Source organism: Eumetopias jubatus, unplaced genomic scaffold (assembly GCF_037043125.1).
Source record: "Eumetopias jubatus isolate StellerSeaLion01/CBP00866 unplaced genomic scaffold, mEumJub1_p1.0 scaffold_10, whole genome shotgun sequence".
NCBI classification, from domain to species: domain Eukaryota; kingdom Metazoa; phylum Chordata; class Mammalia; order Carnivora; family Otariidae; genus Eumetopias; species Eumetopias jubatus.
The window spans coordinates 23,977,210-24,049,298 of record NW_028274816.1 but is presented as its reverse complement, the minus strand read 5'-3'; the positions used below and the strand labels follow the sequence as shown (position 1 = coordinate 24,049,298).

Sequence of the window (72,089 nt, the reverse complement as noted above, 5' to 3'; positions counted from 1 at the left end):
AAATACAAACAATTATAAGAACATATTATGAGCAACTCTATGCCAGCAAATTAGATAACCTGGAAGAAATGGGTGCATTCCTAGAGATGTATCAACTACCAAAATTGAACCAGGAAGAAATAGAAAACCTGAACAGACCTATAACCACTAAGGAAATTGAAACAGTCATCAAAAATCTCCCAAGAAACAAAAGCCCAGGGCCAGATGGCTTCCCAGGGGAATTCTATCAGACATTTAAAGAAGAATTAATACCTATTCTCCTGAAACTGTTCCAAAAAATAGAAATGGAAGGGAAACTTCCAAACTCATTTTATGAGGCCAGCATTACCTTGATCCCAAAACCAGACAAAGACCCCATCAAAAAAGAGAATTACAGACCAATATCCTTGATGAACATGGATGCAAAAATTCTCACCAAAATACTAGCCAATAGGATCCAACAGTACATTAAAAGGATTATTCACCAGGACCAAGTGGGATTTATTCCTGGGCTGCAAGGCTGGTTCAACATCCGCAAATCAATCAACGTGATACAATACATTAACAAAAGAAAGAACAAGAATCATATGATCCTCTCAATAGATGCAGAAAAAGCATTTGACAAAGTACAACATCCTTTCTTGATCAAAACTCTTCAGAGTATAGGGATAGAGGGTACATACCTCAATATCATAAAAGCCATCTATGAAAAACCTACAGCGAATATCATTCTCAATGGGGAAAGGCTGAGAGCTTTTCCCCTAAGGTCAGGAACGCGGCAGGGATGTCCACTCTCACCACTGCTATTCAACATAGTATTAGAAGTCCTAGCCACAGCAATCAGACAACAAAAAGAAATCAAAGGCATCCAAATCGGCAAAGAGGAAGTCAAACTCTCACTCTTTGCAGATGATATGATACGGTATGTGGAAAACCCAAAAGACTCCACCCCAAAACTGCTAGAACTCATACAGGAATTCAGTAAAGTAGCAGGATACAAAATCAATGCACAGAAATCAGTGGCATTCCTATACACCAACAACAAGACAGAAGAGAGACAAATCAAGGAGTCGATCCCATTTACAATTGCACCCAAAACCATAAGATACCTAGGAATAAATCTAACCAAAGAGGCAAAGGATCTGTACTCAGAAAACTATAAAATACTCATGAAAGAAATTGAAGAAGACACAAAGAAATGGAAAAACGTTCCATGCTCATGGATTGGGAGAATCAACATTGTGAAGATGTCAATGCTACCTAGAGCAATCTACACATTCAATGCAATCCCCATCAAAATACCATCCACTTTTTTCAAAGAAATGGAACAAATAATCCTAAAATTTGTATGGAACCAGAAGAGACCCAGAATAGCCAGAGGAATACTGAAAAAGAAAAGCAAAGCTGGCGGCATCACAATTCCGGACTTCCAGCTCTATTACAAAACTGTCATCATCAAGACAGTATGGTACTGGCACAAAAACAGACACATAGATCAATGGAACAGAATCGAGAGCCCAGAAATGGACCCTCAACTCTATGGTCACCTTATCTTTGACAAAGCAGGAAAGAATGTCCAATGGCAAAAAGACAGTCTCTTCAACAAATGGTGTTGGGGAAATTGGACAGCCACATGCAGAAGAATGAAACTGGACCATTTCCTTACACCACACACAAAAATAGACTCCAAATGGTTGAAAGGCCTAAACGTGAGACAGGAGTCCATCAAAATCCTAAAGGAGAACACAGGTAGCAACCTTTTCGACCTTAGCCGCAGCAACTTCTTCCTAGAAACATCGCCAAAGGCACGGGAAGCCAGGGCAAAAATGAACTATTGGGATTTCATCAAGATAAAAAGCTTTTGCACAGCAAAAGAAACAGTCCACAAAACCAAAAGACAACCGACAGAATGGGAGAAAATATTTGCAAATGACATATCAGATAAAGGGCTAGTATCCAAAATCTATAAAGAACTTATCAAACTCAACACCCAAAGAACAAATAATCCAATCAAGAAATGGGCAGAAGACATGAACAGACATTTCTCCAAAGAAGACATCCAAATGGCCAACAGGCACATGAAAAAGTGCTCCACATCGCTCGGCATCAGGGAAATCCAAATCAAAACCTCAATGAGATACCACCTCACACCCGTCAGAATGGCTAAAATTAACAAGTCAGGGAACGACAGATGTTGGCGGGGATGTGGAGAAAGGGGAACCCTCCTACACTGTTGGTGGGAATGCAAGCTAGTGCAACCCCTCTGGAAAACAGTATGGAGATTCCTCAAACAGTTGAAATTAGAGCTACCGTTCGATCCAGCAATTGCACTACTGGGTATTTACCACAAAGATACAAATGTAGGGACCCGAAGGGGTACGTGTACCCCAATGTTTATAGCAGCAATGTCCACCATAGCCAAACTGTGGAAAGACCCAAGATGCCCATCGACAGATGAATGGCTAAAGAAGATGTGGTATATATACACAATGGAATATTATGCAGCCATCAAAAGGAATGAGATCTTGCCATTTGCAACGACGTGGATGGAACTGGAGGGTGTTATGCTGAGTGAAGTAAGTCAATCAGAGAAAGACATGTATCATATGACCTCACTGATATGAGGAATTTTTAATCTCAGGAAAGAAACTGAGTGTTACTAGAGTGGTTGGGGGTGGGAGGGATGGGGTGGCTGGGTGATAGACATTGGGGAGGGTATGTGCTACGGTGAGCGCTGTGAATTGTGCAAGACTGTTGAATCACAGTTCTGTACTTCTGAAACAAATAACGCAACATATTTTAAGAAAAAAGAAAAAGAAGAAGATAACAGGAGAGGAAGAAAAGGGGAGTATGTCAGAGGGGGAGACGAACCATGAGAGATGATGGACTCTGAATAACAAACTGAGGGTTCTAGAGGGGAGGGGGGTAGGGGGATGGGTTAGCCTGGTGATGGGTATTGAGGGGGGCACGTTCTGCATGGAGCACTGGGTGTTATGAACAAACAATGAATCATGGAACACTGCACCAAAAACTAATGATGTAATATATGGTGATTAACATAACAATAAAAAATTAAAAAAAAAAAAAGAATCCTTCACCCCATGTAAAGCTATTCTTTTTTTCTTGGATAATACTTCTTTCTCATCTAATATATGAACCATCAGCTACTACCTGGCACATGGTTTGTGTTTGATACACAAAAGCCATCTAAAAGACCACCTGTACTTATAAGAGTCAATTATTATTAGATTGTGTAGAGAAGGAAAAACGTTTCCTTGACCCTCTTGGAGTACACCTGGCTAGGCCTGAAAATTAAACTGACAAAGATAAATTAACAGGATAAAAGCATACATATTTATTTAATGTAAGTTTCTCATTACACTTGGTAAGGAAATGAGATCTGAAGAAGCAGTTATGCCTGAATTTTTTTTTTAAGATTTTATTTATTTATTTGAGAGAGAAAGAGCACAAGTAGGGGGAGTGACAGAGGGAGAAGGAGAAGCAGGCTCCCTGATGAGCAGGGAGCCTGACAAAATGTGGGACCTTGATCTCAGGTCCCTGGGATCATGACCTGAGCTGAAGGCAGATGCTTAACCAACTGACCCACCACCCAAGCACCTCTGACTGAGAGTTTTTATAATAGGTTTGATAAAAAGTGGAAAATCATGGGAATACACAATAGGGCAAAAGCATATGTGCTAGAAAGTAACTAGTGAAAACTTAGCAAGGCCTGTGGGTTTGGACTCCTATCAGTATCGCACCATTTTGGGAGATAAGGGTGTTGGTGAGAAGGGTAGCTCTCACATGACAGCCTAAGGACCTGCTTCAGGGAAGAAGGGAAAGGTCACAAGTTCCTTCCTTCACTGCTATTTCCCCAATTATTTCAGCTTAAAATATGGTGCCATATTTGAGGATAGTGTGTCCATTGTCCAGCATGGAAGAAAACAGACACAGAATCACCAAATGGAAGAACTGAAAGAAACCTTATGCAATCTAGGTTAACCCTCCTTATTTTATCAGAAAAGCAATCAAGATTCAAAAGGTGGAATTCTCTCCAAAGACCACATAGTCTGGAGTAAAAGTAGCTTAGAATACTGGCCCAGATCTCTTTCATAATGCACAATGCTGCCTATATGGTTGGTTCAAATTCACTCTTTGTTAATCCAACAAATACTTATTGAGCATCTGTCTGTGTGATGGGCACTTGCCTTAGGCACTGATTATGAAGCGAGGAACATAGTTTCTATGTAGTTATTCATATAATAGAGTTAACTATGGTAACTATGTACTCACTATATAGTTAATAATCCAATGGGAGAAAACAGACAATATCAATAAATAAGCAAACAGTGTTCTATTGAAAACTTAACAGGTTAGAGGTCATCTCGGATATCTGATTAGCAAAGAACTCTTAAAATATCTGAGTGACAACAAAGAGCCAAGCAGGATGGGGAAAGAATATTTCAGGCAGAGGGAACATCCAGTGTCAAGGTTGTGGAGCAGAAACTTAATTTTGGAGGAACATCCTAAAAGCTAGTGAGACAAGAATCTGATAATGAGGGTGACAGGGTAGATGGGAGTTAGAAAGGTAAGCAAGGAAACTTGGAAAACTACTTGGTGCTATATGTAGCTATATTATCTGTATTTATATTTCTGTTGACTTCCATGTTGGAATGTGAAATGTTCACAGAGACAGATGAATTTAATACACAAAGCACCTAATATTATCAAGCAAACATGAACTGAGATGTTCCCCTGCTTCACATAGAAGGGTTGGGTTCAAAGAAATCAAATCAACAAATACAAATGGATTACTGGTACTCATCAGTGACACTGTGGAAGATTTTATAAAGTGAAGGCTTACAAGGGCACTTCAAGATAGAGATGACATATTTCAACTACAGTCAATCAGGTATTTCCTAGCATGGGAGAAGCCAATTAGTATTTCCTGAGCACACTCTATGTGCCAGGCACTCTAATAGGTGCTTTACCTACAATATCACTATTAATGCCCCACTAAACAACTGAATGTCAAAAGCATTCGGATGTTAAGGAACGGGCTGAAGACTGCACTCTTAGCAGAAGAATGGCAACTATACACTGGTCTGTCTGCCTCCAAAGGCCACACTTTCCTTCATTTTGCCATGTGCCACTCAGAGTGATCAAAAAATACCCTGCATGAATCACATCACTTCTAAACAATTCATTCTCTTCCTGTATGAAATGACATGGGGGACTAGATGATCTCAAAAATCCTTACCTCTAACATTCTGTGATTCTGTGATTCTATTATATTGGCAGAAACAGTCCACCCCCATTCTTGCAACCCTCTGCACCTGGAAATTTCCTCCTTCATAAGTTGTATAGCAGTTGCTACCCATCAATGAGAAATGCTTCCTTCTACCAAGAAATCAGATTCTTGCCTATACTTGCTGAACACCAGAGAAAGCAAACCAACTTCCCCCTGCTGGCAAGGGGAGCACAATAATGGGGGTCAGTATTAGTTGATAATATTTCACTCCCATTTATTTCCTACTCACTAAATGATGATCAAGCATGCAAGAGTCATTCTCAACAGCATTTGTATGTTGAGACACGATGATGAAATTCACAGATGAACTTTAAGTACTGCTCTCAGCAGCTCAATTTGCAAATGTCAGTTCTTCCCCGCTCCATATTGGGCTTACCTTCTTCAGTTCCAAGTCAAATAGCAACAAACACAAAATTTGCTTCTAAGCACAAACTGTTCCTGGGGAGTAAAGTTCTCTGCCTTACAGACTTCTCTACCGAAAAATAAAAGATTCAATGGCATATCATAATTATGTCAGTAAGTCAAGTTTCCAGATTTGGTGTGTAGCTAGCTAAATATTTCTCCATGAATATTAAACAAATTAGATTTATTTTAATATTCTGGAACAAAAATAAACTATTTGAGTGTAAGGAGTCATTATTTGTAATATATTAAATTATCAAGAATAACTTATATCATAATGGGGGCGCCTGGCTGGCTCAGTCATTGAGTGTCTGCCTTCAGCTTGGGTTGTGATCCCGGGATCTTGGGATCGAGCCCTGAATTGGGCTCCCTGCTCCATAGGAAGCCTTCTTCTCCTTCTCCCACTCCCCCCTGCTTGTGTTTCCTCTCTCCTGTGTCTCTCTCTGTCAAATAAATAAATAAAATCTTAAAAAAAAAAAAAAAGAATAACTTACATTATAATGAAAGAATCAGTTCTGGCTATTCTGTAAGGCAATACCAGGACTAAAAAAATCCAGCCTTCCTTCCAGACACTGCTTTCCCTTTTGTGTAGAGCAGCTTTTCTATACTCTGGGAAAATCCTGAGTCTTCCAAGTCACCACTTGTAGTAAATAGTTGCTATTTTTGGCTACTTAGCATCCTGCATGTAGGTTTTCCTTTAGAAATCACTCCAGTTCAATCCTGTGTGCCAGTGGTTCATGTGGTTCAAGCAGATTCTACCTCCAGATTCAGGAGCAGGCAAGTGATACCTTGCCAATCAGCATATTCTATCTTTCTAATAATAGTGATGGGCACATAACCATAGTCTAATCGAACTTAATCCCCAGTTTGTTGCTGGAAAGTTCAAGATAAAGATGCTTTCTTTCCCTAGAAAATGTCTGTCTACCTGGAACTGTTGGGAACCATCTTGCCAATACAGGTTAGAGTTTACCTGAGTACAAACCAACATAGGAGAGCAAAGAGGCAGAGAGAGTTTGCTAAGTCCTGGTGACCAAATCTGAACTCCTGGATCCACATGTACCTAAGCCTACTTGAACTTTTCAGTTAGTTGAGTCATACATTCCTTTTTTAGTTACATTAGTTTGTGTTTTCCAGTGTTTGCAACCAAAAAAAGTCTAAATATCCCATTTTATACTACAATGTTAATTTAATATTGTTCAGTTGTAAAAATTCCACAAAAATCAACCAAGTTTGTTCATAAAACAGACAAGTAAAATCTTAGCCAGTAGGAATCTTTTTCTACCAGAATTAAACCTGTTTATAGAATTACTCTAGGAAGGAACTACACAGGAGTATCTACATACCTATCTCTAGCAGCAGAAGAAAATTATATGGCTTTCTCTTTTTTAAAAAAGAAGTTCCTCTCGACCCCATCCTTCATTTTCACTTTTAATGTCACTAACACATTTTCTAAACAAGTATCTAAATTATATGTGCATATAGTACATTGTCCATGTAAGAACAGAAAATCTTCCCACTAGTCCATGTATGTTTTGTCTCTAAATAACTGTACAATGTGGCAAAATTTGTTTTTCAGTCATCTGAGAACCAGAATAGTACAGACCACTAATCATTAGTAAGTCTAACTGCAAAAACAGCCTGAATCTGGAGGCCTTAACAGTGAGATCACAATCCTTTTGGAGAAAGATGGGCTGACAGAGAAATAGAAGCCAATACACAGTACCATGAAGGCAAATTCCATGTAGCCCATCCAGGGAAATGTTTCAGGAGATAACTTAGAGAACAGGTGAGAAAAGCAGTAGATATAATCTGATTAATATTAAATAGGTCAAGAGATGACAATAATGACACCATGCATTTATTAGGAAGGACCCATTCTCCAAAAATCACAAAGCACTTTGTGATCTCTTAGATCAAATACTGGTAGCCACCAGTGACAATGAAAGGCACAACTCTTATTTTTCCTGTATTACAGACCCAAAGCACTCAGATTCTAAGAGGTTAGCCCAGTAGAGGCATGTGTTGTGGAATATCTCTGATGAGACATTAAAAGACAACCACCACTGGAACAAAACATGACAGAAAAGAAAATAACAATCTACACAACAGAGGAATCCATTTTGTTCAACAATTATCATCGTGTATAAATAATGTAAAATTTTTTAATGTACTGCACTTGTATATTCTTGTAGTAACCAGAAGGAAATGCCACCATTTAAGATATACTATTTTTACAGAGTAATATTTGAAGTTTTGTAACATTAACTTACCATAAGATCAGAGTTTACTGACCAAAAAGGAAGTGCATAATCTGGGAGATAAAAGTAACATACCAGATTCATGCAGAAAACCTCATAGTAGGAAATGTAGTCAGCATAAAGATATATATGATCAAGCTTCCATGAAACAAAGGTGAGCTACTGTGTCTACTCTGTGGTAGTAGAATAGGAATACACATATGACTCCTGAGCAGGAAATTGTTTACTTGCACACCAATTTTCCAGGACACATCTTGGTACCACCTTACATAAAGTGGAAAAGCTGTGTGACAAGATTGAAATGATGAAATCCTGAGATTTGTGCTATGAGGTAAAATTGGAAGTAATGATCACTGGAGAAAGATGGTTCAAAATAGATATAAATGAGGTTATTAGGATGCCCAAGAGGATAGCCAAGGGAGAGCCATTACCAAGAAGGATCATTAAAGGTGATTTGTGGGAACAGCCAAGTTTGAAATATCATGACTGTCAAATTCAATGCCCAAACAGTTCAACAAAGCCCAGATTTTATTAGTTTGTCAGTCAACTTAGTTTTAGGAAATATTTTAAAACACTACCTTATGTATCACCTAGTAAAATTTTTAAATTAATATTTTTAAAATAATTAAAAGCAGTGATCCCCATGTACTTTAGAAACCACATCATTCTTTGACTACTATCTATTGCAACTTTTTAGTAACCCTTTGATTCAACTTTGGGAAACACCAAGAAAAGGTTTATTCCAGTCTCACTGCCTAGACACATCCTCAGATTCTATTACTTAAAAAACATTAAAGGGCGCCTGGCTGGCTCAGTCAGTGGAGCATGTGACTCTTGATCTCAGGGTTGCAAGTTTGAGCCCTACATTCGGTGCAGGGATTAATTAAAAATATTTTTTAAAATAAAGTACATTAAAAGCTACTATCTATAAATTAACTAAAGAACACATTTTCAAGGACAATGTAAACTCAGAGGAGGTACCATTAATCTCACAAAGTGAATTCTCAATTATTGGAGGATTTTAATATCATTGTTAAGAAACAGTCTAAATACTGTTGAAGGAAGAACAAATTTATACTATCTCTCTATTTTCTGGTGGCCATTGTTATCCTTGCAGGCCCAGAAGGGCATCACCTCCATCTTAGGCACCTGGAACACAAATCCAATGTATCAGCTATGGCCCATTCAGGATTCACAGCTTAGATCCAGCTCCACAGTCACTCATAATTGTAATTCATTTTGTTCCCTAATCTTGAGTCCCCTGGGGCCAGGTATCATTCTCAGACCCAGGTAAAACTCCAGAAGTCTAACAGCCTTCACCCCTAAGTAATCCTGAGTTTGTTCAGGTAGTTGGACCATCCTTCTGCCTTTGCATAACCATGTTCCACACAAGAGCACTACCCTGTCTCCAGAATGCCTGTTTGAGGTCCAGACATCATGACTGGTTCTCAACAGCACCTCTCCCTGATGCCTAAAACTTCCTTCCATACTCTCAGCACTGAATTCGGTTCTTCATCAAATGAGGCAGCCTGGAAACAAAACATGAAAAGTAACCAGGAGCATCTGAGGCAAAGAGATCAGCATGGAAAATGATCCAACATGGAAAGGACTCAACATGCTCAAGGAACAGCTGGGAGATCACATTGTCCACTTAGCAAGGTAACTTCTAAAATAATAACAATAATAATCTCCAACCAGGACCACCTATACTCATGGATCTCACATTAAGATGTCTGAAATCCCCAAGAATCCAGTGTTATTTCATGTTACAAACACACATTCCAAAGCAAAAACAGAAACTCATATATTTTTGTAAATGTTTTTTAAAGAATTTTCACCATAAGAAATTAAGCAAAATGGGATTGGGTTGTTTTGGGGGGATTTTTTTGTTTTGGGGGGGTTTTTTGGTCAGTTAAGAGAAAAAAAACTTTTATTACGATATTAGGAAGATTCAAAGAGCCTGTCACTGATTTTTTTTTAATTTTTTATTGTTATGTTAATCACCATACAGTACATCATTAGTTTTTGATGTAGTGTTCCATGATTCATTGTTTGTGTATAACACCCAGTGCCCCATGCAGAACGTGCCCTCTTTAATACCCATCACCAGGCTAACCCATCCTCCCACCCCCCTCCCCTCTAGAACCCTCAGTTTGTTTTTCAGAGTCCATCATCTATCATGGTTTGTCTCCCCCTCCGATATCCCCCCCTTCATTCTTCCCCTCCTGCTATCTTCTTCTTTTTTTTTTTTAACATATATTGTACTATTTGTTTCAGAGGTACAGATCTGTGATTCAACAGTCTTGCACAATTCACAGTGTTCATCAGGAAGATCCATGTCCATTTTCTAAGCATTCTAGTTAATTGTAGTTTAAAAGTATATATGTATTGTAGTTATCTGTTGCTGAATTATAATATATCCAAAACTTAACTGTGTAACAACAACCAGAGAATCTCCAATATAAGGAACATATAACAAAGAATCATGAAACATTTTAGGAAAATCAACACCACAAAACAGAGGAAGAATTGACACATGAAGTAGTTGAAATCTTCATATATTCCTGTGACATAGTAAACTTGTGTGGCCACTCTATAAACCTTTTTCACAGTTGCTCAAAATGTTAAACCTAGAGTTACCATACAACCCAAAAATTTCATTCCTAGGTACATACCCCCGAAAATTGAAAACATGTGTCAACACAAAAACTTATAAATGTTCACAGCAATATTATTCATAATAGGCAAGTGTCCAACTGATGAATGGATAAACAAAATGTGGCATATCCATACAATGGAATACTATTTAGCACTAAAAAGGAATGAAGTTTTGATACATACTACAACATGGATGACACTTGAAAACATTAACATAAGAAATCAGTCTTTAATATTAAATACACACACACACACACACACACACACAACAGAACACTGCACTCAGAAAATAAGAGCAAGAAACTATGAATAAAAACAAATTAGAGAATAAACAAAAATTTGTCACTGAGACAAAAAGATCAATGGAACAGAATAGAGAGCCTTAAAATAGATCTACATTAATACAGTCAATTGATCTTTGACAAAACAAGAAAGGCAATATCATGGAGAAAACATAGTCTCTTCAACAAATGCTGCTGAAACAAGAAAACAATCCAATTAAAAATGAGTGACCTTGATACCTCACCAAAAAAAGATATACAGATGGCATTAAGCATATGAAAAGATGTTTGCATCATATTCCATACCAATGTAAATTAAAACAATAATGAAATACCGCTACACACCTGTTGGAATGGCCAAAATCTAGAACACTGACAACAGTAAATGCCGGTGAGGATGTAGAACAACAAGAAATCTTATTCATTGCTGGTGAGAACACAAATTTGTAGAGCCACTTTGGAAGACAATTTGGCAAATTCTTATAAAACTAGACATACTCTTATCATACAACCCAGCAATCTCACTCATTGGTATTTACCCAAAGGAGGTGAAAACATACCCACATAAAAATCATCTGTAAACAAATGTTTATAACACCTTTAGGCATAATTGCAAAATTTGGAAGCAACCATGATGTCCTTCAGTAGGTAAATGGATAAATAAACTGTGGTTTATTTATCCAGACAATGCAATATTATTTAGCACTAAAAAGAAATGAGCTAATGGGAGAGCAAGATGGCAGAGGAGTAGGAGACCTGGATTTCGTCTGGTCTCAGGAATTCAGCTGGATAGGGAATCAAACCATTCTGAACACCTATGAACTCAACAGGAGATCGAAGAAAAGAACAGCAGCAACTCTCTGAACAGAAAAGCGACCACTTTCTGGAAGGTAGGACGTGTGGAGAAGGGAATCCGAGGCGATATTCAGGAGGATAGACAGCGGGGGAGGGGGACTCTGTCTGCCACTTCTGGCAAATGACAGAGCAGCAGAGCACAAAATCGGAACTTTTAGAAGTCAGCTCCGCTGAGGGACGTCGCTCCAGTGGCTAAACTGGGGGTTGAACCCTCACAGGACAGTGTGGTCACAGGACCCTCGGGGTCACAAAAAGACCAGAGGTGCCTGAGTGCAGCAGAGCTCAGAGGTATCAGAGTGGGGAAGTTGGCTGCAGAGATGGAGCCAAGGCGCAGGCTCTCAGCTTGGCGTTCCTATAAAACGTGATCCGCGGCATAGTCGGGCCACTGCTTCTCCAGCTGGGATGCAAAAAGTGGCATATCTGGGGAGACTCCCCTTCCTCCCCCGGGAGGAGTGGCAGGGGAGCGCACCGCAGGGATCTGCTGGGTTTGGAGACTCCACACCAAGTCAGGTGCCAGAGATAGAAACACTCAGTCACAGGCTGGGTGAGCACGGAGTGCGGCCGGAGACCAGGGAGACGGGAGTGATTGACTGCTTTTCCCTGGGGGCGCACTGAGGAGTGGGGCCTCAAGTTCGTGGTTCCTCTGGGGCGGAGATTGGGAGGCCGCCATTTTCACTCTTGTCCTCCAAAGCTGTGCTGAAAGCTTGCAGGGAACAAAAGTTCCTGAGAGCAAACCCGAGCAGATTATTTAGCCCGGACCTGGCAAGGGCGGGGCAATTCCGCCCCCCGCAAAGACATTTGTGAACCAGGGCAACAGGCCTCTCCCCCAGAAGATCAGCAAAAACAGCCAGCCAAGACCAAGTTTACCGATCAATGAGAACAGAAGAACTCCAGAGCTAGGGGAATACTGCACATAGAATCCATGGCTTTTTACCATGATTCTTTAGTCTTTCAAAATTAATTTTTTTAACTGTCTTTTATTTTTAATTTTCCTCTTTCCCTTGCTCAACCAACATCTTATCCCATTTTAAAAAACATTTTTATTTTTCATTTTTAGAGTCATATTCTATCCCTTCATAGTACTTAGCCCTATTTTTGGCATATATATATATATATATATATATATATATATATATATAAGTTGTTCTCTCTTTAAAATTTTGAGATACATTTTCTTCTAACACATCAAAATATATCCTAAATCTCTAGTATATGGCTTTATTCTAGTCTCCTGCCTGATCGCATTCTCTCTTTTTTTTTTAAGCCTCTTCTTTCTTTTCTCAAACAACTTATCTTATCAATTCCTTCTATAAATTTTTTTATAATTTTCATCTTTACAATCATATTCCATCCCTTCGTTGTATCAACCCTTATTTTGTTACATATGTAAGTTTTTCTTTCCTTAAAATTTTAGGGGGCACTTTCTTCTAACACAGCAAAATACACCAAAAATCTAGTGTGTGGCACTGATCTATGCACCAGCCTTATCATATTTGATCATATTGCTTTTTTGTTGTTCTGGTTTTTGTTGTTGTTGTTGTTTTATTCTGTTTTTATTTGTTTCTAACTTCTTTTTTTTTTTCTTTTTCTTTTTTCTTTCTTTCCCTTTCTTTTCCCACAGTTTCAGGTCTTTTCTACTTTGTTTAGAGTATATTTTCTGTGGACGTTGTTACCCTGTTAGCATTTTGTTCCCTCATTCATCTATTCTCCTCAGGACAAAATGACAAGATGGGAAAAATTAACCTCAACAAAAAGAACAAGAGGTAGTACCGACTGCCAGCGACCTACTCAATACAGACACTAGTACAATATCGGACCAAGAGTTCACAATCATGATTTTATTTCTTTTTTGGGGGGGTTAAAGCGTCAGTTGCCAGGTTTGTTTATTTTATTGAGAATTTAAATTTTTTATTGTTATGTTAATCACCATATATTACATAAATAGTTTTTGATGTAGTGTTCCATGATTCATTGTTTGTGCATAACACCCAGTGCTCCACGCAGAATATGCCCTCCTTAATACCCATCACCAGGCTAACCCATCCCCCTACCCTCCTCCCCTCTAGAACCCTCAGTTTGTTTTTCAGAGTCCATCGTCTCTCATTGTTGGTCTCCCCATCCGACTTACTCCCCTTCATTCTCCCCCTCAGCTAGCTTCTTTTTCTTTTTTCTTAACATATATTCCATTATTCGTTTCAGAAGAAAAGATCTGGGATTCAACAGTCTTGCACAATTCACAGCGCTCACCACAGCACATACCCTCCCCAGTGTCTATCACCCAGCTACCCCATCCCTCCCACTCCCCACCACTCCAGCAACCCTCAGTTTGTTACCTGAGATTAAGAATTCCTCATATCAGTGAGGTCATATGATACATGTCTTTCTCTGATTGACTTATTTCACTCAGCATAACACCCTCCAGTTCCATCCACGTCGTTGCAAATGCCAAGATCTCATTCCTTTTGATGGCTGCATAATATTCCATTGTGTATATATACCACTTCTTCTTTATCCATTTATCTGTCCATGGACATCTTGGCTCTTTCCACAGTATGGCTATTTTGGACATAGCTGCTATAAACATTGGGGTGCACATACCCCTTCGGATTCCTACATTTGTAACTTTGTGGTAAATACCCAGGAGTGCAATTGCTGGAACGTATGGTAGTCCTATTTTCAACTGTTTAAGAAACCTCCATACTGATTTCGAGAGGGGTGGGACCAGTTTGGAGTACCACCAACAGTGTAGGAGGCTTCCCCTTTCTCCGCATCCCTGCCAACATCTGTCATTCCCTGACTTGTTAATTTTAGCCATTCTGACTGGTGTGAGGTGGTATCTCATTGAGCTTTTGATTTGGATTTCCCAGATGCCAAATGATGTTGAGCACCTTTTCATATGTCTGTTGGCGGTTTGGATGTCTTCTTTGGAAAAATGTCTCTTCATCTCTTCTGCCCATTTCTTGCTTGGATTATTTGTTCTTTAGGTGTTGAGTTTGATAAGTTCTTTATAGATTTTGGATACTAGCCCTTTATCTGATATGTCATTTGCAAATATTTATTCCCATTCTGTCGGTTGTCTTTTGGTTTTGTGGACTGTTTCTTTCGCTGTGCTAAAGCTTTTTATCTTGATGAAATCCCAATAGTTCATTTTTGCCTTGGCTTCCCTTGCCTTTGGCAATGTTTCTAGGAAGAAGTTGCTGTGGCTGAGGTCAAAGAGGTTGCTAACTGTGTTCTCCTTTAGGATTTTGATGGACTCCTGTCTCACGTTTAGGCCTTTCAACCATTTGGAGTCTATTTTTGTGTATGGTGTAAGGAAATGGTCCACTTTCATTCTTCTGCATGTGGCTGTCCAATTTTCCCAACACCATTTGTGGAAGAGACTATCTTTTAGCCATTGGATATTCTTTTCTGCTTTGTACAAGTGAGTTGACCATAGAGTTGACAGTCCATTTCTGGGCTCTCTATTCTGTCCATTGATCTATGTGTCTGTTTTTGTGCCAGTACCATACTGTCTTCATGATGACAGCTTTCTAATAGAGCTGGAAGTCCGGAATTGTGATGCCGCCGCCTTTGCTTTTCTTTTTCAACATTCCTCTGGCTATTCGGGGTCTCTTCTGGTTCCATACAAATTTTAGGATTATTTGTTCCATTTCTTTGAAAAAAGTGGATGGTATTTTGATGGGGATTGCATTGAATGTGTAGATTGCTCTAGGTAGCATTGACATCTTCACAATCTTTTTTCTTCCAATCCATAAGCATGGAACGTTTTTCCATTTCTTTGTATCTCCTTCAATTTCTTTCATGAGTCTTTTATACTTTTCTGAGTACAGATCCTTTGCATCTTTGCTTAAATTTATTCCTAGGTATCTTATGGTTTGGGGTGCAATTGTAAATGGGATCGACTCCTTGATTTGTCTCTCTTCTGTCTTGTTGGTGTATAGGAATGCCACTGATTTCTGTGCACTGATTTTATATCCTGCTACTTTACTGAATTCCTGTATGAGTTCTAGCAGTTTTGGGGTGGAGTCTTTTGGGTTTTCCACATACAGTATCATAGCATCTGCAAAGAGTGAGACTTTGACTTCCACTTTGCCGATTTGGATGACTTTGATTTCTTTTTGTTGTCTGATTGCTGTGGCTACGACTTCTAATACTTGTTGAATAGCAGTGGTGATAGTGGACATCCCTGCCGCGTTCCGGATCTTAGGGGGAAAGCTCTCAGCTTTTCCCCATTGAAAATGATAGTCGCTATAGGTTTTCCATAGATGGCTTTTATGATATTGAGGTATGTACCCTCTATCCCTATACTCTGAAGAGTTTTGATCAAGAAAGGATGCTGTACTTTGTCAAATGCTTTTTCTGCATCTATTGAGAGGATCATATGATTCTTGTTCTTTCTTTTGTTAATGTATTATATCATGTTGATTGATTTGCAGATGTTAAATCAACCTTGAAGCCCAGGGATAAACCCACTTGCTCGTGGTGAATAAATCTTTTAATGTACTGTTGGATCCTATTGGCTAGTATTTTGGTGAGAATTTTTGCATCCATGCTCATCAAGGATATTGGTCTGTAATTCTACTTTTTGATGGGGTCTTTCTCTGGTTTGGGGATCAAGGTAATGCTGCTCTCATAAAATGAGTTTGGAAGTTTCCCTTCCATTTCTATTTTTTGGAACAGTTTCAGGAGAATAGGTACTAATTTTTTAATTGTCTGATAGAATTCCCCTGGGAAGCCATCTGGCCCTGGGCTTTTGTTTGTTGGGAGATTTTTGATGACTGCTTCAATTTCCTTAGTGGTTATAGGTCTGTTCAGGTTTTCTATTTCTTCCTGGTTCAATTTTGGTAGTTGATACATCTCTAGGAATGCACCCATTTCTTCCAGATTATCTAATTTGCTGGCATAGAGTTGTTCATAAAATCTTCTTATAATTGTTTGTATTTCTTGTTGTTGGTTGTGATCTCTCCTCTTTCATTCATGATTTTGTTGATTTGGGTCATTTCTCTTTTCTTTTGGATAAGTCTGGCCAGGGGTTTATCAATCTTGTTAATTCTTTCAAAGAACCAGCTCCTAGATTCGTTGATCTGTTCTACTGTTCTTTTGGTTTCTAGTTCATTGATTTCTGCTCTGATCTTTATTATTTCTCTTCTCCTGCTGGGTTTAGGCTTTATTTGCTGTTTTTCCTCTAGCTCCTTTAGCTGTAGGCTCTGGTTGGGTATTTGAGACCTTTCTTGTTTCTTGAGAAAGGCTTGTATTGCTATATACTTTCCTCTCAGGACTGCTTTTGCTGCATCCCAAAGATTTTGAACAGTTGTGTTTTCATTTTCATTGGTTTCCATGAATTTTTTTAATTCTTCTTTAATTTCCTCATTGACCCATTCATTCTTTAGTAGGATGCTCTTTAGCTTCCATGTATTTGAGTTCTTTCCAACTTTCGTCTTGTGACTGAGTTCTAGTTTCAAAGATTTGTGGTCTGAAAATATGCAGGGAATGATCCCAATCTTTTGGTACCAGTTGACACCTGATTTGTGACCTAGGATGTGATCAATTAAGGAGAATGTTCCATGGGCACTAGAGAAGAATGTCTATTCCGTTGCTTTGGGATGGAATGTTCTGAATATGTCTGTGCAGTCCATTTGGTCCAGTGTGTCATTTAAAGTCTTTATTTCCTTCTTGATCTTTTCCTTAGATGATCTGTCCATTTTAGTCAGCGGGGTGTTAAAGTCCCCCACTATTATTGTATTGTTGTCAATGTGTTTCTTTGCTTTTGTTATTAATTGCCTTATATAATTGGCTGCTCCCATGTTAGGGGCATAGATATGTACAATTGTTATATCTTCTTGTTGCATAGACCCTTTAAGTAGGATACAGTGTCCTTCTTCATCTCTTCTTACACTCTTTGTCTTAAAATCTAATTTGTCTGATATAAGGATTGCCACCCCAGCTTTCTTTTGGTGTCCATTAGCATGGTAAATGGTTTTCCGCCCCCTCACTTTCAATCTGGGGGTGTCTTTGGATCTAAAATGAGTCTCTTGCAGACAGCATATCGATGGGTCTTGTTTTTTAATCCAATCTGATAGCCTGTGTCTTTTGATTGGGGCATTTAGCCCATTTACATTCAGGGTAACTACCGAAAGGTATGAATTTAGTGCCATTGTATTGCCTGTAAGGTGACTATTACTGTATATTGTCTGTGGTCCTTTCTGATCTATGCTGCTTTTAGGCTCTCTCTTTGCTTAGAGGACACCTTTCAATATTTCTTGGAGGGCTGGTTTTGTGTTTGCAAATTCCTTTAGTTTTTGTTTGTCCTGGAAGCTTTTTATCTCTCCTTCTATTTTCAATGACAGCCTAGCTGGATATAGTATTCTTGGCTGCATATTTTTCTCATTTAGTGCTCTGAAGATATCTTGCCAGGCCTTTCTGGCCTGCCAGGTCTCTGTGGATAGGTCTGTTGCCAATCTAATATTTCTACCATTGTAGGTTACATATCTCTTCTCTGGAGCTGCTTTCAGAATTTTCTCTTTGTCTCTGAGACTTGTAAGTTTTACTCTTAGATGTCGGGGTGTTGACGTATTATTATTGACTTTGACAGGGGTTCTCTGTGCCTCCTGGATTCTTATGCCTGTTTCCTTCCTCACATTAGGGAAGTTCTCTGCTCTAATTTGCTCCAATATACCTTCTGTCCCTCTCTCTCTTTCTTCTTCTTCTGGGATCCCAATTATTCTAATGTTGTTTCGTCTTATCGTATCGCTTATCTCTCGAATTCTGCCCTCGTGATCCTGTAGTTGCTTCTCTCTCTTTTTCTCAGCCTCTTTATTTTCCATCATTTGGTCTTCTATATCGCTGATTCTCTCTTCTGCCTCATTTATCCTAGCAGTTAGTGCCCCCATTTTTGATTGCACCTCATCAATAGCCTTTTTGATTTCGAATTGGTTAGATTTTAGTTCTTTTATTTCTCCAGGAAGGGTTTCTCTAATAACTTCAATGCTTTTTTCAAGCCCAGCTAGTATCTTTAAAGTCATGATTCTGAACTCTAGGTCCGACATCGTAATAATGTCCGTATTGAGTAGGTCCCTGGCTGACGGTACTATCTCATGTTCTTTTTGCTGAGGTGATTTTTTTCGTCTTGTCATTTTGTGCAGAGGAGAATAGATGAATGAGAGAACAAAATGCTAACAGGTTAACAACGTACCCAGCAAATATACTCTATACAAATCAGAAAAGACCTGAAACCGGGGGAAAAGAAAGGGAAAGAAAGAAAAAAGAAAGAGAGAAAAAAAGAAAAAGATAAAAACAAAAACAGAACACTACAAAAAAAGCAGAATATGATCAAATATGATCAGGCTAGTGCATAGATCAGTGCCACACACTAGATTTTGAGCGTATTTTGGTCTGTTAGAAAAAAGTGCCTCCTTAAATTTTAAAGGAAGAAAGACTTATATATGTCCAAAATAAGGGTTGATACAATGAAGGGATGGAAGATGACTGTAAAGATGAAAAGCATAAGAGGTTTTATAAACGGAATTGATAAGATAAGGAGTTGTTTGAGAGAAGAAAGAAGATTTAAAAAAAAAAAGAAAAGAAAAGGGAGAGACTGTGATCAGGCAGGAGACTAGAACAAAGCCATACACTAGTGATTTAGGGTATATTTTGATCTGTTAGAAGAAACTGTATCTCAAAATTTTAAAGAGAGAACAACTTATATATATATATATGTCAAAAATAAGGGTAACTACTATGAAGGGATAAAATATGACTCTAAAAATGAAAACAAAATTTTTTTAAAAAGGGATGGATAAGATGTTGGTTGAAAAAGGGAAAAAGAAAAATTTTTAAAAAAAACAGTTAAAAAAATTAACTTTGATGAACTAATGAATCATGGTAAAAAAAAAAGCCATGAATTCTATGTGCAGTATTTCCCTAGCGCTGGAGTTCTCCCATTCTCCTTGATCGGTAAACTTGGTCTTGGCTTGCTGGCTGTTGTGCTGATCTTCTGGGGGAGGGGCCTGTTGCCATGCTTTCCAAATGTCTTTGCCGGAGGCTGAATTGACCCACCCTTGTCAGTCTGGCCTAAGCAAGCTGCTTTGGTTTGCTCTCAGGAGGTTTTGTTCCCTGCAAGCTCTTGGTACAGCTTTGGAGGACCAGGGCGAAAATAGTGGCCTCCCAATCTCCACCCGGAGGAGCTGAGAACTCGGGGCGCCGCTCCTCATTGCGCACCCAGAGAAAAGCAGTCACTACCATCTCCCTGGTCTCCGGCCACACTCCGTGCTCACCCGGCCTGTGACTGAGCGTTTGTATCCCTGGCACCCGACCCCAGGTGGAGTCTCCAAACCCAGCAGATCCCTGCGGTGCGTTCCCACGCCGCTCCTCCTGGGGGAGAAAGGGGAGTCTCCCCGGCTCTACCGCTTGCTGGGTCCCTGCTGGAAGAGCAGTGGCCCGACTAGGCCACGGATCACAGTTTATGGCCACCCCGAGCTGAGAGCCCGCGCCTCGGCTCCATCTCTGCGCTTCCCCGCTCCGATACCTGGGAGCTCTGGTGCACTCAGGCACCCCCGGTCTTTCTGTGACCCTGAGGGTCCTGAGACCACACTGTCCCGGGATGATTCCACCCCCCGCTTAGCCACTACAGCGACGTCCCTCAGCAGAGCCACCTTCTAAAAGTTCCGATTTTGTGCTCCGCGGCTCTATCACTTGCCAGAAGTGGCCGGCGGAGGTCCCCTCCCCCACCGTGTATCCTCCCGAATATCGCCTCGGATTCACTTCTCCGCACGTCCTACCTTCCAGTAAGTGGTCGCTTCTCTGTTCAGAGAGTTCTTGCTACTCTCCTCTTCCATCTCCTGTTGAGTTCGTAGGTGTTCAGAATGGTTTGATCCCCATTCAGCTGAATTCCTGAGACCAGAAGAAATCCAGGTCTCCTACTCCTCCCCACAATCATGATTTTAAAGATACTAGTTGGGCTTGAAAAAAGCATGGAAGTTACTGGAGAATCCCTTTCTGGAGAAATAAGAGAACTAAAAATCTAACCAATTCAAAATCAAAAGGCTATTAATGAGGTGCAATCAATCATGGGGGCTTTAACTGCTAGGATAAATGAGGCAGAAGAGAAAATCAATGATATAGCAGACCAAATCATGGAAAGTAAAGAAGCTGAGAAAAAGAGAGATAAAGAACTACTGGATCATGAGGGCAGAATTCGAGACATAACCAATACCATAAGGCGAAACAACATTAGAATAATTGGGATCCCAGAAGAAGAAAGAGAGAGAGGGGCAGAAGGTATATTGGACCAAATTAGAGCAGACAACTTCCCTAATGTGGGGAAAGAAACAAGCATCAAAATCCAGGAGGCACAGAGAACCCCTCTCAAAATCAATAAAAATAAGTCAAGATCCCAACATCTAATAGTAAAACTTACGAGTCTCAGAGACAAAGAGAAAATCCTGAAAGCAGCTCAGGAGAAGAGATATGTAACCTACAATGGCTGAAACATTAGATTGTCAAGAGACCTATCCACAGAGACCTGGCAGGCCAGAAAGGACTGCCATGATATATTCAGAGCACTAAATGAGAAAAATATGCAGCCAAGAATACCATATCCAGCTAGGCTGTCATTGAAAATAGAAGGAGAGATAAAAAACTTCCAGGAAAACAAAAACGAAAGGAATTTGCAAACACAACACAAGCCCTACAAGAAATATTGAAAGGGGTTCTCAAAGCAAAGAAAGAGCCTAAAAGCAACATAGACCAGAAAGGAACACAGACAATATACAGTAACAGTCACCTTACAGGCAATACAGTGACATTAAATTCATATCTTTCAATAGTTACCCTGAATGTAAATGGGCTAAAGACACAGACTATCAGATTGGATTAAAAAACAAGACCCATTGATATGCTGTCTGTAAGAGACACATTTTAGACCCAAAGACACCCCCGCATTGAAAGTGAGGGGGGTGGAAAACCACTTACCATGCTAATGGACACCAAAAGAAAGCTGGGGTGGCAATCCTTATATTAGACAAATCAGATTTTAAAACAAAGACTATAACAAGAGATGAGGAAGGACACTATATCCTACTTAAAGGGTCTATGCAACAAGAAGACCTAACAATTGTAAATATCTATGCCCCTAACATGGGAGCAGCCAATTATATAAGGCAATTAATAACATAAGCAAAGAAACACATTGACAACAATACAATAATACTGGGGGACTTTAACACCCCCCTGACTGAAATGGACAGATCATCTAAGCAAAAGATCAACAAGGAAATAAAGACTTTAAATGACACACTGGACCAAATGGACGTCACAGACATATTCAGAACATTCCATCCCAAAGCAACAGAATACACATTCTTCTCTAGTGCCCATGGAACATTCTCCAGAATAGATCACATCCTAGGTCACAAATCAGGTCTCAACTGGTACAAAAAGATTGGGATCATTCCGTGCATATTTTCAGAGCACAATGCTTTGAATACAGAACAGAATCACAAGAGGAAAGTCAGAAAGAACTCAAATACGTGGAGACTAAAGAGCATCCTACTAAAGAATGAATGGGTCAACCAGGAAATTAAAGAAGAATTAAAAAAAATTCATGGAAACCAATGAAAATGAAAACACAACTGTTCAAAATCTTTGGGATGGAGCAAAGGCAGTCCTAAGATAAAAGTATATAGCAATACAAGCCTTTCTCAAGAAACAAGAAAGGTCTCAATACACAACCTTCCCCTACACCTAAAGAAGCTGGGGAAAAAAACAGCAAATAAAGCCTAAACCCAGCAGGAGAAGAGAAATAATAAAGATCAGAGCAGAAATCAAGGAAATAGAAACCAAAAGAACAGTAAAACAGATCAACGAATCTAGGAGCTGGTTCTTTGAAAGAATTAAAAAGATTGACAAACCCCTGGCCAGACTTATCAAAAAGAAAAGAGAAATGACCCAAATCAACAAAATCATGAATGAAAGAGGAGAGATCACAACCAACACCAACGAAATACAAACAATTATAAGAACACATTATGAGCAACTCTATGCCAGCAAATTAGATAACCTGGAAGAAATGGATGCATTCCTAGAGATGTATCAACTACCAAAACTGAACCAGGAAGAAATAGAAAACCTGAAGAGACCTATAACCAGTAAGGAAATTGAAGCAGTCATCAAAAATCTGCCAACAAACAAGAGCCCAGACCAGATGGCTTCCCAGGGGATTTCTACCAAACATTTCAAGAAGATTTGATACCTATTCTTATGAAACTGTTCCCAAAAAAATAGAAATGGAAGGAAAACTTCCAAGCTCGTTTTATCGTTTTATAAAAAAAAAAAAAAAATTTAAGGCCACAATTACCTTGATCCCCAAACCAGACAAAGACCCCATCAAAAAGGAGAATTACAGACCAATATCCTTGATGAGCATGGATGCAAAAATTCTCACCATAATACTAGCCAATAGGATCCAACAGTACATTAAAAGGGTTATTCACCAAGACCAAGTGGGATTTATCGCTGGGCTACAAGGTTGATTCAACATCCGCATATCAATCAATGTGACACACGACATTAACAAAAGAAAAGAATCATATGATCCTCTCAATAGATGCAGAAAAAGCATTTGACAAAGTACAGCATCCTTTCTTGATCAAAACTCTTCAGAGTATAGGGATAGAGGGGACATACCTCAATATCATAAAAGCCATCTATGAAAAAACCCTCACGAATATCATTCTCAATGGGCAAAAAGTGAGAGCTTTCCCCCTAAGGTCAGGAATGCGGCAGTGATGTCCACTATCACCACTGCTATTCAACATAGTATTAGAAGTCCTAGCCACAGCAATCAGACAAGAAAAACAAATCAAAGGCATCCAAAACGGCAAAGAAGAAGTCAAACTCTCACTCTTTGAAGATGCTATGATACTTTATGTGGAAAACCCAAAAGACTCCACCCCAAAACTGCTAGAACTCATACAGGAATTCAGTAAAGTAGCAGGATATAAAATCAATGCACAGAAATAAGTGGCATCACACCAACAACAAGACAGAAGAAAGAGAAATTAAGGAGTCTATCCCATTAACAACTGTACCCAAAACCATAAGATACCTAGGAATAAAACTAACCAAAGAGGCAAAGGATCTGTACTCAAAACACTATAAAATACTCATTAAAGAAATTGAGGAGGACACAAAGAAATGGAAAAACGTTCCATGCTCATGAATTGGAAGAACAAATATTGTGAAGATGTCAATGCTACCTAGAACAATCTACACGTTCAGTGCAATCCCCATCAAAATACCATCCACTTTTTTCAAAGAAATGGAACAAATAATCCTAAAATTTGTATGGAACCAGAAAAGACCCCGAATAGCCAGAGGAATGTTGACAAAGAAAAGCAAAGCTGGTGGCATCACAATTCTGGACTTCCAGCTCTATTACAAAGGTGTCACCATTAAGACAGTATGGTACTGGCATAAAAACAGAGACACAGATCAATGGAGAAAATCGAGAGCCCAGAAATGGACCCTCAACTCTATGGTCAACTCATCTTTGACAAAGCAGGAAAGAATGTCCAATGGGTAAAAGACAGTCTCTTCAACAAATGGTGTTGGGAAAATTGGACAGGCACATGCAGAAGGATGAAGCTGCACCATTTCCTTACACCACACAAAAATGATTCGAAATGGTTGAAAAACCTAAATGTGAGACAGGAGTCCATCAAAATCCTAGAGGAGAACACAGGCAGCAACCTCTTCAACCTCAGCCACAGCAACTTCTTCCTAGAAACATCACCAAAGGCAAGGGAAGCAAGGGCAAATATGAACTATTGGGATTTCATCAAGATAAAAAGCTTTTGTACAGCAAAGGAAACAGTCAACAAAACCAAAAGACAACTAACAGAATGGGAGAAGATATTTGCAAATGACATATTAGATAAAGGGCTAGTATCCAAAATCTATAAAGAACTTCTTAAACTCAAAACCCAAAGAACAAATGATCCAATCAAGAAATGGGCAGAAGGGGCGCCTGGGTGGCTCAGTCGTTAAGCGTCTGCCTTCGGCTCAGGTCATGATCCCAGGGTCCTGGGATCGAGCCCCACATCGGGCTCCCTGCTCAGCAGGAAGCCTGCTTCTCCCTCTCCCTCTGCCTCTCCCCCTGCTTGTGTTCCCTCTCTCGCTGTGTCGCTCTCTATCAAATAAATAAAATCTTAAAAAAAAAAAAAAAGAAATGGGCAGAAGACATGAAGAGACATTTTTCCAAAGAAGACATCCAAATGACCAACAGACACATGAAAAAGTGCTCAACATCACTTGGCATCCGGGAAATCCAAGTCAAAACCTCAATGAGATAGCACCTCACACCAGTCAGAATGGCTAAAATTAACAAGTCAGGAAACGACAGATGTTGGCGGGGATGTCGAGAAAGGGGAACCCTCCTACACTGTTGGTGGGAATGCAAGCTGGTGTAACCCCTCTGGAAAACACTATGGAAGTTCCTCAAACAGTTGAAAATAGAGCTACCATACGATCCAGCAATTTCACTACTGGGTATTTACCACAAAGATACAAATGTAGGGATCTGAAGGGGTACATGCACCCCAATGTTTATAGCAGCAATGTCCACAATAGCCAAACGGTGGAAAGAGCCAAGATGTCCATCGACAGATAAATGGATAAAGAAGAAGTGGTATATATACACAATGGAATATTATGCAGCCATCAAAAGGAATGAGATCTTGCCTTTTGCAACGACATGCATAGAAGTGGAGGGTGTTATGCTGAGCGAAATAAGTCAATCAGGGAAAGACATGTATCATATGACCTCACTGATATGAGAAATTCCTAATCTCAGGAAACAAACTGAGGGTTGTTGGAGTGGTGGGGGCTGGGAGGGATGGGGTGGCTGGGTAATAGACATTGGGGAGGGTATGTGCTATGGTGAGTGCTGTGAATTGTGCAAGACTGTTGAATCCCAGATCTGTACCTCTGAAACAAATAATGCAATATATGTTAAGAAAAAAAAAGAAGAAGAAGATAGTAGGACGGGAAGAATGAAGGGGGGGAAATCGGAGGGGGAGACAAACCATGAGAGATGATGGACTCTGACAAACAAACTGAGGGTTCTAGAGGGGAGGGGGGTGGGAGGATGGGTTAGCTTGGTGATGGGTATTGGGGAGGTCACATTCTGCATGGAGCACTGGGTGTTATGCACAATGAATCATGGAACACTACATCAAAAACTAATGATGTACTCTATGATGATTAACATAACAATGAAAAATTTTTTTTAAATGAGCTAAAAAGCTATAAGATATCAAAGAAATTGAAATGCATATTACTAAGTGAAGGAAGGCAATCTGAAAAGGCTATATACCCTATAATTCTAATTATATGACAGTCTGGAAAAGGGAAAACTATGGAGTCTGTGAAAAAATCAGTGGTTGTCAGGGTTGGAGGGTAAGGGGAAGAGGAGTACAGGAGGTTTGAGGGCAGTGAAAATACTTTGGATACCATATTACTATACTGTAATATATTCTATATTATATATATATTAAAATAATTATATATTTATAATATATATAATTTACTATATAAAATTATATGTTATATAATACACATTACTATAATAATATAATGATGATGGATATATGTCATTATAAATTTGTCCGAATCCATAAAATGTGTAATGCAAAGAGTGAACCTCAAGGTCAACTATGGACTTTGAGTGAGTAGGATGTGTCACTGTTCATCATTTGTAACATATGTACCTCTCTGGTGGGAGATGTTGATATTGGCAAAGGCTATTTACATGTTGGGGGCAGAGATATATGGGAAATCTCTGTACCTTTCCCTCAATTTTAGTGTGAGCCAAAAACTGCTCTTACATATATAAAGTCTGTTTAAAAAAAACCACTGAAATTAAATCCTCATTATGTGATCTAAAGTCAAAATGGATAAAGCTAAAAATTAAAATAGTCAATTGGAAAATATAGCCAAACACAGCATACCACAGCATAAAAACTTCAGAGATTAAGGAAGAAATAAGAAGATTTGAAAGAAAGACCCAGAAACTCTAAATTAGTCTAACAGCAGTGAAAGAAAAACAGAAAAGAGTAGGATGGGTGGGGGAGACAACACACACACACACACACACACACACACACACACACACACACACACACAGACAAAATTCTGGCAAGTTTTCATAATGTCAAAGTTAAGATACAAATCCTAAGGGTGCCGGGGTGGCTCAGTCAGTTTAGCATCTGCCTCAGCTCAGGTCGTGATCTTGGGGTTCTGGAATCGAGCCCCACATAGGGCTCCCTGCTCAGTGGGGAGTCTGCTTCTCCTTCTGCCCTGCCCCCCAACTCATGAGTGCACTCTCTCTTTCTCTCTCTCTCTTCCTCTCTCTCAAATAAATAACATTTTTTAAAAAGATACAAATCCTAAAAAATTCCAGAGAAAGTTCTGCTTCCATATGAGCACTGCCTATACATGTGCTACAGAAGATGCCTTGATTTAAGAGCAGCTCTAGCGGTTCCACTCCATTTGTCCTTAGACCAACTATTCTAGAGAAGACTTTCCAAGACCCAACACACCTGGTTACCCAGGGCCATTTGGGTAAGATTAGTACCTTGTGTTCCTTTAAAACTAATCAGCCTCTCCACACAGAGAATATGCAGAATGCCTATCATATGCCAGATGCTAGGCAACAATGATAGCTCTCCTCTCTATCCTCTCCTTTTCCTAAACGTTCTGGAATATAGTATTCTAAAGACTATATGGAACACACCTCTGGGTTGTTCCCCAGAGATATGAAGAAGCTTGATTATTTATCCAATGACTTCCAAACCTCATTGGTTACAGGGGTCACTTTGGAAGCAATACCTCAACAGAATACCCAGTCTGGTCTGCACAAAGGCTAAGAACACCCTCCCACAGCTAGAGAATGTGCTTAAGCAGAGAGAGGCAGGAAGCTTGCCCTATGGATGGTAACTGTCCACAGGTGACCTCTGGGACAACGGAAGGATCTGGGTAGATGAGTGTATCACATAAAATCAGCCCAGAGGTCACACTTCTGATATAATGTAGAAAGACAGGGAATATTCAGGCTAAAATTAAACACAAAGCAGCTCAGAGTCATCACCATATTTAACACTATCTTGGACCAAAACAATTAGACTAGAGAGAAATTAGAGGCATAAAACTGAAAAGAGGCAAAGCTATCTCTATTTTGAGATGATATGATTTTGTATCGGTAAACTCAATTAATCTACTAAAATACCACAACAAAATATAAGATAATTCAGTGAGGTGACAGGATGTAGAATTAATTAAAAAGAAATCAATACACTCTATATAATAAAACAACAGTTAAAAGATACAATGGAGGGAAGAACCTATTCACAGCTAGGAACAAGCTTAATAAGAAATGTACAAAACCAAATGACAGGAGGAAAAGAGAACTACAACCAAGGGATAAAAAGTGGTATGAAAAAGAGATGCTATATTCTTGAAAAGTAAGACTTAAAGTCAATTCTCCCTTAGTTAATTTAATGCAATCCAATAAAATACCAACAGGGTTTTGTTTTTTTCCCCTAGAACTAGACAAACTGATCCCTAAATTCATATAGAAAAATAAATTTTAAAAGAGCCAGGAAAACTCTGGAAAAGAGAAATTATGTGAGAATAGACCTATTAGCTATCAAAACACACTAATTAAAAGTGTATAATTGGTGACTGAAGAGACAGGCCAGTGAACAAAATCAGATGTTCATAAACAGACCAAAATGTAAACGGGAGATTATTATATTATAAAGATGACATTTCAAATTACTGAGATAAAGAAGGACATTTTAATAAATGTCAGGATGGCTGAGTAGCAGTCTGGGAAAAGATAAAGTTGGTTCCCTACTTTACACTGTACATAAAATCTCCAAAAGGATTAAAGCTTTAAAGGGAAAAATGAAATACTAGAAATACATTAAAAATGTAGTGGGGAAGTACTGTAGAAGTTAGACCACAGAATCCAAAGGCAATATAAGATTGGTAAATTTGACTGAATAAAAATCTAAACCTTATACATGCCCAAAAAACCACCAAACAACAAAAAACACTATAAGCAAAATTAAAAGTCCAGTGACTGATCTGGAAGGGGGAGAATTAAAATTTCTATTACAAAAACTGATCTCCCTTTATAAAGATTATTTTTATAAAGATTATAACAATTACCTAGAATTCAAGAAGAAATGATGAACAACCCAAAATAAAAATGGACAAAGGACACACACAGTCCTCAGTAAAAACAAACAAGCAAACAGATAACAACAACAAAATACAAATAGCCATTAAGCTTATAAAAAAGTCTCAACCTGCTCATAATAAGGTAATCAAAACTACAATAAGATATCATTTATTACCTATCACATTGACAAAAATTAGTTTTGACAACTCTTAATGCTGGAGTTGAAACAGGCTCAGGGGGGTACAATGTTAATGGGAAAGTGAAAGGGTATAACCCTCATGGAGAGGAATCCAGCTATCTTTACCAAAAATGCAGATGCATTTACCCTTTGCCCCAGCAATCCTACTTCTGGGAATCTATCTTACAGATACATCTGTACACAAAGTCAATCAGAGAAAGACATGTGTCATACGACCTCACTGATATGAGGAATTCTTAATCTCAGGAAACAAACTGAGGGTTGCTGGAGTGGTGGGGGTGGGAGGGAGGGGGTGGCTGGGTGATAGACACTGGGGAGGGTATGTGCTATGGTGAGTGCTGTGAATTGTGCAAGACTGTTGAATCCCAGATCTGTACCTCTGAAACAAGTAATACATTATATGTTTAAAAAAAAGAAGAAGATAGCAGGAAGGGAAAAATGAAGGGGGGGAAATCGGAGAGGGAGATGGACCATGAGAGACTATGGACTCTGAGAAACAAACTGAGGGTTCTAGAGGAGAGGGGTGTGGGGGGATGGGTTAGCCTGGTGATGGGTATTAAAGAGGGCACGTTCTGCATGGAGCACTGGGTGTTACACGCAAACAATGAATCATAGAACACTACAACAAAAACTAACGATGTAATGTATGGTGTATGGTGATGTAATGTATGGTGATTAACATATTTTAAAAAATAACAGATATATCTGTACACATATAAAATGGCATATGTATTTTGCTTAGCATTATCCTCTTTAGCTCCACCCATGTTGTTGCAAATGACAAGATTATATTCTTTTCTATGGCTGAATAATATTCCAGTGTGTGTGTGTGTGTGTGTGTGTGTGTGTGTGTGTGTGTGTGTGTGTGTACACCATATCTTCTATATTGTATACCTGAAATAATATAACAGTATATGTTAAGTATAATGGAATTTAAAATTAAATTAAATTTATAAAATTCATATTCAGAAACCAAAAAAAATGGCAAAGATAGAAGATTATTCATTATAGCATTATTTGTAATAACAAAAAAAAGGGGAAGTGATCCAACTGTCCCTTAACAGGGTATTGGTTGAAGAAACTATGGCTACATCCACACCAGTGAATGAAAGTTTGTTGACTATCTCAACTTACTGATATAGCAAGATCTTGAAAAAAAGCAAGATGCAAAGCAAATTATGTAGTTAAGGTACATTTCTATCACAAGGAAGGGGAAACAGAAATACACATTTGCCTGTGCTTTCCTCTGAATGAAGACATACAAGAAAGATAACCAGGAACCTAACAGATATTGTTATCTATAGAAAGAACAAGAGACAGGAGGGAACAGAGATAGAAACAAGAATTCTGAGTGCAACTTTTTACGATCTTTTTTTTTTTTTGTGAATCAGGTAAACATATTACCAATAAAAAGAAAAGTTTTTGAAATATTCTAAAGAAAAAAACACACACATGGACATATGGCCTAAAAACACACACATAGACATATGGCCTAAAATTGATTTCAAATTTCTGATGGAGCATTATCACTAATGTTCTAAGAAAAAAGGATTTGAACTTAAAATTCTACAGGTCTAATTATTTTTCAAAATAAAGAGATTCTCAGGTATATAAGTTTCCAGCTTACCATATACAAACTTTCTCTAACAAGAACTTCTCAAGAATGTATTCAAAAAAAAAAAAAAAAGAGAGAGAGAGAGAGCCTGGATATATAAAGCAAGGCTGAGCAAAGACACCAGCAAAACTAACTAAATGCACATAAATGTTGATTTTAAACAAAACAAAAAAAAACTTTAACAACTTGGAACGCAGGATTTGAGAAGTGCCAGAGAAGATGGAAAGAGATGGAAGTAAAAATACATCAAGATTTTCACCTCATTTAGGGACAGGCTAGAGGGAGTTTACCTGATGGTGGAAAGACATATAATCAGTATATATATTAAAATTACAAGTGTAACTAATAAAAGAAAATAAATGGGAGGTATAATTTACAAACCATCAGTGGTGCGGGAAAATAGAATAAAATAATCCAATCAGGGGCACCTGGGTGACTCAGATGGCTAAGCGTCTGCCTTCGGCTCAGGTCATGATCCTGGGGTCCTGGGATCGAGCCCCGAATCAGGATCCTGGCTCAGCAGGGAGCCTGCTTCAGCCTCTCCCCCTGCTCATGCTCTCTCTCTCTCTCTCTGTATCTCTCTGTCTCGAATATAATAAATAAATAAATAAATAAATAATCCAATCAACCAAAAATAGGCAAAAAGGAGGAAAACAAACAAACAAAAAAGGCAAGTATAATAGAAAACATAAATATGGTAACTTCAAACATGGTGGTAAGTATAATTAGGTGAAGAATCATCTACTAAAAATAGAAATTTTGAAAAGAACACAGGCAGTAACTTCTTTGACAGTGGCTATAGAAACTTATTTCTATATATGTCTCTTGAGGTAAGGAAAACAAAAGCAAAAATAAACTATGGGACTATATCAAAATAAAAAGCTTCTGCACAGTGAAGGAAACAATCAAAACTAAAAGGCATTTATGGAATGGGACAAAATATTACAAATGACATGTCCAACAAAGGGTTAGTATCCAAAATATATAAAGAACTTACACAACACCCCAAAAAACAAATTATCCAAATAAAAATAGCCAGAAGACATGAACATTTCTCCAAAGAAGACACACAGATGGCCAACAAAGAAGGAAAAGATGCTCATCATCACTTATTATCAGGGAAATGCAAATCAAAACCACAATGAGATACCACTACACACCAGTCACAAAGGCTAAAATCAACAACACAATAAACAACAGGTGTTAGCAAAGATACAGAGAAGAGGGATACTCATGCACTGTTGGTGGGAATGCAAACTGGTACAGCCCCCCTGGAAAACAGTATGAAATTTCATCAAAAAGTTAAAGACAGAACTAACCCATGATCCAGCAATCACACTACAGGGTATTTACCCAAAGAATACAACACTAATTCAAAGGGATACATGCACCCCTATGGTTATAACAGCCTAATTTCCAATAGCCAAGATACAGAAGCAGCCCAAGAGTCCATCGATTGATGAATGTATAAAGAAGATATAGTATATATGTACAATGGAATATTACTCAGCCATAAAAAAGAACAAAATCTTGCCATTTGCAACGACATGGATGGAACTGGAAAGTATAATGATGAGCAAAATAAGTCAGTCACACAAAAACAAAGACCATATGATTACACTCATACGTGGAATTTAAGAAACATAACAAACAAGCAAAGGGAAAAATCTAAGAGAGAGAGAAAGACAAATCAAGAAACAGACTCCTAATTATAGAGAACAAACAGATGGTTACCAGAGGGGAGAAAGATAAGAGGATGGGGTAAATAGGTGATGGAGATTAAGAAGTGCACTTGCTATGATGAGCACTGGGTGATGTATGGAAGTGTCAAAACATTATATTGTACACCTGATCCTAATGTAACACTGTATGTTAGCTAACTGGAATTAAATTGCAAATTTAAAAACAATAGAAATTTTCATATTACAACAAAAATTCCATATGCTACATTTAAAAAGCAAATGTAAAAAAAAAGACAACACAGAGAAAAGAGACCACTTTCTGTAAGGTAGGACATGCGGAGAAGTGAATCCTGGCCCCTGGCAGGGGCGGGGCAATTCTGCCTCAGGCAAAGACATTTGAGAATCACTGCAACAGGTCGCTCCCCCAGAAGATCAGCAAGAACATCCTGCCAAGACAAATTTACCAATCAATGAGAATGGCAAAACCCCAGAGCTAGGGGAATACAGCACATAGAATTCATGGCTATTTCCCCATGATGTTTTAGTCTTTCAAAATTAATTTTTTTAATTTTCTTTATTTTTTTTCTATTTTTTAAGTTGGATTTTTCTTCTTTCCTTTTTCAACCAACATCTTATCAATTCCTTCTTTAAAATCTTTTTTAATTTTTCATTTATACAGTCATATTCTATCTCTTCATGTATTTAAACTTATTTTTTTGTATATATTTTTTTTTCTTTAAAATTTTGGGACACAGTATCTTTTAACAGACCGAAATATTCCCTAAATCTAGTGTATAATGGAAAAGTTGTAGCGTATGAGAAAAGTTGGAAAGAATGCAAACACATGGAGGCTAAAGAGCATCCTACTAAAGAATGAATGGGCCAACTAGGAAATTAAAGAAGAATTTAAAAAATTCATGGAAACCAATGAAAACACAATATTCCAAAACTTTTGTGATACAGCAAAGGTGGTTCTAAGAGGAAAGTATATATCATTATAAGCCTTTCTTAAGAAACAAGAAAGGTCTCAAATACACAACCTAACCCTACACCTAAAGGAGCTGGAGAAAAAAACAGCATATAAAGCCTAAACCCAGCAGAAGAGAAATAATAAAGATCAGAGCAGAAATCAATGAAATAGAAACCAAAAGAACAGTAGAACAGATCAACGAAACGAGGAGCTGGTTCTTTGAAAGAATTAACAAGATTGATAAACCCCTGGCCAGACTTATCGAAAAGAAAAGAGAAATGACGCAAATCAACAAAATCATGAATGAGAGAGGAGAGATCACAACCAACACCAAAGAAATACAAACAATTCTAAGAACATATTATGAGCAACTCTATGCCAGCAAATTAGATAGCCTGGAAGAAATGGATGCATTCCTAGATATGTATAAACTACCAAAACTGAACCAGGAAGAAATAGAAAACCTGAACAGACCTATAGCCACTAAGGAAATTGAGGCAGTCATCAAAAATCTCCCAACAAACAAGAGCTCAGAGCCAGATGGCTTCTCAGGGGAATTCTACCAAACATTTAAAGAAGAATTAATACCTATTCTTCTGAAACTGTTCCAAAAAATAGAAATGGAAGGGAAACTTCCAAACTCATTTTATGAGGCCAGCATTACCTTGATCCCAAAACCAAAGACCAAGACCCCATCAAAAAGGAGAACTAGAGACCAATATCCCTGATGAACATGGAATGCATAAATTCTCACCATAATACTAGCCAAAAGGCTCCAACAGTACATTAAAAGGATTATTCACCACGACCAAGTGGGATTTATCCCTGGGCTGCAAGGTTGGTTCAACATCCGCAAATCAATCAATGTGATACACGACATTAATAAAAGAAAGAACAAGAACCATATGATCCTCTCAATAGATGCAGAAAAAGCATTTGACAAAGTACAGCATCCTTTCTTGATCAAAACTCTTCAGACTATAGGGATAGAGGGCACAAACCTCAATATCATAAAAGCCATCTATGAAAAACCCACAGTGAATATCATTCTCAATGGGGAAAAACTGAGAGATTTTCCCCTAAGGTCAGGAACATGGCAGGGATGTCCACTATCACCACTGCTGTTCAACACAGTAGTAGAAGTCCTCACCTCGGCAATCAGACAACAAAAAGAAATAAAAGGCATCCGAATTGGCAAAGAAGAAGTCAAACTCTCACTCTTTGCAGATTATATGATACTGTATGTGGAAAACCCAAAAGACTCTACCCCAAAACTTCTAGAACTCATACAGGAATTCAGTAAAGTGGCAGGATATAATATCAATGCACACAAATTGGTTGCATTCTTATACACCAACAATGAGACAATAGAGAAATTAAGGAGTTGCTCCCATTTACAATTGCACCCAAAACCGTAAGATATCTAGGAACAAATCTAACCAAAGAGGCAAAGGATCTGTACTCAGAAAACTAGAGAACACTCATGAAAGAAATTGAGGAAGACACAAAGAAATGGAAAAATGTTCCATGCTCATGGACTGAAAGAACAAATATTGTGCAAATGTCCATACTACCTAGAGCAATCTATACATTTAATACAATCCCTATCAAAATACCATCAATTTTTTTCAAAGAAATGGAAAAAATAATCCTAAAATTTGTATGGAACCAGAAAAGACCCCAAATAAGGAATGTTGAAAAAGAAAAGCAAAGCTGGTGGCATCACAATTCCAGACTTCAAGCTCTATTACAAAGCTGTCATCATCAAGACAGTATGGTACTGGTACAAAAACAGACACATAGATCAATGGAACAGAATAGAGAGCCCAGAAATGGACCCTCAACTCTATGGTCAACTTAATCTGTGACAAGGCAGGAAAGAATATCCAATGGAAAAAAAGACAGTCTCTTCAACAAATGGTGTTGGGAAAATTGGACAGCCACATGCAGAAGAATGAAACTGGACCATTTCCTTACGCCACACACAAAAATACACTCAAAATGGATGAAAGACCTCAATGTGAGTGAGGAATCAATCAAAATCCTTGAGGAGAACACAGGCAGAAACCTTTTCAACCTCAGCCACAGCAACTTCTTCCTAGACACATCGCCAAACGCAAGGGAAGCAAGGGTAAAAATGAACTATTGGGATTTCATCAAGATAAAAAGCTTTTGTACAGCAAAGGAAACAGTCAACAAAACCAAAAGACAACCGACAGAATGGGAGAAGATATTTGCAAATGACATATCAGATAAAGGGCTAGTATCCAAAATCTATAAAGAACTTATCAAACTCAACACCCAAAGAACAAATAATCCAATCAAGAAATGGGCAGAAGACATGAACAGACATTTCTGCAAAGAAGACATCCAAATGGCTAACAGACACATGAAAAAGTGCTCAACACACTCAGCATTATAGAAATACAAATCAACACCTCAATGAGATACCACCTCACACCAGTCAGAATGGCTAAAATTAACAAGTCAGGAAACGAGAGATGGTGGTGAGGATGCAGAGAAAGGGGAATCCTCCTACACTTCTGGTGGGAATGCAAGCTGGTGCAGTCACTCTGGAAAACAGTATGGAGGTTCCTCAAAAAGTTGAAAATAGAGCTACCCTATGACCCAGCAATTGCACCACTGGGTATGTACCCCAAAGATAACAAATGTAGTGATCCGAAGGGGTATGTGCACCCTGACGTTTATAGCAGCAATGTCCACAATAGCCAAACGATGGAAAGAGCTTAGATGTCCATCAACAGATGAATGGATAAAGAAAATGTGGTATATATATATACATACATATGTGTGTATGTATATATATGTATGTATATATATGTATACACACATATATGTATGTGTATATATGTATATATATATGTATACACACAATGCAATATTATGCAGGCATCAAAAAAACGAAACCTTGCCATTTGCAATGACGACATGGATGGAACTAGAGGGCATTATGCTAAGCGAAATAAGTCAAGGAGAGAAAGACAAATATCATATGATCTCACCAATATGTGGAATTTGAGAAACAAGGCAGAGGATCATAGGGGAGGGGAGGGAAAAATGAAACAAGAGGAAACCAGAGAGGGAGACAAACCATAAGAGACTCTTAATCTCAGGAAACAAACTGAGGGTTGCTGGAGTGAGGGGGGACGCTGGGTGATGGACATTGGGGAGGGTATGTACTATGCTGAGCACTGTGAATTGTGTAAGACTAATGAATCACAGACCTGTACCCCTGAAACAAATAATACATTATATGTTAATTAAAAAAAGAAATAATTTCCTTACAAAAAGACATTCTCAAAAAAAAAAAAAAGACAACACAAAAATAGTAAAGATAAGAGTATAAAAAAAGACATACTAAGTAATTCTTAGTATCAGGAAAAATAAAAGAATTTTAGCCAAATGCACTAAAAAAACAAAAAGAGGTATTTGCCAAGAAAATAGAACATATGAACTTTTGGTTATGTCTAACAACACAGCTATCCAGAACAAGCAGATAAAATAGATAAACAAAAATTAAGAATATAGAATATTTGAATAATCTAACAAGTTTGATCTAATAGATATAAAATAGAACATTGAACACATTAAAGAACATTCTTTTCAAACAGTCAAGGACACTCACAAAAGAAAATTGATCACATGTTAGGTAATGAAGAAAAAAAATCTCATCAACTCCTGTAAAGCAGAAATCATATTGATTGGATCTAATGAAATAAAATTAGATTCATCATCAAAACAAGAGCCAAAAAAAATATCTATGGACTTAGAAACTGTAAAATCCCCTTGTTTAAGAGAAAAGTCAAGATAGAACCTATAAACTATTTAAAAATGAATGACGAGCAGCACCTGGGTGGCTCAGCTGGTTAAGCGTCTGCCTTCGACTCAGGTCATGATCCCAGGGTCCTGAGAAAGACAAATAGAGCCTTGCTCTATTTCTTGTTATCTTCCCCAAAGAAACATTTCCACTGTGCACAGAGATATGCACAAAGGTTTTTATTGCACCATAGTTTGACATGGTTAACATTCCCCTATTGAGGGACACTTAGTTCTTTCCAGATCTTTCTAGCTCCATGGTATGGAATATTATGCAACAGTTCAACAGAATAAATAGAATTGTAAGTACAGAAACAGAAAATTTTCAAGATGCAATATTAAGTAAAATTTTTTATATGCAGAGAAAAATTATAGTGGTAATGTACCTTTTATGTTAGAATAATCTCACAAAAATTAAAACTAATATATTTCTACAGATACATACCTATTTTACAGAGAAAAATGTCAGGAAATATAGCTGCTGGCCAGTGTGTTACTATTAGAGAGGAGAGTAGATAAGAGGAATGATCAAGGGAACATTCAATTAACTGTTTAATTTTTTTTACAAGAGAGTATTTATATAAAAATTTGTATAGTAGAGAAAGAAAGGTTATCCATGTGAATTATCCTAAAATGATCACATAAGATTCTTCTCATAGACAAATTTTGCAGGAACCGTTTATTTAGCTTACATAATTTTTGTTCAGGCAAGTTTTGTCTAGGCAAATTTTTATTGATATAGTTTGTTGTTGTTGTTGTTGTTGTTTTAACCATACAGAATCTGGGGGGAGGTAAGGCATTAGATGATTTTCACTGATGTGTTCAGTTAGGGATATCATATCAGATTTCTACATTACCAGGCTAGAAAAACAGCTAAGATGGAAGGGGCAGAAGCCTTAAATAAAGTCCAATTTTACAAATTCTATTCATTAAGAATCATGAGGATATCATCTGCAGAATAAATCTTCAAATCCTTAAGTTCATCACTGTCAACATATTTTAAAGTCTGAATCCCAGGCTCACTTTAAATACAAGGGTTTCTTTTAAGACAAAATTCATCATTATCATTAACATTGCAAGATAGGAACCAAAATGTAAACTACAAACATAAGAACAAAGGAAAATGTTACATAATAAAGTAAAAAGTATGTACCCCATTTCTCTAACTGTACAACAAAATAATATAATAACTCTCAGATACACTGGTTGTTAAATAGGGCAGTGGAAGGGTGAATAAGAAAGATACTCTAATTTAAACAAAATTAATAAAGAAATGTTCTGCATGGGTTTTTTCCCCCTGTTTCTACTTCTAATCATTTATCATGCAAATGAAAGCAGTAATGGAAAATGTAAAGAAAACAAATTCTGCAATATACTGAAACCCATATCCAGCAAGAGATAAGATTGAATATCAGAAGGAAGGGGTCTGAAAATTAGGTGTCTGTACAATAACTGGGAGGGAAAACTGTTTTATTTAGCCTGGAGGGATTTTTTTGTAGCAAACTGACTAAATTAAAATCCAGTCTATTAAATCCAGTATCATACTAGAAAATGCCTTTTCCTTGCACTTTTAGATAAATTTTCATTGATCTCATTTTACGCATGATTACATTTTTAATGAGTTGTGCAACATTTCCAGGCTAATTTTAAATCCCCTCTCTCCTCTTCTCCCCCCACCCCCACTCACTGCTTCCTGGATTAACATTTCTGATAAATTGTTGGACCAGAAAGAAGGAGTATTACAAAGATGAAATAAATTACTTCCATTTTTTTGCAGCTCTAAACCAATAATAGGAGAATACAAATGCCTACTGTCTAATTATGCCACATCTTCCAATTCATTTTACAAAAACAATTATTTTATTTTTATGTAATAGGCATGTTACCTTGTATTCATCATAAATGACCCTGAACAGTGTATGGTCCATTAGAATAAAAACAAAATCACCCCAACACTGATCAAGTAAACTCATGACCATCTAAAAAGAAGCCACTTCATAAACTAAATAATATGGAGACAATTAGAAAATCTAAACACTAAGAGGTGGGTTTTTTTTAAAGATTGACATTATTTAAAATTAACTTTCAAGCGGAATACAAAATAATACCATGCATAAGTGCTTTAAGAAGCCAGTTCCTGTGTGAGACAAGAGACCAGAAGAGGACCTTGAGTATAATCTTCCTCTTTAGGAAAGTAAGCTCATTTTTCTCTATCAGCATCTTCAGCCCAAATGCAGGAAGAAAGATGATTTCATAGAAGCTGCTGGAATTCCAGCCTCTAATTGAGAAAGGAAGTCAGAAAAACCATCAAAATTGGGGCCCATGACCAAGACCTTTGTAAGAGTGTTCTTAAACATCTGTGCTTCCTCTGATTTTAGCTATTATATAACTCCTTGATTTTTTGTGATGATTAGGACCAAACTCTGTAAATAGATTAAAATTTCTAATTCAGAGAAGGCAAGAACAAAATAAAATTCAGTTCTAAGGTGCTTACAAGAGACACACATAACAAAATAAGAGCCTTGAAAGACTGAAAATAAAAACGTAGGAACAGATTTGCTACGCATGTACTAACTAGAAGAGAACTGGTGATGTTGTAATTTTAGTGATTTTTATTAACTTTAGTATCAAAGTAGAAAATAAAGCAAAAAAGACTTAAATGGAAAAATCATCATTTATGTATAAAAATATAGGATTTATATATTTATATATATGAAAAGAATGTGTATATATTTATATACAAGAATATAAATATATATTAAATATAAGTATTTACATGAAATATTTAGATACAGAAAAATATTTATATATATTTTATATATATATAACTTCATATATATATATACACACACACAGTACATGTATGCACACATGCACACACACACATTATATTAATTGTGCTAATTAATTGTATGCTCCTAACATAATATGGCTTCAAAACATAAAAAAACTGACAGAGTCATAAAGGGAAAATGATAAAGACTAAACATGCTAAATGGAGACATGGAAGATATTTTTAAAAGACACAATTGGGGGCACCTGGGTTGGCTCACCGGCTCTTGATTTCAGCTCTGGGCATGTTCTCAGCAACCTGAGAATGAGCCCCACATCAGGCTCGGCACTCAGTGGGGAGTCTGCTTAAGATCCTCTCTCTCCCTCTCCCTCTGCCCCTCCCCCCACATCCATATTCTTTCTCTATCTCTAAAATAACAAATCTTTTCTAAAAATAAATAAATAAATAAATAAAAAGACAGAAATGAACATCTAAAGATGAAAACTACAATATGTGAGGTGAAAAATATACTGTATGGAATTAACAGAGACTAGACAAAGCAGAAAAAAAGATTAGTAAACTACAAGACAGCAATAGGAGCTAGCCAAAATGAAACACAGACAGAAATAAAGGCAGGAAAAAGAATTAACAAAGCATCAGTGAACCACGGGGCAAACTCATATGGCCAAATATAATGTATTTGGCATCCCTGAAAGAATGGGAGGGCAATATATATTTGAAGAAATAATGGCTGAAAACTGTCCAAATTTGTTGAAAACCATAAGCTGGTTTTGTGGGTGGCAGCAAGCAGAGAGAGAGCACCATGAAGCCCTCAGGCATACTGCAAGAATATAAGATGATGGAGTACTTCCTACTCACTCCCAAAAGCTACTCACTCCACTTTACCCCATGCCAATCTTTATACCTAATCATGTCATTGCCAAGTCCTGCTTCTGGTACTTTCTGTCTCAGCTGAAGTTTTCAGAAAAAAATGGTCTACTCTGGGAAGGTATTTAAGAAATCTCCACTGCAGGTAAAGAACTTTGGCATCTAACTGTGCTACAACTCCTACAGTGGCATCCATATGTACTTGGTATACAGGGACCTGACCACTGTGGGCACTGTCACCCAGGGCTATCATGACATGGGGGCCAAGTACAGCACCCAGGCCCATCCTATCCAGATCATAAACATGGAAAAGATCATGGCCAGTCAGTGGTCAAGCAGTTCCACAACTCCAAGATCAAGTTCTTGCTGCCTGCATGGATCTTGAATTGACAGCACAGACTAAGCTTCACCACCAAAAGCCCCAACACCTTCTTTTAGATGCAAGGCCCTCCCCAATCCCCACATCTGCCCAAAGAAACTCATAGGGACAAAAAATCCAAGAATTTCCATAAACCCCAAGCACAAAAAACATGAAGAAAACTAAGGCACATCATAGTCAAAAAGCTTAAAGTCAGTGATAAAGAAAAAATATGAAAAACAACCACAGGGGAAAATAGAGACATGTTATGTGCAGAGGAACAAAGATAAATAGAACAGCAGATTTCTAATTAAAGACAACATAAGCTACAAAATAGCATACCGAGATCTTTAAAAAACTAACTGGAAGACCAAAAAAAGGGAAAATAGATTTAAAAAATGAAGGTGAAATACAGACCTTTTTTGGACATACAAAAACTGAAAGAATCAATCACTAGTAGACCTGAAATACAAGAAATAAAGTAAGTGCCCCCAACAGAATGAAAATGATACCAGATGGAAACCTCAATGTACACAAAGGGAGAGTATTGAACAGAGAAATTACAAATATAAAGACTTCCTTTTTAATTTAAATCTCTTTAAAAGATTATCAACTGTTTGAAACAAAAATAAGAGCAATGCACTGTAGGGATTTGAACATACATAAAAATGAAATATGTTGACAACAACTTAAAGGCCAGAAAAAAAAGAAATGAAAGGTTCTTATACTGTATGTGTACAGTATCACCTGAAGGTTGACTGTGATATGTTAAAACTGTATAATATACTCCCTAAAGCAACTAATAAAATAACATAACATTTTATAAGACAACAAAGGAGACAAATAGAATCATAAAAATAATAAACTAAAAGAAAGCAGAAAAAGAGGATAAAGGAGACACAAAACAGAAAGAACATATAGAAAACAAATAAGATGGCAGATTCCAATAAAATCCTATCAGCAACCACATTAAATATAAATGGTCTAAAAACCCCAATTAAAAGCTAGAGATTATCAGATTAGGAGAAAAAAGAAGCAACACCAAACTCTATGCTGCTGCAACTTTTTCTTACAAAAGTAAAAAGGATGAAAATGATATCCTGTGTAAAAACTGAGAAAAAAGTAGAAGTGGCTAGGTTAATATGAGACAATGTAGATTTCAGAACAAAGATTGTCAGGGATAAAAGAAAAGTCACATCAGGGCACCTGGGTGGCTCAGTCCATTAAGCGGCCAACTCTTGATTTCAGCTCAGGTCATGATCTCAGGGTCGTGAGATTGAGCCCCACATCTGGCTCTGCACTCAGCCTCTCTCTCCACTTCTCCCCCTCCTCCAACTCACTCTCTCTCTCTCTCCCTAAAATAAATAAATAAAATCTTAAAAAAAAAAAGTCATATCATGATAAAGCGGTTGCTTCAAGAGGACATAAAAGTCATAAATATTTACACACCTAATAAAAGAGCTTCAAAATACATGAAGCATAGAAATGCAAAGAGTATTAGACAAATCCATGATTATACTCTAAGATTTCCACCCATCTCAACTGATAGAACAAGTAGAAAATCAGTAAAGACATAGAAGATATGAAAACACTATTAACCAACTTGATTTAATTAGCATTCATATACTTCTCCACCCAGAGATATCAAAATATACATTCATTTCACAAGCCTATGCTCTACATAAGATAGACTATACTGGGGGCCAGAGAAGAAGTCTCAAAAAAGTTAAAAAGTATTCAAGTCACACAAAGTATATCCTCTAATCACACTGAAATTAAATTAGAAATCAGTAGCAGAAAAATCTCTGGAAAAATATCCAAATACTTAGAAACGAAATAATATACCTCCATGGTGTAATCCATGGGTAAAGGAAGAAATGAAACAGATATTACAAAGTATTTTGAAACAAAAATGAAAACACAACATATCAAAATTTATGGCTTTATTTCTACACTGTATTTCTTAGAATAAAAAACTTCTCCTAAGACAATGCAGGTAACTAGGTTACATTTAGGAAGTTCATCTAGTACTTTAGGTCTTAGATGTAGTACCAATTTCAACCTTGAATGAAAATTTTCACCTTGGCATTAAAATTAGAAGTTGGCATCATCATGACCCCCCAACTCTTGTATTCATGGTTCAAAAAGGTGGAAGTCAATTTTTTATGGTCATTTCTAGTTCTATCTCTGTGTCCTCTCTGAAAAATAACAGAAAACAGAAAAATTACAATAAAATTACTGTATTTAAACCAACGCCCAAAGCTGACCAATTTCTGGATATTTTTGTCATTTTTACCACAAAAACAGGTGTCAGGGAACTCAAGAGTTATAATAAAAATCCATGCCTGAGACTGAGCAATTTAACTATTTTTAATGATGGTGAACAGTAAATACATGACCAGAAAGATAAAATATTAACATCAAAGTGAAAAGAGAGGCTCAGAAAGTACTAATGGCCTAAAGGAATGTAGTAGAAAATTTAACAGACTGTAGAGTCCACAAGAGAACATGACAAGAATCTAACACTCAAAATAGTAAAAGCCAGTCTCGTATTTGTTTAACCTACTAAAAAATTCTCTGCAGTCTGGACAGCTACAGTCTAAGACTTCAGCAATGAAAATGTAATTAAGATATGCTAATATTAGACAAGAAAATAGTAAGACCTAGGGATATAAAAATGTCTTCCAAGCCACTCAGGTGAGTAGTATATGAACACGAAAAAGAGATTTCGAGGGGTGGTATGGAGGAACTGCCAAAGTCCCAAAAAGTATTTCTGCTTAGAAAAGCCATAAATCAGAAAGGTTGAGGGGAGGATCTGTTAATGGAATGATCTCATAGACCTTTGTCCTAGTCTGAATGCCGAGAACAAGAGCATCCATTTCAGGGAAATTCTGTGAGCAGGATTCAGGGAAGTCAACAAGTCTAGTGCAGATGGATTTGACAGCAGTTTTAAAGAGAAATTTCATAATGGACATAAAAAAGAACTATCATATTTCAGTAAAAAAGCACCAACTTTAAAATCAGGAAACCTCTATGTTTTCAAAGCTGGCTCTACTACATTATAAGCTCTGAAAACTTGGGCAAGTTTCTTACTTGCTCAAAGACTCAGTTTTTTAGACTCAAGAAAACAGAGATAATAGATAATACCTTCCTCACAGGGCTGCTTTAAGGAGTTGTTCATATACATAAAGAACTAAACTCAGTGCTGAGTTTAAGTAAGGCCTAACTCAACAGTACCAATTACTAAGAATAACTAGGACCACATTTCCCAAAGGACCAGAAAATGCTGGTTGGAACTGGCAAGTAAACGGAAGATCGTTCTTATCAAGAGAGCTGAAGATATATGAAAAAAATATGATTTACAAAATTAAGAGTGCTAACTTAAAGTGAATAATGAGGCTGTAGCAGGTATTCGCCCAAGATAGCTGCCATCAATTATTTCCCTCCCTTGTATGAACAAGCCACTCTCCCCATCAAGAAATGGAGTCTACTTCCCTTTCCTTGAATTTGGGTTGTAACTCAGGCAGAAGTGACACTATGGCAGGCTGCTGCTGTCCCCCTTGAAGCGAGCTGCAGTGTAAGAATTCTGACTAATCTGAGACCACTGTACCATAAGGAAGCCCAAGCCAGCCACATGAAAAGAATATGTGGAGAAGCAGCAAAGCATGAGACATTTGAGTGAAGCTTTCTTGGAACTTCCACCCCAGCCAAGATGCCAACTGAATGGAACCAACTGAGTAATCTCAGTTGTTGACATCATATGAGGTAGAAGCCCAGTCGACCCACAGACACACGAGGAAAAATATATTTTTTTAAAGTTTAGGCAATAGATAACTGAAACAGAGTCTAAAACTTCTATCAACTGTATTTATCTGTAGCCTCTGACAGTCTGAGCTGTTCATCAAATTGTCTGTCCTCTCTTAACACATTTTCATCAGGGTGTCTCTATTAGGAGTTTCAGAGAATGTTAGAGATGAGCAATACCCCCCAAAGTAGAAGGAAGAGCTTCATTTTCAGAGTCTCTGTGTGGGGCAACTGCAAATTCACTGAGCAGGGACCACAAAAAAAGACCCAGACAGTAAAAGCAGCAAGAACACCTCTGGTAGAGGGGTGATTCTTTCTTACCTACAGAAAAAAGAACATTTGTATGGGGCACCTGGGTGGCTCAGTCATTAAACGTCTGCCTTGGGCTCAGGTTGTGATCCCAGGGTCCTGGGATCGAGTCCCGCATTGGGCTCCTTGCTCCACGGGAAGCCTGCTTCTCCCTCTCCCACTCCCCCTGCTTGTGTTCCCTCTCTCACTTTGTCTCTCTCTGTCAAATTAATTAATTAATTAATTTTTTAAAAAAAAGAACTTTTGTAAAAAAGCTTTCTCTGACACAGACCAGACATGAACAACTTGCAACTTACACCTCACTTTCAGGCAACTTTAATTTATTACCAAAAGCCACTTTGCTAATATTTTTTGTCTACAAAGAACTCATATTTTAAAAACACAACTACAATCAGCCTTTTCAAATTCATAACCTCATTGGGATTTGATTAATGCTTTAAAAACCTGATGGAGTCAGAGTATTTCTCCCCTTTTGTGAACAGATTACCCTAACTATACTGGTCAATGATGTCATGCTGGAAAATAGTTCTAAAAACACACAAGAATTCAAAAGACACAGAATCCTTGAAATAGTTGGCCTTCCCCCTTTGTAATTCTATTTCTTTCCCTAAAGGAAAACCTTTTCCAGGTCCTTCAATGACTTAGCTGTCTTATTATCATCCTCAACTGATTACAGAATTAAAAAAAGTTCTCTACCTCTTCCCACAAGTTTTCTCCCTAACCTATTTCCCACACACTGTGGCAGATGGCATGAAGAATAAGTCTGGGCATAAAAGCTTTTCAGGTCTTTAATACTATGAACTCACCTCAATTAATTAGATGGAAATATTTCTCTGATTTGCTGACAGTGACCTTACTCTTAATGGCCTTCAATGAAGTCACCAAAGCTTTCACTTTCCAGAATTCCAAGACAGTTATTTACTTGTTTATTCCTTTTATTCTGCCATTTATCTTCATAAAATAAGTTCTAAATTAAACAAATTTTAAATAGTTTTTAACAGCAAGGGCAAGAAGACTTAACTTTTGATCTCACCATGGCCTGTTTTGACAGCCAAAGAAACATTCATTTTTACACACATTTCTAAAGAGAATGAAAAAAAGCTTTAAAAATTATTTTAAAAGACAGAAACAAAAAGAGAAATTTTCATTAAACAAATATTTAATGGAAATCAATTATGTGCCCATCACATCCCAAGGTACAGGAATATAAAAACAGGCCAACCCCCAGGAAGTTCATGGATGAAATAAGATGCAGACACTGAATAACAAACTATACAACACACTGTGGGAAGAGAAAATACAACAGTATGAGAAAAGTGAATGGCTGAGTGTGCACAGATGAAGTGGGAGGGTGAGGAGGAAAGATTCTGAGGCAATAAATTAGAGCAGAGGCTACACACAATTCACTAGATAGTGGGAGAGAAGCAGGAGAAAGACAGCATACAGTATACTCCAGACAAAGGAAAACATCCAGAACAAAAGTCTGGAAGCACCATATATCTTCAAGAAATATTAAGAATGAGCAGGACTGGGAAGGGAGGCTGTATTAGTTTCCCACAAGCTTCTGTAACAAATTATCACAAATTCAGTGCCTTAAAATAACAGAAATTATTCTTTTGAAGTTCTGGAGGCCAGCAGTCAAATCAAAGTATCAACGAGGTTTTTTCCTTTTGTAGGTTCAGAGGGAAAAAAATCCCTTTTGTCTCTCTCCTAGCTTCAGGTGGTTGAGGGCAATCCCAGCCTTCCTTGACTTGCAGCGGCAACTCTAGTTTCTGCCTCTATTATCACACGGCTTTCTGATAAAAACACCAGTCATTGGATTTAGGGCCCATGCTAATTCAATATGACTTCATCTTAAATAATTAAACCTGCAAAGACTCTATTTCTCTCACATTCTGAAGTTCCAGGTGGTATGGGGCACATCATTCAACTCAGTACAGAAGCCATGCTGAGGAGTTTGGACGCAGTAAGGGCCATGTTCCCAAACTTCAGTTGTTACATACCACTATTCACAATTTTTGTCATACCTGTAAACCACCCACTCTTCTATTTTACTACTTTTTATTTTAAATTTTATTATGTGGGCACCTGGGTGCCTCAGGTGGTTGAGCGACTGCCTTCGGCTCAGGTCATGATCCTGGAGTCCTGGGATCGAGTCCCGCATCGGGCTCCTGGCTCATCGGGTACACTGCTTCTCCCTCTGACCCTCTCCCCTCTCATGCTGTTTCTCTCTCTCTCTCTCTCAAATAAATAAATAAATAAAATCTTTAAAAAATAAGTCACAAATTTTATTATGTAACCTTTCCTTTTTAACTTATATACATTTATTTCAAAAGGAACCATCATATCACTATTATAGATGAAAATCTTGCTTGCCATAATTGTAAGGTATCCACAAAAAAAATTTTTTTTAAAGATTTTATTTATTTGTTTGAGAGAGAGAATGAGAGAGAGAGAGAGAGCATGAGAGGGGGGAGGGTCAGAGGGAGAAGCAGACTCCCTGCTGAGCAGGGAGCCCGATGCGGGACTCGATCCCGGGACTCCAGGATCATGACCTGAGCCGAAGGCAGCTGCTTAACCAACTGAGCCACCCAGGCGCCCCACAAAAAAAATTTTTTTAATATTTTATTTATTTATTTGAGAGAGAGAATGAGAGAGAGAGAGCATGAGAGGGGGGAGGGTCAGAGGGAGAAGCAGACTCCCTGCTGAGTAGGGAGCCCGATGCGGGACTCGACCCCAGGACTCCAGGATCATGCCCTAAGCCAAAGGCAGTCACTGAACCAACTGAGCCACCCAGGTGCCCCTCCAAAAAAATTTATAATGAAAAATCTTAACAATGAAAACAAAACAAAACTGACTGGTTTATAAAAACCTGAAAACAGGTCCCTCAGTGATGAGAAAGGAACTCTGAAGACTACTTATAGTAAAGGAGATTTGGCTCATCTTCACTTGGTTTAAAAAGATGAAGTTCTACACCAAGAAGACAATTCTCCCTTCAAGGCCACAGAAAATCCTGATTTAATATGTACACAATTGTAAAGAGCCAAAGAAATTTAACCGCCCTCACCGATATAATTGCATACTGAGAATCAGTTCTTCACCAAAATGCTAATAATCACTTCTGCTTGACAATCTTTTGCCCACAGCACCAGAACCTATTCCACTTCAGCTGTTATTTCAAATATATATGTTTATTTGGTAATACCAGAGAAATAATGGAAGAACGAGTCTCCATACATTCACCCCCACCTCATAATTTGAGAAATTCCTAAGAGGACTTTTTAGCAAGTCTTTCAAGTGTCTCTTCAGAATGTTCAAAATACTAAGTTCTTGAGATGGGTTCTTTAGGTGGGTTCAAAACCAGGTTCTTCAGATGAGGCTTTCAGTATTGTTGAATGGATGAATGGAGCTGAAAGCCTCAGTGTAATCCCAACTGTTAGAACTTGTTCAGCACTACTGGGTCTAGCCACTGCAGGAAGCTATCAGCACTCAAGTGTTCTCATTTCACTCTCCCAACAACTCCGAAGGAGCTACTGCTATTATCTGCACTCGACAGCTGAGGAGAGTGGGGTTCCAAGAGGTGATGAGATTGGCTGAAGTTTATACTGCCCATGAAAAAAGCAGGTGAGAATATAGGGAAAGGAGTTGGAGGCATTAAATAGAAGGTGCAGGATGCTACGTGCAAAATATACATTGCTGTCACTTTCCGAATGGGGAGACGAACTATGCCAGATAGGAATAAATACCATTTCCTGCTCCAGAATGTAGGAATCAAGGCAGAAATCATGAAGTTTCTGTAATTAACTTATATAACGGTGATTGCCAAGGCCTGTTTGGAGAGGCAAGGATAACTGAAAAGTCTTTGAAATGGTTTAGATCTGGCCAGTCCTGCCCTGAGGGAGCCGTGAGCTAAAATCAAAAAACGGGAGAGAAGCTTCCCAAATGCCAAGCGGTTTTAACCCATTTACATGTCATTTCCCAATAACTCTTAACACACTCCACTTTCCTATCACTTTGCTTTCAACCTAATGAAAACACAGCTTTAATCCGAGGGAAGAGAATTGATTACATCTCAATTTATTCTGCAGGCTAAGAGATCCACAGGAAACTACTCATTTCCATTTTTATCACTGCTTTTTTATTTAAACATGTCCTGTCTATCGGTCCATTGTTTTAAGAAACTCCTACAGCTTGCTGGTTTTTAATCAATCTTTTCTTCTTTAATACCTGTCTTTGCTCTTGAACTTCTGAAGCATTCAGCTTTGTGTCTATGAAAACTTTGGGGGTAAGATTTTAATTTCCCTTCTAGGTTTTATTTTCCCTTCTAGGCAGCTAGAGCCATCAAGGAAATTTTCACTTTGTATTTTTTTTTTTAAGATTTTATTTATTTATTTGACAGAGAGAGAGAGAGCACAAGTAGGCAGAGTGGCAGGCAGAGGGAGAGGGAGAAGCAGGCTTCCCGCTGAGCAGGGAGCCAGACATGGGGCTCGAACCCAGAACCCCAGGATCATGACCTGAGCTGAAGGCAGCCGCTTAACCGACTGAGCCACCCAGGCGCCCCTTCACTTTGTATTTCTATGGGGCTTCTTTCAAGGTATGATGACCGTGCAGGTGATGGCTTGGGTACAAACTGAAGATCTGTGATTCTTTCTAAACATGACATGAACCAATATCTCAAAGTAGAGTTCTAATGTAAACATAGGTGAAAGTTCCCACCTAAGATTCAGGAAGCTTCTTTCTCTTGGCAGTTTCTTTCATGAATGCATAAAATCAACTAATTATTATTCACAAGTAAAATTTAAACATATGAATGCAAGGTCTCTACCTTCAAGGAGTTTACAGATCCTCTCCCCCAGCTCCTGCCAACATGCATATGTGATCAGGGAGCAGAAGGCTAGCTGAGGACAACGCAGAAGCTGGCACCCTACACCACCCCCCGCCATGTGGTACGTGTGACATTCCTCAGGCACTCTGGGCTGCCCTAAAGGAAAAAGAAATGGTTAACTGATAGAGATCACAGTCTTGCAGGACAGGAGTCTCCCTCAGTTTACTTACAAAAGCCTTAGCGATAGCTTCTGGAAGGAAATGTAAATAAAACTGAATTTCTTCTAAATCTAAAGCCCATTGACAAGTCCGTGTGATAGGAGGAATGTAATATCCCTCCAGGAAACTCCCAACTGTCTTCATGTTAGTGCCTCATTAGAGGGGAAAACAGCCTTGGCTTGACAATAACCAGGCTTCCAGTATCCTGAGAGTCTTTAGCACATGACAGTCCTGAACACGCCCCTTGCCCTCACCGCCCCAGCTCCCAAGGAGATAATGAACCACCCCTCCCAAGCCCGGGCGGCTCTTTCTGCCCACGGGTCCTGTCCCCGTGCTTTAATAAAATCACCTTTTTGCACCAGAGACGTCTTAAGAATTCTTTCTTGGCTGTCAGCTACGGACCTCACTTATATTCTAAAACTTCATCATATGGAAGCTCGAGCGCGCGCGCGCACACACACACACACACACACACTCACACAGCTCCTCTTACTACAGGTGCCTGGGTCACTGCCTGGGCTTTCTCTGGTCATAGTACCACACTAAAGGGCCTGGGGAATTAATTCTCTGAGGAGCAGCCCTCAAACAATGACAAATTAAATACAGTGAAAAGATACCCCAGCCTCCATGCCTCTCAGGTGGAACAACTCTAGGATGTGCTCTGTACAATTCTCAAAGGTCCTTAGCAGGACTGCACCCCAACTGCCCTCAAGAGTCACCTACTTATCAATCCACCTTGCAATGGCTTCTTCCCTCCCCTGTGTCACTTTCCTCTTCCTCTCCTAGACCATCTTGGAATCCCTTTCCAAATAAACTACTTATACACAGAGATGGGGACTGTTGGGGAAATAAAACAGGTTCAAAAGAACTGTCACCAGGTTAGGGATGGCATCAAATTACTTAAGTTGCAGAATCTAATTAACCAGACAGACGCTCTGTTCCCTGACAATGCTAATAACTTTGTGGTTTCTTTATTTTTTTATGCAAAACAGAAGAAATAGGAAGAAATATGGCTTTGACTTCCATGTATAATATAAAGAAAACCATCACAGTCAGGATTCAGTCAAGGAAATAGAATTCATGCCAGGTGTTTCAATAAAGGATATCTTATACAGGGAACTAGTTCTAAAGGAGCTGGAAAAGCCAAAAGCCCAAAGAGAAGAAGACAATGAGATAAGACAAAGAGTTGCAACAGAAAGAAGCCACTGTCCAGTTCTTCAAAAGTTTCAACAGAGAGTTACCATATGACCCAGTCATTCTACTGTTAGGTAAATCTTGTTTTGCTCAAGAGAACTGAGAACTACAACCTGAGAACTGAAAATATAGGTTCACACAAAAACGGGTACATAAATGTTCATAGCAGCATTATTTATATAATAGCCAAAAAGTGGAAACCATCCAAATGTTCTTAATTGATAAACAAAATGTAGTATGTCCATACAATAGACTACTCCATCATAAAAATCAACTAGTGATATAGGCTACAACATGGATGAAACTTGAAGACATTAGGCTACGCAAAAGAAGCCAGTCACAAAAGGCCATATGATGTAGAATTCCATTTGTATGAAGCGTGCAGAAGTGGCAGATCCAGACAGAGTAGAGCAGTAGTTGCCAAAGGCTACGATGACAGGAAAATGGGGAGTGACCACTAATGGGTACAGAGTTTCTTCCTGGGGTGATGAAAACATTCTAGAATTAGACAGTGGTGATGGCTGCACAAGTTTGCGAATATACTAAAACCAAATGAATTGTACACTTTAAAAGAGTTAATTTTATCATATCTGCGTTATACTTCAATTAGAATAAAGAAAAAAAGAAAAAAGGGGAAAGGAAAGAAGAAAAAAGAACAAAAGAGAAAAAAGGAGGCATTATCACCACTTGGGTAAAAGGGATAAAAGGAAAAGGTGCTTTCCCAAATCTCAGGAGCCAAGACCCCCGCAAAAACTGGGGCCAGTGTGGAAGGGGCTCTGAGGTGGGAGCTGGAATGAGGGGGAGACACAGCCATTGCTAGTCACTCATCCTTAAGCAAAAGGTGACAGGAAGACATGCTCTGGCTTCTCCCTTCCTCCTACCTACCATTCTTTTCACATTGGACAAACCTACCTGGAAACCAGTTAGTAAGGGAACCTGAGAAACAATCTGCAGGTGCTGGCCCCGTAATACAGAGAAGTGAAGGGTAAGAGCACAGAATGGGTCTGAAAACAAACAGGGAAATGCCTAGCATACAACGCCATTGCTTCCAACATGAAACTCTTCCCAGGTGAGATTATTAAATACAACCTCGCCAACAGCATGGGTAGTATTATTTGTGAAAATTTAACACAAATCCTCAATGCACTTTTTTTTTTTTTGAGACAAAGGAAGAAGGAGGGGACAATTATTTTAGTAGTAGTTACATTAAAATGGGAAAGCAAATGTTAACCTTAAGCCAAATGGGCATTCTCACTTGACCTGACATTCTGCAAATATTATTGAGTATCCTAGGGGCACATAATGAAAGTGACACTATCCTTACCCTCAAGGAGATCATTAAGGAATTCTCAACCTGTACAAGGGAAAAAATATTAACCAGGCCTGATTAATACGAATCAAACATTCAGGAATCATAATAGAATTGAAAGTGCTTATTTAATAAGTAAATTTTAACAGCACCTCCCTATCAAAGACCTCAAAGAGCTGAAAAACAGAAGGGCAATCTTTGGAAGAGTGCCATAATGGGTACATTTATGTACCCATTTTTGTGTGAACCTCCATTCTAACTGAATTTCAATCTATCTAATTTCATCATTACCTTGGGGCATACTGCAGTCTTCCTAAACTATATTCCCACACACCTATTTCCAACATAATTGCTACTCACTTTGGTACACTCCAAGGAATACCTACTTAAACACAGAAAAGAATTTGTAGTTTAAATTTCCCAATAAGAACAATGGTGGGTGGGGGGAGGCGGGAGTCAAATTTAGACTGATTTCAAGTTTCCATAAACCCTTTGGAAAATTTAAAATCCCCAAAGAGACATGGCTCCAACCAACTCCTGACACTCGGATGGCCAGTTATTCTAACATTTGTGAGCTGTTGCAACTTGTTGTTAATTTCATCCCCAGGAATAGTATTGGCAGAGAATCGACTCTTAGAGGCATTAATGCGAACTGAGGCTAGATTCCTGCTGACTATACAAATGCCTTTAATCTACAGTATATATCATACCTTGAAGAAATCCTAAAAGAGAATTATTAAAGATGTCTTTCTTTCAAAAATAAAAAGGCAAGAGGTTCTTTTTCCTTTATATAAGCAAGTGAATCACAAAAACAAATTTCCTCTTTTTGCTTAAGGCCAAAACAATGTCTAATAAAATAAAGCAAAAGATAAACACATACCTCTGAGGCCATACTTTCCTCATTTTCACTTTACCTCCTGGATAATTCTCAAAATTAATACAGCTTTGGAGGATGGGGTGACCAGAACTGGGAAGGGGCAATGGTTACAATTTAGCAAAAAAAAAAAAGCCTATGGGACTACTAACCTGTTGGCAAGCATATGCGAATGGTTCCAAGGATAAAATATTCAAGACTCCATACATAACAGAGAACTGAGCCACAATTATAATAAAGTCAAACTTTTCAATAGTTTGAAAATATTGAAATACACCATTTATTTTGGGCTATGGCCATACATCAAAGCAGAGCGCAAAGACAAAACTTTTTGTTTCTCTGTGTGTATTTATGTAAAGTAGAGCTGGTATCAGGGAGTAAACTCGGCCGATTTTGTTCTTAGATCTTGTCGGCTGCAGACATCTAAAATGAGAGTGCATTTGGCTATGAAAGTTTAAAACAATTTTCCTTTCCAGAGCTCCAAAGGAAAATTATCAACACTAAATGATATATGTGCATGAATCAGCAAATACATTAACTCTATTACTGTATTTTAAAGAGCGTATGTTATGTTAATATATTTCACAAAAAACTCAAAACCTAGCAAAGCACTACTAAACAGTTTCCCCAAAAGTGACTTTAAATACTTCCTTTAATTTGCTTAATGAAGAAAATTACCAATTACCAGTTTTTATGTTCTTATTGAAATAATTAACAAGAAATTAAGAACTCCTGAAGTTGTAGTATTCATTATTTCCTGATTACTTATACTGTGTACAGCCCAGCAGGGAGTGTTTCAAGCTAAAATACTTAATCTCATTCACACCAAGGACTATGTGAAATGCCAAAGCTGAAAGAATGGTCCACTTTTCAAAGGCTGTTTTGTACCTATATAATATGGTAAGAGAAACACGGGAATATTCTGGGCAGATGAAGAATCATAAAGGGAAAGCTGAATGTGTTGGCTTAAGTGTTTGTGAAATTATTAAATATCAAAGATACCAGGTATTCAGTGGCGCCTGGGTGGCTCAGTCAGTTAAGCATCCAACTCTTGATCTTGGCTCAGGTCTTGATCTCAGGGTCGTGAGTTCGAGCCCCATTTTGGGCTCTGCACTGGCCATTGGGCCTACTTAAAGAAAAAGAAAAAAAGATACTAGGTATTCATTTAAATGCACAACGAATTGCATAATCTATTCTGTTAATGTGGTAATAAAAATTGACTATGAAATTCTATACTCAGGTTACTATTGATTCTAAAGATTTTATTTATTTATTTGACAGAGAGAGACACAGTGAGAGAGGGAACATAAGCAGGGGGAGTGGGAGAGGGAGAAGCAGGCTTCCAACAGATCAGGGAGCCCAATGTGGGTGGGGCTCGATCCCAGGACGCTGGGATCATGACCTGAGCCGAAGGCAGACGCTTAACGACTGAGCCACCCAGGCGCCCCAGGTTACTATTGATTCTAAAATAAAGATGTGGACTGTATCTGTGCACTACATCTGGAATTCACAGATGTTACTATCAGCACTTTTTATCTAGTGCCACACAACTTAGCAATTAATATTATGTCTTAGGTAATTAATTGTTTGGTATATTGATCTCTTCTTGTTAACTAGATTAAATATTCCACTGGACTCCCAAACATCCTTGCACACGAAGCAGGTGTTGAAAAATACTTCCTGACTGATAAGCATGTTTATCTAAATTGGAGATTTTTTGGGCCTAATAATATACTGGCAGACTTCCAATTCTCCATTTTATTGTATAATTTTAAGAGCCAAAAGTTGATGTATACCTATCAGGGACAACTCACACCCAAATACAATAATTTTCCTTCTCTTTAATTTCTCAGATATTTAAGGACAGCTTGAATTTTTTTTCCTTTGTTACAAGGAAGTTTATTTCTATCCCTAGTTTGCTAAAGTTTTTTTTTATTATGTTATGTTAACCACCATACATTACATCATTAGTTTTTGATGTAGTGTTCCATGATTTGTTGTTTGCATATAACACCCAGTGCTCCATGCAGAACGTGCCCTCTTTAATACCCATCACCAGGCTAACTCATTCTCCCACCCCCCTCCCCTCTAGAACCCTCGGTTTGTTTTTCAGAGTCCATTGTTTTTTCTTAATCTAGAAAAACAACTTGTGTAAAACAGTGAAGCAGTTGAGGCTATTACTAAGAGAAAGGTTTTTCCTTTAATCTTTTCATTTTTATTACGGTGTATGAAATATACATCTAGAACATATGCTTAAAAGTAAAAGTATTAATTAAGTGACAGCCAGTAAAAATCCCACTCAGGTAAAGAAACAGAACATGGCCACTCAGAGCCCCTGTGTGCCCCCCACACATCATATCACCTGCTCTTCCCTGCAAGTAACCTCCTTCCTAACTCTTGATTTGCTTCTCCTCTTGTTTTCTTTATAGTTTTACCACCTGTGTATTTCTACCCAAACAAGATATTATTTAGTTTGGTTACTTTGGGTTTTTATATAAATAAACACATACTATGTGCATTCTCTCAGTGGTGCACTTCTTTTGCTCACTCTGGGGTCCATTCTCCAAGTCCATTCAAATGGGGCAGCCAAAACAATCTTATTAAAATATAAGTTAAGCACTGGCACACTGTTCAAAATCCTGAAATGGCTGCTTCATTCATTCAATAAAAGCAATAATGCCTGTAAGATTCTCCGTGATCTAAGCCAAGTCACCTTCCTGACCTAATCCCACTCCTCTCTAGCCATACTACCTCCTTGCCCAGAAGGTCCCTACCAGTGCCTTTGCACTGCCTGTTTCATCTGCCTGAGGGGTTGCCACCATGACTCATACCTTACCACCTTCAAGTCTTCTCCACAATGTCACATTCTTAAAGAAGTCTATCTGATCTCCCTATTCACCATTGCAATTTAACATAGTACTGGAAGTCCTGGCTTCAGCAACCAGACAACAAAAAGAAATAAAAGGCATGCAAATCAGCAAGGAAGAAGTCAAACTTTCACTATTCGCAGATGACATGACACTCTATATAGAAAACCCAAAAAACTCCATCAAAAAATTGCTAGAACTGAAACACAAATTCAGCAAAGTCACTGGATACAAAATCAACGTACAGAAATCTATTGCATTTCTATACACCAATAATGATGCAGCGGAAAGAGAAATCAAGGAATCGTTCCCATTTACAATTGCACCAAAAACCATATACCTAGGAATAAACCTAACCAAAGAGGTAAAAGCTCTGTACTCTGAAAACTATAGAACACTGATGAAAGAAATTGAAAATGACACAAAGAAATGGAAAACCGTTCCATGCCCATGGATTGGAAGAACAAATATTGTTAAAACGTCTATACTACCCAAAGCAATCTACACATTTAATGCAATCCCTATCAAAATACCACCAGCATTTTTCACAGAGCTAGAACAAACAATCCTAAAATTTGTGTGGAACCACAAAAGACCCCGAATAGCCAAAGCAATCTTGAAAAGCAGAGCTGGGGGCATCACAATTCTGAACTTCAAGCTATATTACAAAGCTGCAGTCATCAAGACAGTATGGTACTAGCACAAAAACAGACCTATTCATAGATCAATAGAACAGAAGAGAAAACCCAGAAATGGGCCCACAATTATATGGTGAACTAATCTTCGACAAAGCAGGAAAGACTATCCAATGGAAAAAAGATGGTCTCTTCAACCATTGGTGTTGGGAAAACTGGACAGCCACATGGAAAAGAATGAAACTGGACCACTTTCTTAGGCCATAAGAGACTCTTAACTATAGAGAACAAACTGAGGGTTGCTACAGGGGAGGTGGGTGGTGGGGGGGCCTACATGGGTGATGGGTATTAAGGAAGGCACTTGTGATGAGCACTGGGTGTTAGATGCAAGTACTGAATCACTAAACTCTACTCCTGAAACCAACATTACACTATCTGTTAACTGGAATTTAAGTAAAAACAAAAATAAAAATAGAATAAAATCACAAACACACTCTACCCCATTCCCACAAATTCCTGATTCCCATTACCTGCTTTCCTTTTATTTCCCACAATACTCATCATTTTGACATTCCATTTAATATGTCTATTGTTCTCTATCTTATCTCCCCACTAAAATATAAGCTCCATTAGGTATCCCCTGGCCCAGGGTATACACTCAAGTATTCATTGAATAAATGAACATTATGCTTCTGAGATCATGCATATGATGGCACAGAGCTATAATTTGCTTCACATTTCCATTGCATGAATACCACAATTCAGTTACCCAATCTGTTGTTGAAAGACTTTGGGTCATTTCTCTTCTCTTCTGTTCCATTTGCTTTTGACTCTTACGAGAAATGCTACTGTGCATATTTTTAATATGAATCCTGGTGCAGGAAATGCAGGAGTTTCTCAAGGGTGGACACCTAACTGAGTACTTGTAGTAATACTGAGTATGCAAATTTCAACTCCCCTAGCAGTCAGTGCCCAACTCGCTGCAAAGTAGTTGTGTCAATCTAGACCCACCAGCATGTAGGGGAACTCACATTCCTCCATATCCGCCCCAATTCTCATTGCCAGGTTGCTCATATTTGCCAGCTGGGTGAGTGTTTACGCTATCCCACTGTGCTCATTGTATTTCTCTGAATATCAATGAGATGAACCATTTTCCCTACACTTCTTGGCTTTTCCTTCTTTCTGAAGGGCCTATTTAAGACCTTTGTCAAGATTTCTATTGGATTGTCTTTTCTTTATTGATTCCCAAGTTTTATAAGTCAAAGTCTAGTCAAGAAAACCAAAACTACACAAGGTATTTTATTTTTTTTTTAAGATTTTATTTATTTATTTGAGAGAGACACAGCGAGAGAGGGAACACAAGCAGGGGGGAGTGGGAGAGGGAGAAGCAGGCTTCCTGCCGAGCAGGGAGCCCGACACAGGGTTCGATCCCAGGACCCTGGGATCATGACCCAAGCCGAAGGCAGATGCCTAATGACTGAGCCACCCAGGCGCCCTACACAAGGTATTTTAAATGGAGGGGATTTAATACAGGAAATGGTTACACAGGTGGTGGAAGGCTGAAGAGAAAAAGGGGGAGGAGGGAATCTTGAGGTAACCTATTTTTTTTAAGATTTATTTATCTGAGAGAGAGAGCACACGCACATGAGCGGGAGGGTCAGAGGGAGAGGGAGGGAGAATCTCCAGCAGAATCCATGCTGAGTACAGAGCATGATGCAGGGCTCAATCTTATAACCCTGAGATCATGACTTGAGCCAAAACCAAGAGTCAGACGTTTAACCAACTGTGCCACCTGGGCATCCCAAGATAACCTAGATATTAATAATATCAGGAAGCAACTTGTGCCCCTAGGAAGGAGACAAGAGAGGAGTCTGGAGCTCTGGGGAGATTAGTTAATACTTAGACCCAATGCACGCTTAAACAACCCACAGTTGAGTGTAGGAAGATTGATATTAGAAGTAGTTTCAGTTCTCCCACATATAGGACTAGCATTGCAAGTACAGATGGAGGCCCACATCTTGTCTACATTTAAACTGTTAAACTGTGTTATTATCACATTTTAACAAATATATATTCATAATGTTCTAGAAGACCAGGTGTGAATTTAGGTGAATGTTAGTCCAAATATGACCTACAAAGCAAGTCTACGAATCATTTGTTATTGCTCCATGCCAAGTAAAAATAGAAATTGAAATTAAGTATTTTAAAAATTTCACAGCAATTTGACAATAATGTTATACTGCTTGTATACTTTTAAAATATTTTCTTGCAATTTATTTTTATTTTATTTAATAAAATATTAGTCTGCAATAAATTTGAAATTTAAAAAAGAAAAGAAAAATGGATTTTCACCACAGTTTGAGAAGCACTACTTTAAACTTCTCAACCTCTCAAAATTTCTGACCAGATGCAGCAGGCAGGACCTGTGCAGAGTCATACTCTAGCCTCAGATCCTTGGCCCATGAGCCCTTTCTTCTTCTGTTTCTTTCTTTCTTTCGAGTGAGCAAGTGCACTGCATGGGGGTGGTGGGCACAGAGGGACAGGGAGAGAGAGAATCCTAAGCAGGCTCCACCCTCACTGTGGAGCCCATTGCAGGGCTGGATTTCATGACCCTGATATCATGACCTGAGCTGAAACCAACTGAGCCACCCAAGCACCCCTGAGCCAGGCTGCCTTCCCCTCCCTCCCTCCCTCCCTTCCCTCCCTTCCCTCCCTCCTTTCCTTCCTTCCGATTTTATTTATTTGTATGTGTGTGTGCATGTGAGAGAGAGAGAGAGAATGCACAAGCAGAGGGAGCGGCAGGCAGAGGGAGAAGCAGGCTCCCTGCTGAGCAAGGAGCCCCATGCAGGAATAGATCCCAGGACCCTAGGATCACCACCTGAGCACAAGGCAGACACTTAACCAACTGAGGCACCCAGGCATTCCAAGCCAGCACTTTCTATATGCAGCTCCATCCTGCTCCATTAGAGGCCTCAAGTGCATACAGATGATCCCCCAAGCCCACACATCAAAGCTCCATTCACCACCATACACACAATTATATATAAAATTTTATATAAATAGCCACCTTAAAATTTTTTTAAAGATTTTATTTATTTGAGAAGGAGAGAGAGAGCATGAGTGGCAGGGAGGGGCAGAGGGAGAGAGAGAGAGAGAAGCAGGCTTCCTGCTGAGCAGGGAGCCCCACATGGCTCAATCCCAGGACCCTAGGATCATGATCTGAGCTGAAGGCAGATGCTTAACTGACTGAACCACCTAGGTGTCCCTAAATAGCTACCTTTTAAGCCAAGATGTGCACACTGGAGGTCTGGCTCACCCTTGGAAGGAGAGACTCAGAGCACTCTACACATGGAACATCAGGGTTCTGTGTTTCCCACCCAAGTAGGGAACGGGCTCTAATTAATCACACCCCTTTGGCCACATAGAGTCCTTGCCCCATAGGCAGAAATGTAGTCCACAGAGTCTTAGGGTGGGGCTCTCTAAAGCATAAGGCTCCATGTAGAGAGCCTCTCACATAGTCTGAAGGGCAGTAATGATGGAACGTGGTGCTGCTACAGCTAGAAACACAATGGCAGGAACAAGAAAAAGTAAAGGAGGGGCACCTAGGTGGCTCAGTCTGTTAAGCAGCTGCCTTCAACTTCGGTCATGATCCCAGGGTCCTGGGATTGAGCCCCGCATCAGGCTTCCTGCTCAGCAGGGAGCCTGCTTCTCCCTCTCCTTCTGCCTGCCGATCCCCCTGCTTGTGCTCTCTGTCAAATAAATTTAAAAAAAAAAAAAAATCTTAAAAAAAAAAAAGCACTACTGGGTATTTACCCCAGAGATACAAATGTAGTAATCCGAAGGGATACATGCACCCCGATGTTTATAGCAGCAATGTCCATAGTAGCCAAACTATGGAAAGAGCCAAGATGTCCACTGATGGATGGATAAAGAAGATGTGGTATATATATACAATGGAATATTATGCAGCCATCAAAAGGAATGAAATCTTGCCATTTGCAATGACGTGGATGGAACTGGAGGGTATTATGCTGAGCAAAATAAGTCAATCAGAGAAAGACATGTGTCATGATCTCACTGATATGAGGAATTTTGTAATCTCAGGAAACAAACTGAGGGTTGCTGAAGTGGTGGGGGGTGGGAGGGATGGGGTGGCTGGGTGATAGACATTGGGGAGGGTATGTGCTATGGTGAGCGCTGTGAATTGTGCAAGACTGTTGAATCACAGACCTGTACCTCTGAAATAAATAATACATTATATGTTAAAAAAAAAAAAAAAAAGACAGTAGGAAGGGAGAAATGAAGGGGGGGAATCGGTGGGGGAGACGAACCATGAGAGACTATGGACTCTGAAAAACAAACTGAGGGTTCTAGAGGGGAGGGGTGTGCGGGGTTGGGTTAGCCTGAGGATGGGTATTAAAGAGGGCATGTATTGAATGGAGCACTGGGTGTTATATGCAAACAATGAATCATGGAACACTACATCAAAAACTAATGATGTAATGTATGGTGATTAACATAACATAATAAAAAAAAAAAAAAAGGAAAGGAAATATTGCATCTCTTCCTCCTGAGCTTCCTATCCTGAGCTCTCATTTCCAAAACCTAACCAGAAGGCAGCTGATGAGAAGCCTGGGAAACACAGTTTGTGAAGTCTCAGCTCCAGCCTGAGAGGTGTCCTCTATATTTTCTGGATATTGGTCCTCTGTCACACTTTGTGTTACAAGTATCTTCACATTTACAGATCTTTTTGTTTGTTGTATTTTGCTCTTTGTGTCAGCTTCTGATGAATTCTCATATTTAATGTGGTCAATTTTTGATAAATTCTCAATTTTAACAGACAAATTCATCAATCTTTTCCCTTATGCTTAGGGTTTTTTTGTCCTGTTTGAAAAATCCTTCCCTACTTCAAGGTCATGAAAACAATATCCTATATTAGTTTCTAAAAGCTTTATTATTTTAAAAACTATAGCTTAAAAAGTCATTCAGTCTTAAATCTGATAGTGACTTTTACGTATAGTGTGAGGTAGGGGTACAATCCCATTTCTTTTTTCATAGCTATACCCAAATGTCCCAGCACAATTGACCATAGAATCCATCCATCCCTCCTCTGATCGGAACATGTCATATCTATCATGTATCAAACATCATCATATATCTGGATCTCCATCTGGGCTCCCATGTGCTCTTCCATAGCCCTGTTCCTGTAACAACACCAAACTGTTTCAGTTACTATAGTTTCATAAGTCTTGATCTTGATAGGCAATTTCCTGAACTTTGTTCTTTGTCTTTAAGAATATTGTGGTTACTCTTGGTCCCTTGCATGGCCATATAAGTAGCTTATTAAATTTCACTAAGAAAAATAAATCCTGGGTGGATTCTAAACAGAATTACATTGACTCTAAATCAATTAGAGGAAACGTGACATCTTTACAATATTAAATCTTCTGATCCATAAGCATGGCTTATCTCTCCATTTGGTTATGTCCTCTTTAATATCCTTCAGTAAAATTTTGTAATTTTTTTCCATAAAGCTCTTGCATCTTTGTTAGATTTATTCCTCAGTGCTTCATATAATGGTGCTATTATAAGCATCTTTTTTATTCATTTTCTAAATGTTTGTTACTGGCATGTAGAAATGCAATTGATTTTTGTATATTGATTTTATATTCAGCTACCTTTCTAAACTCACTTATTAATTCCAATTAATTATCTGTAGATTTCTTGTATTTTCGATATAATCCAAGTTGCCTTCCTTCACCATTTCAGTCCAATTCCAGGTTATTTTCCTTGCTCGGATATTCCCATCTTGTAATTCTTCCCATCATAGCACCTACCACATTATTTTGTAATTGTTTTTCTTTCTGTATTTTTCATGGACTGTACGTTCCTTGACAAGAGGAACTATGTCTGCTTTCACTTTTGAATCCCCAGTTCTTAGCACAATACTTGGCACTATTACTCCCTTGATAAATATTTGTTGAACAAATAGAGTCCATTGCTTAAAATCCTTCACTGGTTTTCCATTGCTTTCTTACAAAACCCTGTAGGATTTGGCCACTTCTGAAAGTTTAGTTCACAGGAAACCACCATGATTATAAAATCTGTCCTGGCCACTGACCAATGTCTTCCTGGTCATGTATCTCAAGAGAAAAGAGGATTGTGATTTTACCAAGGCTATCCTGTGGCAGGTGGGCATATGTACCACATCCAAATGTGAAATAATCAAAAGCTGCTCAGAATTGAAAGCAAGCTCTGGCACTGCCGCTTGTCGTCTCTGAAGTGAAATAATGACTTATCAGTGGACCTAGCAAATCTCTCACGTCGACATGTATACCACACTGTTTAAATGTAGCTTAACAAACATCATCTTATGTATGAAAGGGAAAGGAAGTTCTATTTGTCAGTTTAAAGAATATTTCATTTGCTGTGCTAATTGAGACATTGCAATCTGAGCCTGCCTATGACTCAGGATTGTTCATTCTAGAGCAGGAGCATTTGATACCTCTACAGCTGCTTAAGAGCACTTTCTACTGAAAAGGGTGTTTTGATAGATGCTTCCTAAGAAGTTGACTTTTTATACCCCAATAATATAAAAAGACAAAATTATGTAATTCTCAAAACCAAAAGAAATCTCAATAAGTTATTCAAATTCCAACCTATGAGTAGAACTTCATCTAAAGTCAGTTGTTCAGCAATTGTCAAGGGACAAGATGTCAAATTTTCCATTGCTGGTTCAGTGTTTCAACAGTTCCTCCTATAGGAGAAGTTATTATTCTCCACCTTGTCTCTGACCTATTAAACCTTCCAGGCTCTATCTGGCATTGGACAAGCCAGTAAAAGATAATTTAGGCCACATGAACATCTGTCTGTGCTAGAAACACCCAGGTGACCCAGCACCAGCTGCCCAGACTTGTTCTTTTTGCTACCCATTTCCATATTCTGATCCCATGCTTTAGAATTTGATACATAACCGACTTCTTCATTGATTCCATGACCTATTTGGCCTCTTAGCTTTGGCCAATGGACCAAATACAAACTTTTTTTTCTTTTTTCAAGTTTTAATTTAAATTCCATTAGTTAATATACAGCATTAACATTGGTTTCAGGAGTAGAGTTTAGTGATTCAACACTTGCATATAACACCCAGTGCTCATCAAAACAAGTGCCCTCCTTAATACCCATCACCCATGTAGCCCACCTACCCCCTGCCCACCTCCCCTCCAGCAACCCTCAGTTTGTTCTCTATAGTTAAGAGTCTCTTATGGTTTGCCTTCCTCTTTCCCCCCACCCCACCATGTTTGTTTCTTAAATTCCACATATGAGTGAAATCATGTGGTATTTGTCTTTCTCTGATTTATTTCACTTAGCATTAGTAATACTCTCTAGCTCCATCCATGCCATTGCAAATGGCAGGATGACATTCTTTTTTTTTTTAAGATTTATTTATTTGAGAGAGAGAGAGAGAACACACGAGTGAGAAGAGGGGTGGAAGGAGAGGGAGAGAGAATCTCAAGCAGACTCCCTGCTGAGCATAGACCCTGACTTGGGGTTCAATCCCAGGACCCTGAGATCATGATCTGAGCTAAAATCCAGAGTCAGATGCTCAACCAAATGAGGCACCCAGGTGCCCCAAGATTTCATTCTTTTTGATGGCCAAGTAATACTCCATTGTGTGTATAGCTATACAGATATATATATATATATATATATACCACATCTCCACATCTTTTTTATCCATTCATCAGTTGATGGACATTTGGCCTCTTTCCATAATTTGGCTATTGTTGATAATGCTGCTATAAACACTGGGGTGCATGTGCCCTTTCAAATCAATATTTTTATATCCTTTGGGTACATTTCTAGTAGTGCAATTGCTGGGTTGTAGGGTAGTTCTATTTTTTAACTTTTTGAGGAACCTCCATACTGTTTTCCAGAGTGGCTGCACCAGCTTGCATTCCCACCAACATTGTAGGAGAGTTCCCCTTTCTCCACATCCTTGCCAACAACTGTTGTATCCTGGGATGTTAATTTTAGCCATTCTGACATGTGTGAGGTGATACCTCATCATGGTTTTAATTTGTATTTCCCAGATGATGGGTGATGTTGAGCAACTGGGTGTTGAGCATGATGAGTGTCTGTTAGCCATCTGGATGTCTTCTTTGGAAAAATATCTATTCATGTCTTCTGCCCATTTCTTAACTGGGTTATTTGTTTTTTGGGTGTTGAGTTGGTAAGTTCTTTCTAGATTTTGGTCACTAACCCTTTATCAGATATATCACTTGCAAGTATCTTCTCCCGTTCCGTAGGTTGCCTTTTAGCTTAGTTGATTATTTCCTTCATTGTGCAGAAGATTTTTATCTGAATGAAATCCCAATAAGTTCATTTTTGCTTCTGTTTCCCTTGCCTCCAGAGACATGTCTAGTTAAAAGTTGCTATGGTCGATGTCAAAGAGGTTGCTGCCTGTGTTCTCCTCTAGGATTTTGATGGTTTCCTGTCTCACATTTAGGCCTTCATCCACTTTGAATTTATCTTTGTGTATGCTGTAAGAAAGTGGTCCAGTTTCATTCTTTCTCATGTGGCTGTCCAGTTTTCCCAACACCAATGGTTGAAGAGACCATCTTTTTTCCATTGGATAGTCTTTCCTGCTTTGTCGAAGATTAGTTCACCATATAATTGTGGGCCCATTTCTGGGTTTTCTCTTCTGTTCCATTGATCTATGAATAGGTCTGTTTTTGTGCTAGTACCATACTGTCTTGATGACTGCAGCTTTGTAATATAGCTTGAAGTTCAGAATTGTGATGCCCCCAGCTCTGCTTTTCAAGATTGCTTTGGCTATTCGGGGTCTTTTGTGGTTCCACACAAATTTTAGGATTGTTTGTTCTAGCTCTGTGAAAAATGCTGGTGGTATTTTGATAGGGATTGCATTAAATGTGTAGATTGCTTTGGGTAGTATAGACGTTTTAACAATATTTGTTCTTCCAATCCATGGGCATGGAACGGTTTTCCATTTCTTTGTGTCATTTTCAATTTCTTTCATCAGTGTTCTATAGTTTTCAGAGTACAGAGCTTTTACCTCTTTGGTTAGGTTTATTCCTAGGTATCTTATGGTTTTTGGTGCAATTGTAAATGGGAACGATTCCTTGATTTCTCTTTCCGCTGCATCATTATTGGTGTATAGAAATGCAATAGATTTCTGTATGTTGATTTTGTATCCAGTGACTTTGCTGAATTTGTGTTTCAGTTCTAGCAATTTTTTGATGGAGTTTTTTGGGTTTTCTATATAGAGTGTCATGTCATCTGTGAATAGTGAAAGTTTGACTTCTTCCTTGCTGATTTGCATGCCTTTTATTTCTTTTTGTTGTCTGATTGCTGAAGCCAAGACTTTTAGTACTATGTTAAGTAACAATGGTGAGAGTGGACATCCCTGTCTTGTTCCTGATTGTAGGGGAAAAGTTCTCAATTCTTCCCCATTGAGGATGATATTAGAGGTTTTTTATATATGGCCTTTATTATGCTGGGGTATGTTCCCTCTATCCCTACTTTGTTGAGGGTTTTTATCACAAACGATGTTGTACTTTGTCAAATACCTTTTCTGCATCTTTTGAAAGGATCATATGGTCCTTATCCTTTCTTTTATTAATGTGGTGTAACACATCGATTGATTTGCAAATATTGAACCACTCTTCCAGCCCAGGAATAAATCCCACTTGGTCGTGGTGAATGATTCTTTTAATGTATTGTTGGATTTGATTTGCTAGCATTTTGTTGAGAATTTTTGCATTCATGTTCATCAGGGATATTGGCCTGTATTTTTTTTTCAGATTTTATTTATTTATTTGACAGAGAGAGAGAGCGTGCACAAGCAGGGAGAACAGTAGAGGGAAAGGGAGAAAGAGGCTCCCCACCAAGCAGGAAGCCCAATGCGGGGCTCAATCTCAGGACCCTGGGATCATGACCTGAGTCAAAAGCAGATGCTTAACCATCTGAGCCACCCAGGCATCTCTATGTCATTTTGTTATCAGGGTAATGCTGACCTCATAGAATGAATGTGGAAGTTTTCCTTCCATTTCTATTTTTTGGAATAGTTTGAGAAGAATAGGTATTAACTCTTTTTTAAATATTTGGTAGAATTCCCCTGTGAAGCCACCCAGCCCTGGACTTGTTTGTTGGAAGATTTTTGATTACTGATTAAATTTCTTTGCTGGATATCGGTCTGTTCAAGTTTTCTATTTCCTCCTGTTTCAGTTTTGGTAGTTTATATGTTCTAGGAATTTATCCATTTCTTCCATATTGCCCAATTTGTTGGCATATCATTTTTCATAATATTCTCTTATAATTGCTTGTATTTCTGTGAAGTTGGTTGTTATTTCTCTCTCATTTGTGATTTTATTTATTTGGGTCCTTTCTCTTTTCTTTTTGATAAGTCTGGCTATGGATTTATCTTTCTTTAATTCAAATTTTGTTAACATATAATGCAATACTGGTTTCAGGGCTTAGCAATTTTATTAATTTTTTCAAAGAACCAGCTCCTGGTTTCACTGATCTGTTCTACTGGTTTTTTTTAATTTCTGTATCATTTACTTCTGTTCCAATCTTTATTATTTCCTTTCTTCTTCTGGGTTAAGGTTTGTTTGGTATAAGTTTAGGTATAAGGTTAGGTTGTTTGAGATTTTTCTCACTTCTTGACATGGGGCTGTACTGCTATATACTCCCTCTTATGACTGCTTTTGCTACATCCCAAAGGTTTTGGACTGTCATGTTTTCATTTTCATTTCTTTCCATGTATATTTCTTATTTCTTCTTTAATTTCCTAGTTGACCTATTTATTTTTTTAAGATTTTATTTATTCATTTGAGATACAGAGAGAGAGAGAGAAAGCATCAGCAGGGAAAGAGGCAGAGGGAGAGGGAGAAGCAGGCTCCTTGCTGAGCCAGGAGCCCGATGTGGGGCTCAATCCCAGGACCCTGGGATCATGACCTGAGCTGAAGGTAGACGCTTAACCATCTGAGCCACCCAGGCGCCCCTTGAGCTATTTATTCTTCAGTAGTATGTTGTTTAACCTCTATGTATTTGTGGTCTCTCCAAATTTTTCTTGTGGTTTACTTCAAGTTTCATATCATTGTGGTCAGAAAATATGTATGGTATGATCTCAATCATTTTGCACTGGTTGAGGCCTGATTTGTGACCTAGTATGTGATCATTTCTGGAGAATGTCCCATGTGCACTTGAAAAGAATGTGTATTCTGCTGCTTTAGGATGAAATGTTCTGAATATATGTTAGGTCCATCTGGTCCAGTGTGTCATTAAAACCATTGTTTCCTTGTTGATTTTCTGCTTATATCATCTGTCCATTGATGTAAGTGGGGTGTTAAAGTCCCTACTATTATTGTATAATTATCAATGAGTTCCTTTATGATTGCTATTGTTTTATATATTCGGTTGCTCCCAAGTTGGGGGCATAAATATTTGCAATTGTTAGATCTTCTTGTTGGAGAGTCCCCTTTATTTTGATGTAATGCTCTTTCTTCATCTCTTGTTATAGTCTTTGGTTTAAAATCTACTTTGTCTCGGACACCTGGGTGGCTCAGTTGGTTAAATGACTGCCTTCGGCTCAGGTCATGATCCTGGAGTCCCGGGATCGAGTCCCACATCGGGCTCCCTGCTGAGAAGGGAGTCTGCTTCTCCCTCTGAACCTCTTCCCTTTCATGCTCTCTATCTCTCATTCTCTCTCTCTCAAATAAATAAAATTTTTAAAAAAATAAAATAAAATAAAATAAATAAAATCTACTTTGCCTCATATAAATATTGTATGGGGCAATATACATACAATATTTATGTATTGGCTTTCTCTTGACATCCGTTTGCATGATAAATATTTCTCCATCCCCTCCCTTTCGTTCTGCTGGTGTCTTTAGGTCTAAAATGAGACTCTCGTAGGCAGCACATAGATGAGTATTTTTTTTTGTTTTTTTGTTGTTTTTGTTTTTTAATCCATTCTGACACCCTATGTCTTTTGATTGGAGTATTTAGTCCATTTAGATTCAAAGTGATTTTTAATTTATATGAATTTAGTCTCATTTTATTACTAGTTTTGTCATTTCGGGAGATTTTCCTCTGTTCCATTCTAGTCTTTGTCACTTTTGGTCTTTCTTTCCCAAAGAGTCCCCTTTAATATTTCTTGCAGGGCTCGTTTAGTGGTCACGAACTCCTTTAGGTTTTGTCTGTCTGAGAAACTCTTTAGCTCTCCTTCTATTCTGAAATGATAGCCTTGCTCGATGAAGTATTCTTGGCTGATTTGTCCCACACAGCATGTTGAATATATCATGCCGCTCTCTTCTGGCTTGCCAGGTTTCTGTGCAGACACCTGCCGCTAGTCTTATGAGTCTTTCTTGCAAGTTAGGGACTTCTTTTGTCCTGATGTTTTTAGGATTTTTTCTTTATCACTATATTTTGCCAATTTAATTATAGTATGTCTTGGTGTTGGCCTGTTTTTATTGATTTTGATGGGAGTTCTCTGTGCCTACCAGATTTGGATGTCTGTTTCCTTCCCCAGATTAGTAAAGTTTTTGGCTATAATTTCCTCAAAATTTCTGCCCCTTTTTCTCTCTCTTCTTCTTCTTCTGGGACTCCTGTGATACAAATTTCACTACATTTCATGGAGTCACTGAGTTCCTTAAGTCTAATGATCCAAAATTTTTCTTTTGTTCAGCTTCATTTTCCATCATCCCTTTTTTAAAATTTTATTTAAATTAACATATCCTGTATTATTAGTTTCAGAGGTAGAGTTCAGTGATGCATCAGTTGCCTATAACACCCAGTGCTCATTATATCATGTGCCCTCCTTAATGCCCATCACCCAGGTATCCCATCCCCCACCCACCTCCCCTCCAGCAACCCTCAATTGGTTTCCAATAGTTAAAGAGTTTGTCTCCCTCTCTGATTTCATCTTATCTTTCCCTCTCTTCCCCTGTAATCCTGTTTTGTTACTTAAACTCCACATATGAGTGAAATCATATAATTGTCTTTCTCTGATTGACTTACATAATTCCATCTTCTATATCACTTACTCATTCCTCTGCTTATTCCACTCTTGTGCTCATTACATCCATGGGTTTTGAATCTCAGTTACTGCATTTTTTATTTTGGCCTGATTGTTTTCTAGCTCTTTTATCTTTTCAGTAAGGGTCTCCCTCATATCTTCCATGCTTTCCTCAAGCCCAGCTAATATCTTTATGATTATTGCTTTAGGTTCTGTATTAAGCATATATCTATTTCAATTTAGATCCATGACCATAATCTTTCCTTGTTCTTTCTTTTGGGGTGAATTCTTCCATCCTGGAATTCTAAGTTTGTTCTTCTATGTGTTCGCAAAGCCTGTTATGTTTCCTGCTCCTGAGAATAATGGCCTTATGAAGAAGGGTCATCTAATGTCTAGGGCCTGGCACTTCAGGAAGTGTTTCTGCTGTGTGCTGCATTTATTCTGCTGTTATGCTTTAGCAGCTCTATCCCCCCAGTCAGTCATCTACAGAGGTTCTCCTTACCTGCAGTGGGCAGTGTTTGGGACTTGGCCAGAGTGTGGCAAGGTGCTCTGGTCTGCTTGTTAAAAGAGACCTGATGCCATTTCCACTAGAACTAAAGCCTTGCAGAACTCCATGGTCAGTAGATGTGGGGCATGCTGCAGTTTGTGCTGCTCTTCTGGGGAAGGGGCCTGCTCCATTGGTCCTTAGGCACACTTGTCTGAGAAAAGCAGTACCAGCGGACCACGGGAGGGTGAGACTTAATGTAAGCAGCTTAGGCAGCCAGTGTTGGTCCTGTGTTGTTTACTGAAGTTGGTTTATGGTGAGTGATGAGGGAGGGAAATGGTACCAGCCAGTTCCTTTTTCCCTGGAGAGGAGAGTCATGGCTTGCTGCTCTCAGAAAGCACTTTCAGTGGAGCAAATAATTTCCCCTTGTACATCCCAGGTGTTCTTGAGATTACTGTTTTCACACTGTCTGTCTCCGGTTCCTTTCTCCCCAGAGAAGGGCAGTGCACTCTGGGCTCTATCCCAGCACAGCCTGCTGACTTCTAAAATTCCAAACTTCAGGGATCTGGTATGGCAGAGACCAGCACTGGTCCTCTGGGAAAGGTCTCAACACACGAGGACTGATGCAGCTTTGACCCAGATGGGCAGTTTCCCCAGAGCGCAGGGCTGTGGGATTTGGAGCAAAGCAGACTAAACAGCCAGTGTCCAGGTTAGCCACCCTCAGCAGGTGTCTCTGCACCTATGTTGAGGGGCAGGGGAGGGAAATGGCACCCGCTGGTTCTTTCGTCCCCAGAGAAGCAATGCCACCTCTCACAGACACACTCCAACAAGTATGAACAGTCTCTCCCATTGCACCTTATGTGATCCCCAGATCACACAGTCTGTGCCAGGGTTGCTTGCCTGCCTTTTCTCCAGGAGTAGGGCAGCATCCTCAGGTCTCTATCCCAGCCAAGTCTGGGGACCTCTATAACTTGAGTCTTTGGGCCCCACTGGTTGCAAAAACTCATGAAAATCAGCCCCTCTTGTATTCTCAGCCAATGGCTTTGAGGAAGCATCCTCTTTGTGCATATCCTGTGCACTCCATTCTCCTTCATCTTTCTCCACCACCAGGGTTCCCACCCCTCTGCAGCATCTGCAATCTGTTTCTCCCCCAAACTACATCCCTGCACTTCCTACCTTCCTTGATGTGGCCTCTTCTCACCCTCTAGTTGTGCAGTTTG

At 38.6% G+C, this 72,089-nt stretch overlaps 1 pseudogene; it reads left to right on the top strand.

Moving 5' to 3' along the window:
* The first annotated feature begins 40,885 nt into the window (after positions 1-40,885).
* On the top strand, positions 40,886-41,388 carry LOC114199171 (large ribosomal subunit protein eL20 pseudogene; annotated as a pseudogene).
* Positions 41,389-72,089: the final 30,701 nt, after the last annotated feature.